The following is a 72,089-nucleotide window of genomic DNA, read 5'->3' on the forward strand; positions in this document are numbered from 1 at the left end:
TTTTTCTTTTCCTCTTGTTTTCAACTTTTCCCTCTGCCGCCTCTAGCGTTCTGCTCTTGCTCTAATTATTCTCCCTCCCTCCAGCAAAGGCGCTGTAGTTACCTGATTGGCTGTTACTGCTGCACTTGATTTAGTATTGATCTAAGCTTCTATTAGTTTATTATAATATTCACCGAGGTTACACAGTCATTCCCCCATTCCTTTTTTCAGAACTGTTCAAGCTGGGAGAGGTTGCTTGCCTCAGCTGAGGGTATGTTGTGATCAAAGGCCAAAACACCCAGTGATGTGGACGTACCCAACTGATGATGTGTCGTAATGGTAGTAACATCATCTAGAAGTCATCTGCCACTCAAATCATTTGCAGTGCTGGAACTTCAGAGAATGTAACTCACAGTCCTAGTAATCGGTCTGAATATCTGAAACAACAGGAATTTTAGCCCATTCCTCCATACAGAACAGCTTCACCTCTGAGATGTTGGTGGGTTTTCTCGCATCAGCTGCTCGCTTCAAGTCCTTCCACAGCATTTCGATTGGATTAAGGTCAGGACTTTGACTTGGCCATTCCAAAACATTAACTTTATTCTTCTTTAACCATTTTTTGCTAGAATGACTTGTGTGCTTATGGTTGTTGTCTTGCTGCATGATCCACCTCCTCTTGAGATTCAGTTTTTTTTCTTTTTTTCACACAATTAAAAACAATACATAAAGACATCTAAACAAAAGACATTTGGATTGTGCTGGGGAAGGTGGAGACCAATAAGGTCTATAAGAGTTCTTCCCCATGTTTCCTAGTATTACAACGGATTAATTATAATAACTAAAGGTGATGAAACAAAAGAGTAAAACAACAACTAATAACCATAACAACTAAATGATAACACATAAATAGATAATAACTAATATTAAGTAAATTAACGAAAGTAATAAGTAAAGAAATAACAAAAAAAGACTAATTAGTGAAAATTTAGCAAATAAGTTAACAAGCAAATTATATCAATTCGATAAATAATAACTAAACAAATAATAACGAAAAAATACAAGTTAAAGGTCCCATGGCATGAAATTTTTACTTTCTGAGGTTTTTTACCGTTAAAATGAGTTCTTCTGACCTTCTTAAGTCACCCCAGTGGCTAGAAATTTCATAATGTGTAAACCAAACTATGCCCAACATTTGAGAATGGCGCGTCAAAACGGCGCGTTGATAAACTCTTCCCTTGCCTACGTCAGCAAGGGAGATGATAACCACACCCCCCCTCTGGATTCCCACCCACTGTATGGATTGCCCGCCCAGCTCAAAAGTTGCCACTAAACATGGAAGTTGCGCTGTACATGGATGTGACAACACAGAAAGGGGTCTGTTTTTACTGCCGATGGGAGAGCCCCTGAAGACGCAGTGGCTTAATTTTATTTACTCCAATAATACACCGTCGAGTCTACCTAAGACGGTGTATGTTTGTCGGAAGCATTTTCCTGATGAATGTTTCCACAACTTGGGACAGTACAGGGCAGGTTTTGCACATCAACTGTCACTGAAGCCTGGGTCCGTACCAAGCATCCCTGCTGCATCAGCCACAAACACCGAACAAGTAAGTGTATAACTGTTAAGTCGTTTTGCCATGTTTTAAAATCGGTGCCACGTTAGCCTTGCAATGGCTACATTAGCTGTGCAGCTAACCGCTTCCTGCAGTTAGCCAGGTACTCTGCGCTACAAAACCAAAAAGCATGCAGCATGCTCTGTTAAACTGAGTTTAGTCTGGAAATTGACTGTAACGTATGAGCTTATGTTTTGCCGTGTTTTAAAATTGGTGCCACGTTAGCCTTGCAATGGCTACATTAGCTGTGCAGCTAACCGCTTCCTGCAGTTAGCCAGGTGCTCTGTGCTACAAAACCAAAAAGCATGCAGCATGCTCTGTTATAATAGCCAATCAAAACAGTTTTTACAAAGACACCCACATTCTTTTTTTTAAGTCACTCGTTCATTTTATTTGTTTGTTTGTTCAGTTAAAACCCAAACATTTGTTGAATTTATTTTATTTCCTCGCGTCGCACCTTAATGACGTCAGCGCGCCGTATTTTTCCCTTCGCGGTTTGTTCCTTCTCTCTCGCCATAGTAAGACACCCACATCCGCTTGTTCTGACCCACTGGAGGTAGCGGGCACAGTGCTGTTAGCCAATCAGAGGTAACACGTTTACATGTCATGAATATAAATGATAAGACCCGCCCCCACCCTCTACCCTTCCCCGCCTCCTCCTTCTCATTAGCAAAACGACGCACTGGGAAAAGCGCTGAAATGGGGCTTTCTCCCAGGAGGCTATATCTACGTGCCGAGGGTTCATTTCGAGAAAGGCTGTGGATATAACATCCGGAAAACTCCACGAGCCCGTTTAAAGCATCAACAAATCACCATGCCATGGGACCTAGAACTGGTAAACTCTAGAACAGCCTTTCTTCAAATATTAAGAACGCAATCAGTCTAACTGTATTTAAGAGTCGACTTCATATTTTATATTTTGAAAAGTTACCTACATACCGGCCACCATAGACAGTTATCTATTTTATTAATAATAGGACATTAGAAACTTTTTTCTTTTTTATCCATAATTTGTTTATATACTTTTATAGTTTATTAGCAATCTATATTTTTATGTTTTTGTATTTGTGCAAGGGATAATTGTCAATTGGGTCTATCCGTCCTGTAATTTTCGCCTGTCAATCAGTTCTGTATGGATTTATGACGAACTCTGTGAAACTAAACTAAAAATCTGCTCCAGCCCAAACTGATCAACTGAGTTCTTTGCTTCTTTTCTGTCCTGGCACGATAACGTCATCTGATGGTTTGAAGAGGGATAGAACAGTGTTGCTGAGATTAAAAAGTTTTGGTGGGACTTCAACTAAAATTCATTATTTTACTGGTGTTTTTTTTTCACATCCAGTGCAACTGAATTGGAATGATCTGAGGAATGCGTTTAGTTTTACTAGTTAAACATTATATTTACTGTACTTATAAATAAAATTGTAATTTGTGAGTGAAAATAAATGTCTTCATTATAGTATTTATTTTAAAAGATCAGATTTTGTCTTTTTTAAATGTTGTACAGAGAACAAGGGTGTGGTCTCAGCGTACAGGATGAACGACATTACAGGCATTTTGCAGACGCTCTGATCCAGAGTGATGTACAACAGACCCAAAGCAGCCTGGGGAGCAGTTGGGGGGGTCAGGTGTTTTACTCAAGGGCACTTCAGTGATTCCTGCTGGTCCAGGGACTCAGACCTGTGACCTTTTGGTCCAAAAGCTGCTTCTCTAATCATTAGGCCATGGCTTCCAACAGAAAATCCTCTGAGAGCATTAACATTATCTAATTTAGAATCACATTCTAAATTTTATTTTTACCCTTTCTTTATCCTGCTATAAATAAACGAAAATGGCAGGAAGCATCATTTGGTAATAATGTTGTTTTTCAGGTTGTCAGCCAAGCTGTGATTGGCTGCCAGGCCCTTTTGACATCATGGGTTTTGCATCATGAGAGTAAATACGTTGTTACTCCTGTTGAATAAATATCCCATTTACCTGCTCGATATTTTAGACTTTGCCACTAGACTGAGAACACTCCATCTCTGCTACCTGTGGACTCAGGTGAGTTATTACTTTACTTTCTCCTTAGAATCACCAGACTGTAAGATGATATAAAATGTATCAGGTTCTTATAGACAATTTAATTATTAAGATATTTAATATTCACTGAAATATTCTGGTTAAAAATGTTATAGTCACTTACAGTGTACATGATGGAATATTTTGTCTGATGTCAAGAAAATTGCTTTAAATATACAAATTAATTAATTAATTAATTAATTAATTACAACTCTTTATAATATCTTGTTATAATTATACAGTTGTCATTTAAAATCATCATTATTATTATTATTATTATTATTATTATTATTATTATTATTATTATTATTATTGTTGTTGTTGTTGTTGCTGTAACTTTATTTATTCTGAACTTTTCAAAAAGTTACAAAGTGCTTTACAAGCATTAAAACATTTCAAAACCGAGTCGAGTGAAATTAGGCAATTAAAATAATGAAAAATAAAATGGAAAAGCAAGAGCATTAATAAAAAACCATGTATGAATGCATATTGAAAATAAATAAAATAGAAATAAAATAGGGGGAAATGACAACAGTAATAATAAAACAGGGAAGCTAAGATTTATACAGCCACAGAGACACTTTGCTTGCATAGCTGATATATAATCTGATATATAATTTACTTTTAGGTTGTAAACAACACCATGGAAAGGAAGGTTATACTGGCCGTTTTGTGTCTGATTGGTAAGTGTTCACTGAACTTCATCTCAGTTTTTGTAGTCACTTCTATTATCCTGCTGAAATATATTTGATGGAAATAGCATTGTAGATTAATTTTTAGGTGATTTTTATAAAATTAAGTGATGGCAGTTTACCGTACATATTATACTAAAGTTCCTCGAGAACTGTGACATTTGTGACACAATAACATTGGCAGTAAACCACAAAATTGTCAAACTTGCTCTTGGTTCTAACGTTTATCTTCATTCGTCTATGAATTCTGTGATGAATAGTGAGCGATCTATTGATTTATCCTGATATCTCTTGTTGAGTGCTTGACCTTTTATCACAAAAAACGTATCAGTGTCTTGTTTTCACTTAGATGCATATCTGTACTGAAGTATGTAAACAGACTAAGTGTGCCTTTCAGAATGATCGTGAGACAGATTATTTCAGAAGGCTTCATTGTGTAAACGGCATGATGGTGGTAGCTCAGCAATGTCTAACTGGATATATCTGCTGATGGTCATATTTGTGACATATCCTGCTTTATTGAGTCGATTAATTTAATTTGAATATCATTACGTCCCAAGGGTTGGGTTGAAACGCTGTTTTGATGTCATCCATCAAGTCCTTATTTGAGATGGTTCTTGTCATTTGCAGATCACATCTGATGATCTATACTCAGGAAATGTTGCAGTTGTTCAAACAGAGAAGAGTAGTATAGAGGAGAAATATTCCAAATGTTCCATGGAAAATACACACTGCTTTCTTTTTATTATCATTGTTTACTTCCAGCATTTAAAACGGTGGAGGGGCAGGGAATAACATCTATAATTTATATATAATTTAAAAGTTTATCTTTAACTTTTGGCATTTGAATCTGAACTGTGTTTCATCTGAATAACAAAAAGATTACACAGAAAAGTTCTAACCCTTTAATTCAAGCAAAAAAAAAAACCTTAGTTTTTTCATTTGTCCTTTTGTGTCATTTGTACTTTGATATAGATGTGCTCAGTCCGTTAACTTTCAGTTTCTCCTCCAAAATTATTTTCGTGGAAGATTAATGATAAATAATCCACTTCATTCACATTCATTCCACCTGTGAGTGAGTCTGTACTGCGCCTCCTGGCGATGTGTTATGGAAACGTCAGCAACATGGACTAGAATATATTAACCCAATGGGGCTCAAAACTCAGTGGGTGTGTCACACTGTGTAGTTATGTTATACACTGCCACTGATTGGCTGTATGCACCTCCAGTAGAGCCTATCCCTGCCTCCAGCACTGGGCAAGTTCCAGTTCACCCACAGCCTCACTTCACATGATTCTGCCAGTGGTGCTGTTACACTCGGTCAAAAAAAAAAAATCACAAAGAATCCTCTTTAAAATGTTAGTTAATCACAGATAAGGTGATGTGAATGCTTAAAATATGGAACCTTATATTTATTTTTCTTTTACCTTTTTTTTTTTTGGGGGGGGGGGATAATCCTGCTAGTCCATTGATACGAGCCGCCCCTGACTCTGCAGTTTACCTCAAGGATTAAAATAATAGATTAAACAGATCTGTGATTCAGCTGAGCTTTATGAAGCACATTGCCTTGTTTCTGTTTAATCAGCATCAGTTTCTAATTTTGATTTCAACTTTATTATGGTCCACTGTTCTATTCTAATCATCTTCAATGGTCATGACTTCAGCCCTAAGTGCAGCTCAGGTGGGCTCTGCAGTGGACCCGACTTCACTCGCAAGCACAGCTGAGATCGACCCCACAATGGACGTGACTTCACCCGCAATCACAGATGAGATCAACCTTACAGCGGGCAAGACTTCGCCCCCGAACACAGCTGGCACAACTGCAACAAATGCACCAGTGACTGAAGTTTTCACATTGATCTTCCGCATCAAGGAAACCTTTGTTCCAGCACTGGCTAACCCAAATTCTAAACAATTTAAAGACAAAGCTGAAAAAGTCACTCGTGAGGTATGTTTTCCAGATAATGCCACCATTTACAATTTATTTAATTCTGCTAAACATGAGAGATTTTGCCACATGAACACTTCTATTGCCATATAAGACAACCCAAAGAACGCATCTCATTCTAATCATGCATTTCTGTTCTCAGTGTTTGTGCAGGACATGTGTGACTTTTGCCCTTTTGTTCAAATTTTCACATCCAATTTCAGTGAAATCCATTTCAGTTGCCATAACATTAGGCACAATTTGAATATGATTTAGAGCATTTGTAAGTCTCATCGCATATTAGTTGTTATTGCTAACTTTTATGGCTAAATAACAAACCATTTTATCTGTTGGTTTTTGATCACTGAATTCTTCTTCTTCATCCTAGATTGAACCATTGTACAAGAAAGCCTTTAAAAACTTCCATCTCATGCAAATCTTCCAGTTCAGGTAAGAAGGCGGATATGGCTCTGAATGTTTGTTTCTTTGTTGATTAATGGTTAAATTTTAACCTGTATCTCTTTGTTTGTGCAATTTCAGGAATGGTTCTATTGTGACACACAGCCTCATGTCTTTCCTTTCTGGCGCTAACGTGACTGACACCAAAGTGAAAGACGTCCTTGCCAAAGGAGTTAACAGCTTGACCTTTCCTGTTGAGCCAAACTCCATCAATGTCACCCATGTTATTAGTCAGTATCAACATGCGTAGATATTACTGTCATTTATTAATTAGTGCTTATTAATTGTAAATAATCCAAACTCAAATTTCTTGTATATTTTTAGGTTTAAATATGTATTTGTGTACATTTAAATTCATGTATATGTTTATATTTTGCAGGTAATTCCATGCCACCAGTGATTGCCAGCTCACTTTCCATGATATGGATATCTCTTCTACCACTTCTACTTTCAGCGGCATTGCACTGTTAGTTCTAAGCCTGCTCAGAAAATGCACAGTACTGTATAACTTAACAACGCTATTTAACATTTCAACCTATTCTACTGTTGTAAGTAGGTCCTTTTGTCACCACAAACAGTAACATGTATGTTTGCTTTTCCTGATTAATATTTAATTCATAAGAAAAATGGAATCGGGTGTTTATAAACAATATCTGTTTTCATGAGAAAAACAAATGTATTTTAAATTATGAAACTGAGGATTTAATGATGGTGGTGACATACCTGAACATTTCTCCACTTCTAAACAGTCCTAATGATTGCTGTCTTTCATTTATTAAATTTAAATCAATAAGAATATTCTTGACACAGATGTATAGTTAACAGGATAAACTAAGATATCAAAGTCTAGTCATTTATATGTACACTAATGTATATATTGTGTATCGGAGTGTGAAATAACTATAAATGTTTTATGCAATAAACTTTGCACATTTTATTTGTGTAATTCAATTTTATTATTTCTTACAACACAATATACACAATACACTGTATGGTGTATATATTATAAGCTGGCTGTAAGATTGAGTGCCATAATGGTTGTGAGGAGGTTGGAGCTCAGGTGGCATCTTGGTTCCATTGTGTGCTGATTAGCACTCTGGACTCTGAATCCAGTAATCAAAGTTCAAATCTCAGGTAGAACCTCCCCAAAAGTTTGCTCAACGTTCTATACTATTGTAGCAAATATAACATTGTCTCAAATGTAGCTCATGTAGGGTTCATTATAGCAAATTCCAACTGAGGTGAGTGTGAAACAGATCTGCATTTTTTTTATTCATCAAGTAAACTCTTGTGTTCTTTGGCTAAAAGAGGGAAGTTAGTAACATGTTAGTTAAATATGTTAATAAAGCTCTGGGAGGTACCTGGTTCAATCATGGTTAACCATAATTCAATCACTTATTAGTCCCTGTTTTTTGTGATGCAAACTTGTATTTTAATGGAACTTCACCTGAATCCTTCAGGCCTCCAGGTCGTCACGAGGTCTTTCCCTAATTGTCAGCTGCCCTTTCACAGCAGTAGCAGTCACTGGTTTGTTCAAGATATTGAAATTGACAAAGTACAAATTGTAAATAAAAACGGAATGCAATAATTTACAAATCTCAAAAACTGATATTGTATTCACAATAGAACATAGACAACATATCAAATGTCAAAAGTGAGACATTTTGAAATTTCATGCCAAATATTGGCTCATTTGAAATTTCATTACAGAAACACATCTCAAAAAAGTTGGGACAGGGGCAATAAGAAGATGGAAAAGTTAAAGGTACAAAAAAGGAACAGCTGGAGGACCAAATTGCAACTCATTAGGTCAATTGGCAATAGGTCATTAACACGACTGGGTATAAAAAGAGCATCTTGGAGTTGCAGCGGCTCTCAGAAGTAAAGATGGGAAGAGGATCACCAATCCCCCTAATTCTGCACCGACAAATAGTGGAGCAATATCAGAAAGGAGTTTGACAGTGTAAAATTGCAAAGAGTTTGAACATATCATCATCTACAGTGCATAATATCATCAAAAGATTCAGAGAATCTGGAAGAATCTCTGTGTGTAATGGTCAAGGTTGGACAACCATACTGGGTGCCCGTGATCTTTGGGCCCTCAGATGGCACTGCATCACATACAGGCATGCTTCTGTATTGGAAATCACAAAATGGGCTCAGGAATATTTCCAGAGAACATTATCTGTGAACACAATTCACCATGCCATCTGCCGTTGCCAGCTAAAACTCCATAGTTCAAAGAAGAAGCCGTATCTAAACATGATCCAGAAGCGCAGACGTCTTCTCTGGGCCAAGGCTCATTTAAAATGGACTGTGGCAAAGTGGAAAACTGTTCTGTGGTCAGGCGAATCAAAATTTGAAGTTCTTTATGGAAATCAGGGACGCCGTGTCATTCGGACTAAAGAGGAGAAGGACGACCCAAGTTGTTATCAGTGCTCAGTTCAGAAGCCTGCATCTCTGATTGTATGGGGTTGCATTAGTGCATGTGGCATGGACAGCTTACACGTCTGGAAAGACACCATCAATGCTGAAAGATATATCCAGGTTCTAGAGCAACATATGCTCCCATCCAGACGACGTCTCTTTCAGGGAAGACCTTGCATTTTCCAACATGACAATGCCAAACCACATACTGCATCAGTTACAGCATCATGGCTGTGTAGAAGAAGGGTCCAGGTACTGAACTAGCCAGCCTGCAGTCCAGATCTTTCACCCATAGAAAACATTTGGCGCATCATAAAACGGAAGATACGACAAAAAATACCTAAGACAGTTGAGCAACTAGAATCCTACATTAGACAAGAATGGGTTAACATTTCTATCCCTAAACTTGAGCAACTTGTCTCCTCAGTCACCAGACGTTTACAGACTGTTAAAGAGAAAAGGGGATGTCTCACAGTGGTAAACATAGCCTTGTCCCAACTTTTTTGAGATGTGTTGCTGATATGAAATTTAAAATCACCTCATTTTTCTCTTTAAATTCTACATTTTCTCAGTTTAAACATTTGATATGTCATCTATGTTCTATTCTGAATAAAATATGGAATTTTGAAACTTTCACATCATTGCATTCTTTTTTTATTTACAATTTGTACTTTGTCCCAACTTTTTTGGAATCAGGGTTGTACAAGTAAAAGGATTTTATTTAAATATTATTGATCTTTACAGTGCTAGTCTTTCGAAAATGACATCATAAAATCTCAGACTTTCCTGTGTGTGATATACTCAAATAGGTTGTAAAGTTCACTGATAAATAAAACATTTGTCTAAAAGAAATTTTTGCATCTGAATCCTGTTCCAAAAATCACTAAAAGCTTGTCTGCCATTAGATTGAATCAATTTGTAGGTCAGTGGTGCTGCATGTGTGACGTCATATGCGCCACTGCCTTCTTTTGTGTCTACACTGATTCTTTGCAATGTCATGCATTCTTCATACTAATTCTTTTGAAAAAGATGACGAAAGCTACAACAGGATGGTACACAAGTGTCAGATTAATAATTATATTATTTTATAATTTTAATAATTTTATTTAGGTGCTTATAGTAGGAAATATTGAGTGCTGTTTTATGACCTAATCCCACAACACCGTTAAATATAACTATAACTATCGCTATACCTATACGTATAACTATAACTATGATTATACCTATACCTGAATTTATTTCCTGTCTGGAGCAGTCACAGCACATCTATAGTCCCGGCTATAGGATGTTGGCTGTTGTGGGAAAATGTCGCAGTTGTAGGGATTCTTTGACACTTCTACAATCAACTTCTCCTCCATTGATGCAACACGGTCGTACAAAGATGTTCAAGGAATAATAGCACGTGCTCAGACAACGTTACATGTGTAGGTATCATGCCACCATCTTGTGTCTAAGAACTACAACTTCTGCGTTGACTACGTCACGCCTGGGCGGGATCACGTACATCAGGTTTCACATAAGAGACTTGGAAACTCCATTTTTCTTTGTCTCTGGTGTCTGAACTCAGTGGAGGACAGACCATAGAGTGACGCTCACCATCGGACTGTCCGAAACCATGACTATTTCCTGCAAGAGACACATTTTAGAACGTTCTCCTCCTTCTATCCACCCTTGATCACGGTGGACTCCAGGAAACACGCACGCTTTTAACTCAAGTGAGTTATAAACTGGTTTTTCTCAGTCATTCTTTTAGTACGTACTAGACTGCAACCAAAAGGCAGTTTTATTGGTGTTGGGAGCGGCTGGACCGTCCTAACCTGTCTGATCATAACTTTCTTCTCACGAGCTACGAAGATCTTCAAAGAAAACTTCAGAACAACCTCTCTCTCTCTCTCTCTCTCTCTCTCTCTTCGAAGCGCAATCTTCAGCCTGCCTGCCATTTCCACGGAAGAGACTCTGCTTTCTACAGAAGACGAAAGTTTGCAGTAAGGAAAGGCACTGGGCACAGATAAATAATGTTAGTCTAGACAGTAATTAATTCACTAAGTGTGAAGCTATAGTCAGGAATAAGTGTGTACACTGATTTATTATTTTTGATTCCCTATTATTTGGTATTATTGATTTAAAATTGGTTAATCCATAAGTTTGTGCATGTCTTTCTCTCTCTCTCTCTCTCTCTCTCTCTCTCTCTCTCCTTACATTCTAATTTAATTTAACTCACTCATATTTTGACCTTATTAAGATTTCAGTGAGTTTGATAATGTTATGAGTGTGGAATTTCTTTGTTACTGAGAAAACGCGTGCTCACTAAATCCTGAGGGGTCCCCTCCTCCAAGATTGCAGATAAGTCACTCTGGCTCGTCCTGGCACGGACACACACGCGCACACACACACACACACGAACATAACAAAATATCAGATAAGAACATTCCAAATTTTATAGCTCCCTCATACACACACACCTTGGCTCAGGCCTAGGGGCCTAACACACACACACACACACACACCACAAACACACATATATACACACCTCACTGCTTGTATATATTGATTATTATTTTTATCTTTGTATAATAAATTCATTTATTATCAAAGCTGTGTGTGTAGTCATCTGCTGTTTCGATATTTTGAAGTTGCCCAGTCAAAAGAATTCAAGGAAGGTGTATACAATTTGTAATATGGTAAGTGATCAATAATAATTTGATAAGATACCATAATCTAGCTGTTTGGTAATTTATCCAGGATTAATGGTATGATTCATTAAATGATTCATTAAATGATTCATTGAACGGTTCACTAAATGATTCATTGAACGATTCACTAAATGATTCATGGATTGATTAAATGACTCCTTGATTCGATTCATTGAATAATTCACTTCAACAATCCAAATGAGACTGATTTTATGTAATTATTAAAGATTGATCACTTATCCAAATCTTAAATACACAAATCCTTAATTACACCTACATTATTGGAGGCACCGCTGGGATGATTGGTTTGTCGACTTCTGAGTAGTGTTACAGCAGATCCACTACAGGTGTGTTAAAACGGTTAACAGCAGTGTGATAACCATACCACAAATTCTAACAACCTATTGATAACTTAGGATAAGAGAAGATCTCCAACCAATTAAACCTTGTTAATTAATTACATAGTTAATATTAATTAATCCTAATTGATTAATAATTAACTAATTGATTTGTTAATTACCCAATGCCTAATCTAAATAAAATGGCATCCCCTCGTGTCTCAGAGACTGAAGACAACGAGCAAGACGTGTCCCTTTTTGAGGTCATCGCAGACCTCATTCACTGCTCTGACTCTGATAGGGCAACCATTAGGGGCATGAGTAGGCATGAGTGCCAAGCTGGCATAATCAACTCAATAACACAAATGAGAGATCCAAAGAGAACAACAATCAGTGTCCAACATGCACTAGGTAAACTATTCCTGTTACACTTCCAGGATACTGATCAACAGATCAGATCCCTGCGCGGAGAGTTTGACAGGCTGACCTCCAGCAACGCTGAGCTGACAGCTGAGGTCAATGATTTATCTAGGGAGCGTAGCCTCTTGAAGGACTCCCTTGATGAGTGCGCCGAAAGGCTAGAGAAAGCCGAGAAAGGCGCCGGAAGGGCTGCCAAGGAGCAGAACCCTAAAGAAGGGCGCGAGGGGCGTGAGAGACCCCCAACCATGCGTCAAAGTTTAGAGCGGGAAGAGGCATCCGAACTGGACACCGTGGATTACCTGGCCGAGAACCAGACATCCCACCAAACTCCATCAACTCGCTACACAACTCCATCGTCATCTAGCCAGGATGGAGCTGTCCTGTGCTCATCCCGAGCCCAGGCCTGTAGCACACCTAGGTCAGTGTGCTACAGCTTCCCTGATCCACCTTCGGGTGAATCAGACTATGACTCTCGTGCGGAACGGGAGCAATTCCAGAGTAGCTCAGATAGTGAGCACTCAGGAGAGCGAAGGGGGTCGCGTAAAGATGCTCACCAAGCCCTCCGCATACGGCAAATTGACCTACTTGCCAAAGATATCGAGGGGTTCGATCCCGATAATAAGAGAACCAACGTAAATGATTATTTACGAGAAATTGACCGATGCCTGATGGACCTACCAAGAGCCACAATGTGAGAGAAGCTTAAACTGGTTTGGAAGACCTCCAGTAGCTGTGTCCGTGCCTTTTTAGAGACACTACCACCAAACGTTCACGATAGTTATTTGAAACTTCGCAATTACATGAGGGAAGAATATGCGCCGTACACGGATGAAACCTCCGCGACGTTGTGTGCAATACAAATTTGGCAGAAACGGTCTGAGACGCCTCGTGAATATTATAGACGGCTACGTACCGCCTACTTCCAGGGTAGCAACGCACCAGGTTTAGAAGAAGATAGGGGCTTCAAATCCCTTTTCTTACATAACCTCCACCCAAGCATGCGGACTCAAGTCACACTGATGTGTCGGCAAAATGGCTACTCGATGAAGGAAACTAGGCAGCTAGCCCAAATGACCTGGGAGACCATTGTCAAAACCGTAAACGGAAACGATGATGAACCCAGAGTCCTTAGCCTCCAGGGTGAGGACAAGCCCCCGCTAACCTTAGAAGGAGGTGAAGCACTGAAAGGGGGACCCACCTGGAAAAATTCCGGTCCAGCCCGATCCTTGCCGAACCATCACCAAGGTGAGTGGGAGAATCGGCAAGGTAAGGCCAGGAGAGACTGCTGGCAAGGTCATAGTGACTGTAGCAACCGCCCATCATGTAAAAAGGGTCATAAGGAAGAAAGCGGTTGGCAGCAAGACTGTCATCCCCGCTCTGGCCAGAGATGGCAGGAGCGTTCCGACCATAACACTAAACGTAGAGGTAGAAATGAACAACACAGTGACTCGGACCAACCTGATGAGTCCCACTCAGAAATGGACTCTTTAAAGGCCTGCTTGGCTGAATTTAGGAAACTGTTACAGGAACAGTCAAATTCCTCAACCGAGAAAACAAAAGAGCCCGAGAAAAATGACAAAAGCTACCCACTGGCATGACTAGGCCAGGAACCACGAGTAGATCTCGTGAAAGGGGGAGGAGATCCCTCTGAAACAGCAGGCTAGGGTCAGGATGTAGGGCCCCCTCTGGTGGCGAAGGCAAACACACAAAACTCACCTCTCACGTGCGCTAAAGTCTTCACCACCATCTCTGACACACGGCTCTCACAAGGCGACCCAATCCCAACCAAGCCCTGCAATATAAACTTAGTCAGCTTTACACAAAACAAAATCCCACAGTCGTTGGATCCCACAAAACATGCACAAACTCGTTGCAATGAGATTAGTGTGAACACTAATCAACCAAGTGCCATGCGAGATCAAATTGCTGATGAACTTCAGTTCATGTCTTTGCACACCGAGTCCGGTGTTGAAACATCCGACATCGTGACTCCCACTAGTGGCCACAACTCTTTGAAAAATCTCCCTTTATCCATCGACTCAGACACAGGCACCCATTTCACTGTTGGTGTAATGGCTGCGCTGTGGAACATGTTAGGCGTCGAGGCGAAATTCTATATCGCGCACCACCCTCAATCCTCTGGTCAGGTTGAGCGAGCCAATCAAACCATTGTGAGCATGCTGCAAGAGTATGTCACCCACCATGGTAAAGATTGGGATGTGAAACCTCCCTTGGTGCCAAGGGCCATTCGGTCCACCCCTCATCGCACCACTGGAGTCACACTCTTTGGGATGATGACTGGGCGAGAAACAGTTCTTCCCCTGCATCTCCTATACAAACCAAAGGACATGAGCATCGCAACTGCATACACCACACATCAATATGTCAGCGACCTACGATGCCACCTACAGTCAACCTTTACAGGTGCCCAAAAGAATCTCGATTCGAGTATAGGACACAAAGCCTACTACGCCCGAATCTCAGAGAAGTTCCTACCATCCCGGTCGAGACCTTTCGATCGTGGGAAAACCGTTCCCCATCGTGTATCACATTAGGACACCCCGACCTAATCAAACACTCTCATATCGATGGGTCCATAATAATCGAAGCAAACTTTTGAACAGTCCTCACTCCAAAAGGGGGTGGACGATAGCTAGGCCCATCCTGTCTACTTAGCTTGTAGGCATCACTTATCTTTAAGCGTATGCTAACACTCCCGATCATATTTATCAACCCAATAAAATAAAAGAGAATCCTTCTGTATGTTACAGAATGGACTCCCTCGGAATCCTGTGCATCCTCCTCACCCTACAGCTGAGTCAGTCAAGTGAGGTGGTGGAGCCTGGCCCCCAGGTGGCATCATCCTGCAGGAGGCTCCTGGGTTCCTTCTTACAAACTGTCGCATCCACACTCAACAGGTATACGCCCGACTAGACCCATGGGTCGTATACCGTAAACACTTCAGGTCACTGATACCTTCGAGCGACGATAATGGACCAAATGGCGAGATATCTAATGTAGTTGTACACGCTAAATGCACCACTACCCACATGCTAGAACAGTTACAGAAATTCATAGTCACCGAGGAAGAACTGAGTGGTAAAACACGTCAGAAAAGGTTCCTCAGGGGTTTAATTATCGGTGCATCTGCCATTGGATCCTTGTTTTCTATTGGTCTCTCTGCAGCCAACACAGTCAGTTTGAATACGCTGAAAAAAGAAGTTAGCATTCTGAAAAAGGAAATGCCAGAGATCCGAGAGAAACTGCTTATCCAACAACACGAGCTGCAGGGCTTAGGCAAATCCCTGCAGGGAACTATATTAACTGTTAACCTGCATACTGATCTAATCTATAACACTATGCAGACTGTAGACAAATTGGCTGGAAGAATCAAGAACGAGATCAAATATGTCAGAGAAATAAGGGATTTAATGCAAGACCTGCTTAGAGAAGTAGGTGACTCAATTAGTTCCCTGAGTAGTGGCAAAGTCCCATCGTATCTCACACCCCTTAGCTTGGTGGAGAATTTACTACAATCCACTACCACTACTAGAGACGTGCATTCCTCGCAAATACACCTGGCATATAGTCTCGGCAGTGCTATTCCCATTTTTGTGAGTCCACAAGATTTCAAGATAAGTTTCATACTAAATCTACCCATCATTGAGAGAAACAACATATATAGACTCAAATCTGTACTCAACGTAGGTTTCTGGAAGGACAATGTCCGTATACACATACAAACACCACCCATGGTAGCATACCATGACGACAACCCCTGTCTATTTTATTCCCAACCTAGAGATGTGCACCTCCACAAAAGACATCCACTGGGTCTGCCCATGCAACCCATTTATTAGAGACACTACGGATCGCCTGTGCGGTCTGAGGGCGAAAGCGCCCGAACAAAAGTGTGTAGGTCAAATGTCCGCAAAGGACGAGGATATGGAAACTAGAGTAGAAGGAGCTGGTAGTCGGTGGGTTGTTAACACTCCAAAAACTGAAATCTTGATGTCATACAACCAGCACCACACAGCCACAAGAATGAAAATCCCAAACCAAACGGTGTTCCTTAGTGTACCACAGGGAGCCACCATTCACATAGGTGACATCACCCTACACCATCTTAGTACTGACAGGTACGATTCGGAGATTGAGATGATAGACGCCTTTGAAGGTTATGATCTTGAGATCAGTAACACCCTCCAACAGCAATTGCTGGTTGAAGGGACCAAAACAGTGAAATTTAGTGTAGATCAGAATGGAATTTCGACCATAGTCTCCCAAAACCGGGTCAGAGGGTCACTTGACCTCGAGTCTGCCCTAAGTCTGATTGTGTTGGGACTTCTTCTCTGTGGCTGGGTCTTTTCTGCTGGTATCGCATGCATGCTACACAAACGAATAGCGACGCTATAAGCCAAGCTGGATAAAGGGGTCTGCGTTCCTGACAGCTTCAGCCATAGTAGCGCACGCTTTCTGGCCAAACCATCTGTTGCTGTTACCGTGCCAGAAGATTAGGTTTAACACCCTAACCACTAACACTTCTTTTCTCTACTCCACTTCCTCTCTTTTCTTGTTTTATTATTTTCTTTGAGTAGAAAATGAAGTATATATGTAGTGTTCACTGAAATGAAATATATATATGTAACCTGCACTGAAATGAAGTATATATGTAGTCTTCACTGGAAAATATGTAATGTTCACTGTTTGAACTTTGAAGTAACCTAATCTAGTTAGATAGTGATTATATGCCCAAAGTGCCTATGGTGATTATATGCTCAAGTACCTCTACCTCCAACTGTCTCACTGGAACTCACAAGTTTACACAGTCTTCACAGGACACCATGAACTGTGCAGAACAAGTCTACCTCAAGGACTATAGACACGGCGATGATACGGTAAGGTGCTCTCAGTGCTACAACTCCGTCATACCCCTGAGACCAAAAGGGGGAATGTAGGTATCATGCCGCCATCTTGTGTCTAAGAACTACAACTTCCGCGTTGACTACGTCACGCCTGGGCGGGATCACGTACATCATTCCTCAGGTTTCATATAAGAGACTTGGAAACTCCATTTTTCTTTGTCTCTGGTGTCTGAACTCAGCGGAGGACAGATCATGGAGGGACGCTCACCATCGGACCATCCGAAACCACGACTCTTTCCTGCAAGAGACACGTTTTAGAACGTTCTCCTCCTTCTATCCACCCTTGATCACAGTGGACTCCAGGAAACATGCGCGCTTTTTACTCAAGTGAGTTATAAACCGGTTTTTCTCAGTCATTCTTTTAGTACGTACTAGACTGCAACCAAAAGGCAGTTTTATTGGTGTTGGGAGCGGCTGGACCGTCCTAACCTGTCTGATCATAACTTTCTTCTCACGAGCTACGAAGATCTTCAAAGAAAACTTCAGAGCAACCGCTCTCTCTCTCTCTCTCTCTCTCTCTTCGATGCGCAATCTTCAGCCTGCCTGCCATTTCCACGGAAGAGACTCTGCTTTCTACAGAAGACGAAAGTTTGCAGTAAGGAAAGGCACTGGGCACAGATAAATAATATTAGTCTAGACAGTAATTAATTCACTAAGTGTGAAGCTATAGTCAGGAATACATGTAAGTGTGTACACTGATTTATTATTTTTGATTCCCTATTATTTGGTATTATTGATTTAAAATTGGTTAATCCATAAGTTTGTGCATGTCTTTCTCTCTCTCTCCTAACATTCTAATTTAATTTAACTCATTCATATTTTGACCTTATTAAGATTTCAGTGAGTTTGATAATGTTATGAGTGTGGAATTTCTTTGTTACTGAGAAAACGCGTGCTCACTAAATCCTGAGGGGTCCCCTCCTCCAAGATTGCAGATAAGACACTCTGGCTCGTCCTGGCACGGACACACACACGCGCACACACACACACACGAACATAACAAAACATCAGATAAGAACATTCCAAATTTTATAGCTCCCTCATACACACACACCTTGGCTCAGGCCTAGGGGCCTAACACACACACACCACACAAACACACATATATACACACCTCACTGCTTGTATATATTGATTATTATTTTTATCTTTGTATAATAAATTCATTTATTATCAAAGCTGGGTGTGTACTCATCTGCTGTTTCGATATTTTGAAGTTGCCCAGTCAAAAGAATTCAAGGAAGGTGTAGACAGTTTGTAATATGGTAAGTGATCAATAATAATTTGATAAGATACCATAATCTAGCTGTTTGGTAATTTATCCAGGATTAATGGTATGATTCATTAAATGATTCACTAAATGATTCATTGAACGGTTCACCAAATGATTCATTGAACGAATCACTAAATGATTCATGGATTCATTAAATGACTCCTTGATTCAATTCATTGAATGATTCACTTCAACGATCCAAATGAGACTGATTTTATGTAATTATTAAAGATTGATCACTTATCCAAATCTTAAATACACAAATCCTTAATTACACCTACACATGTAATCAATTACCTGATTGGTCAGATTTTTTATTGGATCAGGTTCGGAAAAAATCCCCCCCCACACCCACCCACCCACCCACCCACCCACCTCTACCTAATGTAGCACAAATTAAAAAGGATTTATATGGTCCTAATTGGTACTTTTAGAACCAGAAAAGGTTGTAATTTTTTGAGCAACTTAGTTTTGGAGGTTTATCCAAACAAATTCCTGGCTGCTGCGTGCTCGCTGCACACAATGCATATGGCACAATGCATCACCCACTTCTGCTGGCTCCAGCGCTGAAAGTGAAAGTGCCTAACCCAAGCTTGACACTGACTGCGTGGTGAGATCTTTGGGATCGCACTTCTGACTTTTGTTTCCAGTTTGTAGGAACTGCTACAAACTGTCCCAGAAAAAAAAGAAAGAAACACAGTTCAATAAAATATCAAAAATACAACTCAAATCTCAGATCTCACAGATCAATGTATATACCGGTAAGCAATAACTCAAATTTCCACAGTTCGGTGTATCATCAGTCCTTTAGCTAAGTATTTTATCAGTCCAAATGAAATTCACTGTGTATTGCTGCAAAAACCTGATAGAGCCATGATCCAGTGGTGGCTGGTAGTCTTTCAAACAGGGGAGGCTGGTCGGTTACGATATTTCCAGATTTTAAAAGAAAAAACATCAATTTTGCCCATACTCTTGCCTCTGATCTGGCTGATTGTTGGCAGCATCACAAACTGTGAAATAACAGGTTCTTTTGGCCCATTAGCCTACTGTCCAATATACATGGTGGTGGTGTTGGGGGGGGGGGGGGGTGTTTATATTTTAACATTTTATATCTTAAAATTGTGGCATGTTGTTCAAAAATTGACCTTGGCTGTGTTTTTGTTTAAAAATGTTTTCCAAATTGTAGTTGTGTTTAATTCATATCCAGAAAAACATATATTCCAATATAATATACTCAGCATAAACATTTTAAATAGATTCTATATTTTTGGTCCATCCATGACATATTACTAAAGTAGCCTATTTACTGTTGTTGATGTGGGTCACTTGCTGTTAGCCAATTCATTTTCTCGTACCAGGAGAGCTGAAAGGAATGAGTATTATTCCCTACCTATTTCACCAAGTCAATTTGAGGCATTGGTCTACCCTGCTCTTTAATTTTAATTTTTTCCTTGAAAGGAAGACTGGCAAATGGCTTCGCCAAAATTAAATCAGCAATGCTTGGCATCCGTGCACAGCTTTCTTGCTAGCTGACTAGCCCCCTCAAGTTCAAGTTCAGTCACTCAAATAAACGAAATTTCTGGAACTAAGATGGCAAACTTGACAACACTATATTTACACTTTATTTACAATGAAAATATATACAAACTAAAAAAGCTGGTAGAAACCGTATGTAATGAATGAAATCGAAATGTAAGCCAATCTCTTACAATACACCACAGCACTTGCGATTCCTCATGGGACTGAACTGATGTTGCCAGATACTGCTGACGTTATCCAGCCCAAAATATGTTCAAAACCCGCCAAAATGCACTTAAAACCGCAAAATTGGGAGGGAAATCGACCAATCTGGCAACACTGTCCACTGCCTGTCTATAGTTGAAAGGAGCTGTCAATCAAAGAAAATATCCGGCCGCTTTCACCAATCACCAGTCTCCTCACGGAAACTGCCATGTCCCTCCCATGTGAGGCTCGGAGTCCGTAGGCGGGCGTTTTCGCAGTATTTGACCAATAACCATCTTGCATTTTGAGATTGAAAAGTGCATAGCTCCCAAATGCCGTTGAAGTCCATTGAGGCTGGGAGTCCGTGAGACTCTGTGGGCGGGCATTTTCGCAGTATTTGTCCAATAATCGTCTTGCATTTTGAGATTGACAAGCATATAGCTCCCAATCCACTGAGGCTGCGCTGCATCGCGCTGTCACGAGGGGGAGAAACTCACGCACACATTAGGCGAACTGGAGAAAGTTATAACGGAATGATTTCGCACTGTAGTTGGGTTGAGCACATATATTTCTATGATTCTGGATCTGAAATAGCAGTGTTATAAGGTCAGCTATAACATAAGCCTAGCACAATTCATCCTACATGATGTTCATCATTTTTAGAGGAGGCTGAGCCTCCCTTGTTGTCTTAGAGCAATCGCCCGTGCCATGATCCAAATGTTAGAATCAGTGTCTTTGTCCACAGTGTGCAGGTGACTTTTGCAGAATAGGTGATCCTCCCAGTGTTTCTCCTATGGGTGGCTCGCCATCTTCTTTCCACAGCTCCAGGTGTTTTCACACACCAATGATCCCAAATAAAAAATCTGGCCAAATCCCCGTTCAAAACTAAAAAAAAACAGGATCCGGCAACGTGGACAGCAGGTCAATACAATTTCTTCCCAAGAATGAAAGAAAAACAAGATGTAAAACGTCAAAATACTTTACTCCTATTTACTTTTTCTTTACCTCTCGTTTTCGACTTTTCCCTCTGCCATCTCTAGTGTTCTCCCTCCCTCCAGCTATGGCGCTGTAGTTACCTGATTGGCTGTTACCGCTGCACTTGATTTATTATTGATCTAAGCTTCTATTAGTTTATTATCATATTCACCGAGGTTACACAGTCATTCCCCCATTCCTTTTTGCAGAACTGTTCAAGCTGAGAGAGGTTGCTTGCCTCAGCTGAGGGTATGTTGTGATCAAAGGCCAAAACACCCAGTGATGTGAACGTACCCAACTGATGATGTGTCATAATGGTAGTAACACCATCTAGAAGTCATCTGCCACTCAAATCATTTGCAGTGCTGGAACTTCAGAGAATGTAACTCACAGTCCTAGTAATCAGTCTGAATATCTGAAACAACAGGAATTTTAGCCCATTCCTCCGTACAGAACAGCTTCACCTCTGAGATGTTGGTGGGTTTTCTCGCATCAGCTGCTCGCTTCAGGTCGTTCCACAGCATTTCGATTGGATTAAGGTCAGGACTTTGACTTGGCCATTCCAAAACATTAACTTTATTCTTCTTTAACCATTCTTTGGTAGAATGACTTGTGTGCTAATGATCATTGTCTTGCTGCATGATCCAGCTCCTCTTGAGATTCAGTTTTTTTTCTTTTTTTCACTCAATTAAAAACAATACATAAAGACATCTAAACATAATACATTTGGATTGTGCTGGGGAAGGTGGAGACCAATAAGGTCTATAAGAGTTCTTCCCCATGTTTCCTAGTATTACAACGGATTAATTATAATAACTAAAGGTGATGAAACAAAAGTGTAAAACAACAACTAATAACCATAACAACTAAATGATAACAAATAAATAGATAATAACTAATATTAAGTAAATTAACGAAAGTAATAAGTAAAGAAATAACAAAAAATGACTAATTAGTGAAAATTTAGCAACTAAGTTAACAAGCAAATTATATCAATTCAATAAATAATAAATAAAAAAATAATAATGAAAAAAATACAACAACTTAAGAAATGCAACCAAGATATAAGGAGGAAATAAAAAACCAATGAATAGGAAATTAGGTAAATAATTGGTTGTGTATTAGAGAATTTTTTAGCATGTTCTTAAAGATGGATAATGATTTGCAGAGCTGTAAGTTCCGATTTAAACTATTCCAAACTTGTGGGCACCTGAACATCATGGAGAACATACGTTGCTGGGTTTTTACTCGGATCTGTTTCAAATTTTCCTCTGCCTTGTACTGCATTGATGGAAATCCGAGTTATAGTTAAAAAGACCCTTAAATTTATTTGGTATAGAAGAACTATAGTTAATTATTTTATGGACAAAAAGACAAATTTGTAGCTTGTTTATATCGTATACAGTTATTACTTTTAGATTACTAAACAGCAATGTGGAGGGGAATGTGTACAAGACATTTGAAACGATCTGGACGAAGCGTTTTTGAAGAAGGAGTAGTGGCTTTAGTGAAGTAGAGTATGTACTAGCCCATACTATGTTACTATATGCTAGATAGGGATATATCAAACTATAGTATAGTATAATGAATGTTTTCGAAGATAGAATATTTGCAATTTTTCTGATGATACCTATGTTTTTATAAATTTTTTGGCAAATAAGGTCGATATGTTTTTTCCAAGTAAGTTTTTCATCGATGGTGAAACCTTAAAAACGTGTGTGTGTTACTTGATCAATGGGTATGTTTTTAATAGCTATTTTTACATTTTCTTTATTGTATTTTTTATTCTTCCCCGTAAAAATAATAAAAAAATTTTTCTTGACATTTAAGGACAATTTATTTGCTTGGAACCATTTGTTTATTTTATCTAATTCACAATTTATTCTACTTACTAATATATCAAGATTTGAGTGTGATGTAGCTTGTTATAATAGTGCATATATTTTATCAGATACATAAGCTAAATCGTTGATATAGATGAGGAATAACAGGGGACGCAGAATAGAACCTTGCGGAACGCCACAGGAGATTGGGTTTGTATTTGAAGAATAGATATTATTGGAAACATACTGTTTTCTATTTGATAAGTAATCTTTTAATCAGGTGAAAACATAGCCATGAAAACCATAACAGTTAAGTTTCTCCATTAATATTTCGTGTTCCACCGTATCGAAGGCCTTCGATAAATAAAAAAAAAAAACTCCAATGGTGAATTCATTCTTTTCTATAGCCGAGGTGATTTTATCTACTAAATTCAAGAGGGTCATGTACGTTGAGTGATGTTTTCGGAATCCATATTGCTTTTTGTGGAGTATGCTATTCTCTTCCAGGTGCTGCAAAATTCTGCTAATTTCTCAAGAACCTTTGAAGAGACTGGCAAAATAGAGATTGGCAGGTAATTTGACAATAAACAGGGGTCTCCAGCAGGGCTTTACATTAACTTTTTTGCTCACCGGTCACTGTGGCTAGTGGTTTTCCCGAGTCACTAGCCATTCAGCCTTTTCACTAGCCACAATTTTGTTGCCAGGAAATCGCAGTTTTTTCTTCACCATGATACGTTAAAGTTTGGAAGATCTAGATTTATGAATGGCAGCGTATAATGTATCTCTACAGTAGCACTCAAGTATTCAGTGCTGTTAAGGTAGCTCCCTATATGAAAACATGCACCTAATTCAGACAAAAATATAAACAGAGTATTCTGTTTATTGAACTCAAATTCAAGCCCCTGACAATATGAAATATCATATATGAAAAATAACATTCAGTACAACTGAACTGATTCTAATATTAAAAGTGCAATTCAAAACATTTATCATTGAAAAACATTTGATGTTTTGATATGCAAGTATTATTATGTATTATCTATTAATAGTCTGTGTGTGTGTGTGTGTGAACATGTGTAGAGAGAGACATTAAATGTCCTCATTACATTCATCATCAGATGAGTCTGAATGGTCCATGAAAAATGGTCTTCGTGACCTGAGGCATCCAGCAGGCCATAAGTTGATAGCTGGGGCAGGATCAACTTCTTTCCAATCGCTTGAAGGTTTCTAAACAGCAGCTCCATCCTCTCCAGCTCAGCCAACTTCATGACAGCCAGGGACTGAAAGCAATGCTGTCCTGTAGTGACCAGCCGTCTTCGCCTGTTTTGATGTTATAGTACCGATGTGTGCATTTGACTTTTCGTGCTTCTTTATAGTTTCGAGTTTAAAATTACTGGTACCTGTCTTTGCCAGACTTTCTCCAGTCTTTGCAGTACATTGTATTTTCAGTTTTGCTATGAACTAGCCAATCTCACCCGAACTTCCATTTGTCATTGAACTGTCTTATCTTGCTATTAGCGTCTTGTTCATCTCCATGGCCGCAGCCAGCTCTGAGGCCCCCGCGGTCCGGACCTCGGTCATTTTGAAGAGCTGAAAATACATTTATACGCTAAATATTCAACTGGATAAAAAAAATAAAGAATAACATTAAAATGTCTCCATAAAAAGTGGATTGTTAATGATTTTAAACGTTGATTCTGTATCTGTTGGGTGCACGTGGCTCTGAGACCAAGAACACAAAAGCGAATGAGTGCACGTATGACTTGGGGGAGGAACGCAGTGCAGGAGACACGGGGTTTCCATGGTAACCATCAGCACACTTTCATGAAGCTGTTAAATTTACATTTTCAAACTTCATAGTCAGCTGGGATAGGCTCCATCTTGCCTGCGACCCTGTAGAACAGGATAAAGTGGCTAGAGATAATGAGATGAGATGAGATGAGATGAGATGAGATGAAAAAATAAATATATTATTTCCCAGCTTAACGTCGGTCCATATTGTGAAATACTGTGACCTCAGCCCTGAGGCCTAGGTAAGTATTTTCAAGACCTCGGTCACGGTATTTCATGATACGGACCCCCCCCAGCTGGTAAATAATACACACACACGATGGTACTGTTCTGTCCCGGGTTATGAGAGATGCGTTACACTGATTCTGACAACATGATGACATCATGGCTACAGCCTACAAAAAAAAAAAAAAACTTATGAATGAGTAGGTACGCCTTTTCAACCAACAGGGAACAGGTTCTTGAACCAAATCCATTCAGGATTCTTTGAACAAGAACAGAATCCGTTCTTTGTGGGTCAAAAAGGGGTAACGTCCCAGTTCGGTTATACTAAACATAGGCACTAATGGAACGCTGCTCAGCCAATCAAATTAGTGAGTCTGTATATTACTGAACTTTTGTATAATTAGTTAATTAGCTGATTATAGCTGAACCAGGGGGAAATGGTGCATTCCAGGACCACATTCAGGAACCTGTGGTGTAATGTGAACGTGGCCATGTTTTGCCTCTCGTGGCTTTCCATATAGGATGCGCCATCAAAACCCTGTGTTCAGTATCTTGAAAGAGGCTAAAGAGGAGGTCAAGAGGAGCTCATATGACTCTCTGAGCAGATCGGGTTTACTTTTCAGGTTTACTCCGTACTACATGTGCAGCAGCGCAGTTGTAGCCTGCCTTGTTTGTGATTTTAAAAATAAATCATTCGATAAGCCAAAGCAATAGAGTGGAAAGTTTCAACTTATGTTTGCCTTGGATAACTTTGCCTAAAACATGGTGGTGTATACTGATTTTTCCCCCCAGAATTATTTGTGTGTGTGTGTGTAGGTGTAACGGATGCCATTGTTAATGTATCTCAGTTCCATAGGCTGCATGGTTAGGGTAACTTTTGTCCTCATTGCTTGGGGCAGATCAAACCATTACACAAGCTTAAATTATTCTTACTCTTGCCACATATACATGATTTTTTTTTTCAAAACTTACGATATTCAGTTCAAACACCATTAAAAGTAATTTCAGGAACAGATCACTTGTGTGATGTGTAATTCACCCTCTCATTTCAATATGGCGAACATGTTTGGGCGCGCGCTTAGTGCATCACGGACCTCTGGGATTTTACAATGCTGCTCCGGCGCTGCGCATCTCTGCCCCTTTTCCCTGAGCAGCAGGGTTTGAAACTCCAGCTATATGCCGCCAAATAGTGCGCTTGTCAGTCGTCAGCAACTTTGTTGCTTTGTTCATTAACCGCAGGTTACCGCATCACTGATTTTATCTGACGTTAATGAACATTCCAAACAATTCTAACATGTTGTCAAAATGTTTATGCAGGTGCTCATGGGAGTTGTAGGCGCGTAATATCACATTGCAATGCGTTTATTAGATCAGATGCCTTCAGAGAAAACTACAATTAAAATATATTGTATACCACAGAATAAACCACCCGCCAAAGTGGCTAGTGGGACTAAAGTCATTACCCGCCAAAGCCGAATTTTAGCCGCATTTGGCGGGTGGGCGGGTGCTAATGTAAAGCCCTGGGCTCTGCTGGGACAGACAGTAGGGGAAACCGGGTATGGTTGTAACACGGGGGGAGTTGTAACGCCACTAATTCCACCAATCAGGGATAAGATACAAGTCATGTGGCAATTAGAATCTCTTCATAGTTCCTTTTCGACCACGCATGGACATTTGGAAATCGTTGGCGCAAGTTCTCACGGAGAGAAGTGAAAAAAACAAAGTCTGAGGTAAGAAAGTAACTTTTTTTATATATTATTTTTTTTCCTAGTGCTTTACACATTGTAGGTAACGTTGTATGAGTTATATCAGGTCAAACTACAGTCTCTAAGGTAAAGAATGGTGTACTTATCCCCTGCTAATGTCAAAGCACCATGCTAATACAGCTAGCTAAGCAATGGATGACAGTGGTGGGGTAGGTTGTAACATTAAACATTAAATGTAAACATTATGCTTTTTATATTTTGTTTATAACATTAATATGATCTTAATTTTCAATATGGAGAGTGGATTGTATGTCATACAACATAGTTGGTGAATCTATTTTCCATGTTCATGCAATAAATCTGCATATGAAATGGACTACTGTTTTTTTTCTGTGTTTTAACTACCTGTTACAACCTACCCCAATACGTGTTGCAACCTACCCCCAGTAGTGTGGTAGGTTGTAACAAAGGTACACTCTGTATTTGACATAATCAGACAAATTTTGTGATGTAGTTGAGGAGATTTAAATGGTTGCAAACTGCAGTAGACAAATGTGGGTACTTTGCCTAAAAGTTCTACAACTGTAGTTTAAAAAGAAATGAGAGTTTTATGTGCTGAAGAAAAATGTGTTACAACCATACCCGGTCTCCCTTACGTGATACTGCGACAAGGCAGCTCCTCTACTGTACTTTAGTGAGGCCCTGCCTTGAATATGCATGTAATTTATGGTCACCATGCACAGTAAAGCACAAAGCTCGAATACAGAGCATTCAGAGACATGCAACTAAGTTTATTCTAAATTAACCTCCTTCTGCTGTCTGCTACACAGAAAGACTTAAATCTCTGAAACATTTACCGTTGGAACATAGGCGTGAGATTAGTGACTTGATACTGTTTTATAAGATTCGGTCTGGCATTACTACTGCTAATTTTTCCAGCTTACTAATTTCTGCTCCATCTTGCTATTCCACCCGGAACTTTTGGTATTTGTGCAAGGGAAAATTGTCAGTTGGGTCTATCCGTCCTGTAATTTTCGCCTGTCAATCAGTTCTGTATGGATTTATGACGAACTCTGTGAAACTAAACTAAACTAAACTAAACTAAACTAAACTAAACTAAACTAAACTAAACTAAACTAAACTAAACTAAAAACCTGCTTCAGCCCAAACTGATCAACTGAGTTCTTTGCTTCTTTTCTGTCCTGGCACGATAACTTCATCTGATGGTTTGAAGAGGGATAGAAAAGTGTTGCTGAGATTAAAAAGTTTTGGTGGGACTTCAACTAAAATTCATTATTTTACTGGTATTCTTTTTCACATCCAGTGCAACTGAATTGGAATGATCTGAGGAATGCGTTTAGTTTTACTAGTTAAACATTATATTTACTGTACTTATAAACAAGATTGTAATTTGTGAGTGAAAATAAATGTCTTCATTATAGCATTCATTTTAAAAAGATCAGATTTTGTCTTTTTTAAATGTTGTACAGAGAATGGTGACACAAGGGTGTGGTCACAGTGTACAGTATGACCGACATTACAGGCATTTTGCAGACGCTCTGATCCAGAGTGACGTACAACAGACCCAAAGCAGCCTGGGGAGCAGTTGGGGGGGGGGGGGGTGTCAGGTGTTTTACTCAAGGGCACTTCAGTGATTCCTGCTGGTCCAGGGACTCAGACCTGTGACCTTTTGGTCCAAAAGCTGCTTCTCTAATTATTAGGCCATGGCTTCCAACAGAAAATCCTCTGAGAGCATTAATCTAATTTAAAATCACATTCTAAATTTTATTTTTACCCTTTCTTTATCCTGCTATAAATAAACGAAAATGGCAGGAAGCGTCATTTGGTAATAATGTTGTTTTTCAGGTTGTCAGCCAAGCTGTGATTGGCTTCCAGGCCTTTTTGACATCATGGGTTTTGCATCATGAGAGTAAATACGTTGTTACTCCTGTTGAATAAATATCCCATTTACCTGCTCGATATTTTACACTTTGCCACTAGACTGAGAACACTCCATCTCTGCTACCTGTGGACTCAGGTGAGTTATTACTTTACTTTGTCCTGAGAATCACCAGACTGTAAGATGATATAAAATGTATCAGGCTCTTATAGACAATTTAAATATTAAGATATTTAATATTCACTGAAACATTATGCTTAAAAATGTTATATTCACTTACAGTGTAGATGATGGAATATTTTGTCTGATGTCAAGAAAATTGCTTCAAATAAACAAATTAATTAATTAATTACAACTATTTATAATATCTTATTCTAATTACACAGCTGTCATTTAAAATTATTATTATTATTATTATTATTATTATTATTATTATTATTATTGTTGTTGTTGTTGTTGTTGTTTTTGTTGTTGTTGTTATTGTTGTTGTTCCTGTACCTTTATTTATTCTGAACTTTTCAAAAAGTTACAAAGCGCTTTACAAGCATTAAAACATTTCAAAACTGAGACGAGTGAAATTAGGCAATTAAAATAATGAAAAATAAAATGGAAAAGCAAGAGCATTAATAAAAAACCATGTATGAATACATATTGAAAATAAATAAAATAGAAATAAAATAGGGGGAAAATGACAACAGTAATAATAAAACAGAGAAGATAAGTAAGATAACTGAGAAACTTTGCTTGCATAGCTGATGTATAATCTGATATATAATTTACTTTCAGGTTGTAAACAACACCATGGACAGGAAGATTATACTGGCCGTTTTGTGTCTGATTGGTAAGTGTTCACTGAACTTCATCTCAGTTTCTGTCATCATTTCTATTATCCTGCTGAAATATATTTGCTAGAAATAGCATTGTAGATTAATTTTTAGGTTATTTTTTAAATTTAAGTATTGTCAGTTTACACATTATACTAAAGTTCCTCGAGAACTGTGACATTTGTGACACAATAACATTGGCAGTAAACCACAAAACTGTCAAACTTGCTCTTGGTTCTAATGTTTATCTTCATTTGTCTATGAATTCTGCGATGAATAGTGAGTGATCTATTGATTTATCCTGATATCTCGTGTTGAGTGCTTGGCCTTTTATCACAAAGAACTTATCAGTGTCTTGTTTTCACTTAGATGCATATCTGTACTGAAGTATAGAAACAGACAAAGTGTGCCTTTCAGAATGATCGTGAGACAGATTATTTCAGAAGGTTTCATTGTGTAAACAGCATGATGGTGGTAGCTCAGCAATGCCTAACTGGATATATCTGCTGATGGTCATATTTGTGACATATCCTGCTTTAATAAGTCGATTAATTTAATTTGAATATCATTATGTCCCAATGGTTGGGTTGAAACGCTGTCTTGATGTCATCCATCAAGTCCTTATTTGAGATGGTTCTTGTCATTTGCAGATCACATCTGATGATCTATACTCAGGAAATGTTGCAGTTGGTCAAACAGAGAAGAGTAGTATAGAGGAGAAATATTCCAAATGTTCCATGGAAAATACACACTGCTTTCTTTTTATTAACATTGTTTACTTCCAGCATTTAAAAAGGTGGAGGGGCAGGGAATAACATCTATAATTTATATATAATTTAAAAGTTTATATTTAACTTTTGGCATTTGAAATTGAAATGTGTTTCATCTGAATAACAAAAAGAGTACACAGAAAAGTTCTAACCCTTTAATTCAAGCAAAAAAAAAAAAAAACCCACAAAACTTAGTTTTTTCATTTCTCCTTTTATGTAATTTGTACTTTGATATAGATGTGCTCAGTCCGTTAACTTTCAGTTTCTCCTCCAAAATTATTTTCGTGGAAGATTAATGATAGAGTAAATAATCCACTTCATTCACATTCATTCCACCTGTGAGTGAGTCTGTACTGCGCCTCCTGGCGACGTGTTACGGAAACGTCACCAACATGGACTAGAATATATTAACCCATTGGGGCTCAAAACTCAGTGGGTGTGTGTTAGAACCTGTGTCTGTCTCAGTTCAGATGCGTTGACGTAAGAGCGCTCTGGAGCAGGGTTAAAACAAACCACACGAGTTAAATCAATCTGGTTTATTCAGGCACTGCTCAGTGATACACAGAGAGAGCAGGGTTTATATACATCAGAAGCTTGCGTGACAAGATAAGTAAGGGGCTCGGGGGCACAAGGTCAACTCGCCAGATAAGGAGTCGTTTTTATTATACATGAAAGAGCAGACCATACACCCCCTAGAACAGGAGGAACCAGGAATGTGGTTTCAGCGAAACTAGAAGGTACAGAGAAAATAAAAGAGTATGTTCTCGCGATTATGCACGTTTACCAGGGTGTGAAAGGGTCATAAAGCTCAGGACAGCTATGCACGAGAACACACACAATCTTACAATCCCCTCTTTTATACTTTGTTTACAGAGTATAACTACAGTTTAGACTCTAACGTATTGACAGACATAACAAGACTGATTAGTATGTTGTTTAGCAGTCCAATTGGCAAATCGCCAAAAAACGTTGTCCTCGTGGCTGGCTTGAGCGGGATTCCCTGCTCCAAGCGCTAAGACCAATACCAGAAGGAAAGTCATACTGGTCACTGACTTTGTTCTTTCTGTGTCCACAGGATGTAGATAGTTGAAGGTAGCCCAGGCTCACGTGTCTTCCAGATTCCTCAGTTCAGAAGTCTGCGGGACGCACCGACCATCCCCTCTTTGTAGATCAGCCGAAACCGGATCACTCCGGATGCTGGAAAGGGGATCCCTGAAAAGGCCGTCAGCTATTGTCACAGCAACTTTCTGTAACATAAAAACCTGTTAAGCATCAACAATATAGATTTCTATTACATTGGAGCCTTCTTTATTCGACTGGCATGAATCCACTGTGGAAAAAGGTCAGTTAGTACAGCCGTTCGAGTTACAGCGAGCACATCCGTGGGTTCACTGTAGGGCGGTTCCTCCAAAGGAGCGCCTAATTTAGCGAATTTCTTTACCAACACTTTATCCCCTACCTCAAAGGGGTGAGTGGGTGCCTCAGGAATGGGAGGCTTTTTGGAATTTAGTCTCGTCCAGTACTCATCAAGTACCCGCATGAGACCCACGGCGTACTCACTGAGATGTACATCAAGATCACTCGTTCCTATAGCCTGCATACCTCTGCGCCAGGGTGTAGGAAAAGGCCGGCCCATCACGAGCTCGTACGGAGACAGGTTGTCGAGGGCCACTTGAGCGGTCATTCGCATGTCAGCGAGGACTAAGGGTAAAACTTGTACCCAATTTTTAGTGCCGGTTTCTTGCATTGCCTTGCGCAGCTTACCCTTGATTGTTCTATTTGCGCGCTCCACAATGCCGGAGGATTGTGGATGGTACGGGATGTGGAATCGCCAAAGGATTTTTAGGTCCTTACATAGTTCTTGTGTCACCTTAGAGGTGAACGGCGTCCCTTTGTCAGAGTCTATCCCTACCGGGAGGCCATAACGCGGAATGATTTCTTGCGTCAATTTGTTTACCGCCGTGCGAGCGTCTTCTTTCCCGCAAGGGAAAGCCTCCACCCATCGTGAAAATTTGTCGACCATGACCAAAAGATACTTAAAGGGGCCCTGCTTTGGCATGTGAGTGAAGTCAATCTGCCATTCCTGGAACGGCGTGTCAGGTATGGGAAGGTGCTGATGTACCGCGCCTGGTTTAGATGGATTATTCTGGGCGCACGTTAAACATCTGTCTAGAATGTGATGTACATCGGTGTGTATTTTGTCGATGCAAAATATTTTGGATAAATCCTCCACTACCCCCCTTCGTCCGCGGTGAGTGGGACCATGAAACTCGCGGACGAGAAATGGAGTGCAATGTCTAGGCAAACAAAGGCGGCCCTGAGCATCGATCCGAACGCCGTCAGACGGCTGCGCGCCGCATGAGTCCCAGAAATGGTTGTCTGAGGCCGAAGCGGAGGCCTGGAGGGAGATCAAGTCAATGTCCGGAAGAACGGCACTAATCATGCGACTGGATGAGACCAGGGAGAGAGTAAGCGAAGGCGGAAAAACACCGGAGGCAGCCGCGGCTTTGGCAATGCGATCGGCGAGAGAGTTTCCCCTGATCTCAAAAGAGTCCCCAATACAATGAGCACGAGTCTTAACAATGGCTAAAGAGCGCGGGAGAAGACAGGCGGTGATTAAATCAGTAACAAGCGAAGAATGAGAAATGGGCTTACCGTCTGCAGTGGTGAACCCACGCGAAGCCCAAATCCGACCAAAGTCGTGAGCAACGCCGAAAGCGTAACGTGAATCAGTGTAGATAGTGACGTCTGTGTCCTGGGCAATAACACATGCACGGGTTAGAGCGTATAGTTCGGCAGCCTGAGCCGAGGAGAAAGGAAGAGAAAAAGCTTCAACAGTTTCATCAGGAAGGCGGCACACAGAATAACCACACACGAAAACGCCGTCAGAGGGGCGTGAGCACGAGCCGTCCACAAACAGCGAATCACCTGAAAGTAACGGGGTGGAGCGTAAGTCGGGGCGGATACTTGTCTCGAAAAGAATGCTAGAAATGCAGTCGTGTGTTTCAGAAGGAAGAAAATCATCCTGTGAATTGAGGAGGCGCTGAAGCGCGTGCGCGAGAGAATCAAAGGAGGAGGAGGGCTTAACAGTAAGGTTTTCGGTGGCCAAAAGAATAGACTCGTATCCAGAGCGACGCTGCGCAGATAAATGCTGGGTACTGAGGTTCTTTAAAACGTGCACTACATCATGTGAGGTGTGGAGAACGAGCGGGTGAGACAAAACCAGCCGTTCAGCGTCCGTGACCATGACAGCACATGCAGCCACCGCCCTGAGGCAAGCAGGGAGACCCTGTGCCACAGAATCAAGAGTTTTAGAGAGGAACGCACAAGGCCGCATACCCCCCCCGTGCTCCTGCGCCAAAACCCCAGACGCAGTTCCCTGCTGGTTGCACACATATAAATGAAACGGCAAACGGTAATTCGGAAGTCCGAGAGCAGGGGCCGAGCATAAAGCCTGTTTCAAGGCCCTGAAGGCCGTCAGCATCTCATCAGACCACACCAGGGGCTGAGTCAAAGGGTCCGAGTGCAGAATTGCAGAGCGCAGACACTTGTCATAGGTGGAACAGTCAGGAATCCACTGGCGGCAGTAATTGATAAGTCCCAGAAAAGCCATGAGGGCGTGTTTTGTGGCGGGCACCTGAGTGTCTAGGATGACCTGCACACGCTCGGGGCTGAGCCTGCGGGAGCCCTGGGAGAGATCGTGACCCAGATATCGAACAGTGGGGAGGCAGAACTGAAGCTTAGTTCGTGAGACCTTGAAACCTTCTTGCGCCAGAAGAGAGAGGAGAGCGAGTGTGGCTTTAGCGCAAAGGTCCTCGTCCTCCGCCGTTACCAGAAGATCATCCGCGTATTGGAGCACGGAGGAGCCCGAGGGGAGGCACAAATCGGCCAAGGCGTCCCTCACTACGGCTGTAAAAACCGCGGGGGAATCGACATATCCTTGGGGTAACCTGGTCCATGTGTACTGCTTTCCCCTGTGCGTAAAAGCGAACAGGGGCTGCGTGTCGTGGCCCACAGGGACGCTGAAAAAGGCAGAACAGAGATCAATTACAGAGAAAAAAGCATGTTCACACGGAATCGAGGCCATAAGAGAGGGAACGTCTGGAACTAATGGGGCGACTGGGATAATTAACTCATTAATCTTACGCAAGTCCTGGGTGAAACGCCACGTGCCGTTGGGCTTCTGCACCGGGTTCACTGGAGTGTTATAAGGGCTAACACAGGGGACGACCACACCTTGCTCTAGGAGAGAACATAAAACATCATCAATGCCAGATAGCTTAGCGGGGGAAAGGGGGTACTGTTTCACATACACAGGCGAGGAATGTTTAATGACCGCCTCGTAAGGGGTACACTTAACAAAGCCCACCTCGTCCTTATGTTTCGCCCAAAGAGAAGCTGGGAGATCAGAAAGAGAGGGTGTGAGGTGGGTAACGGCACAAGCAGCATTGAGAAGGTTATGGGGAAGAGAAAGGGAGGTGAGGGCAAGAGCAGCCGACGAAGTGTCGTCTGGTATGTCAACAACCATGTGTGAGCCACTAAAAGAAATAGAGAGCCCTAGGAGGCTCATGAGGTCCCGTCCAAGCAGGTTAAAAGGGCAATCAGGCATGCAAACAAAGGAGTGAGAAAACTTCAGTAAAGGATCAAGGGCACAAGTAACAGAAAGGGGGGGCGTGCAACTGGAATGGAAAGGAACCCCTTCTATTCCCACAGAGCTTACAGACCGTGTAGATAAAGGACCCGCATATTCCCTCCCCACTGAGGACATGGTAGCCCCGGTGTCGAGTAAAAAAGGATATTCAGTCCCTGCCAGGCATAAAACAATAGTGGGAAGATCTTCGTTAAGAGGGGAGCTGAATAAAAGATTTAACATAGCAACGGTCGGGGTTTCATCGCTCTGAGGGCAGCCCTATGGGCGGGCAGGATCTCTCTGCCCTGTGGGGCTTGAACCGGCGCGCATGACGGGTTTCTCGCGTTCCTGCTCATCTCGCTGTTTCGCATGACATTCTCTTATCCAGTGCCCCTCTTTTCCACAATAGTGGCACTTTCCATTTCTCCTCCCTCCCCCGCCGCGCGGTCCCGTTCGGCGACCCCTCTCCTGTCGTCCCTCCGCTCGTCCGCCCGGCACGACGGATAAACATGCTTTATTCGTTTTACAGTCTAAAAGACCATCGCTCTCCAGCGTGTGCACCCGCTCCCCGGCCTGACGGAGGACCAGATTATTCCGGTCACTCCAGTGATGTTTTAAAACGCTCTGTATTTCGGGGCGACAATTAGACAGAAAGGTGGACAAGAACATTGGGTTCGGGTTTGCCAAATCAAGTTCAAGACCTCCCAAATGTTGCCAAACTTCCCCAAAGCGCTTCCAGAAAGCCGACGTCAGCTCAGAACGCTCCTGTTTGCAATTAGTGACCTGTGACAGGTCTCTATTTGCTTGTTTTAAGGCGAGCAGGTATCGCGTCAATTGCTCACGAAGCTGCTGCAGTGCGTTCGGCGTGTCCTTCCAAAAGAAGGTAGTCACGGTGCGCCGACGCGGGCGACCGTCATCCCCTTCATACTCTTCCTTAATATTTTCAGCTTGATCATTGACGGGGGCGAGAACCTGAACGTTTTCTAACAGGGCTGTCTCATCATATGCGCCTCCTAATTTATTTTGCAGAATAAACCGGTAATCAGCTCCCGTAAGCTGACAATTACGAGAAACATTAATTAACTGATCAACAAAAAGCAAGGGCTTATCGGGTGACGGAAGAAGCGAGATGATGTCCTTAAGAGCCGACGGGGACGGAGGAGTTATATCAATACCACTGCGCTTTGCAACCCATACACAAGCAGCGTTTTGTGGCGGATAAGGACGCGAGCCGGTGTCTGGACCCACACCATCGGGATTATCCCAATCGTCATCATCAGTGTCATCATCGGTATCGTCACTACTTTCTTCGTCTTTGCCGTTCTTGGCTGATGCAGGCGCACCCTTTATCCCTCCGGGACGCTGCCCTCTGTCAACCGTGGGGGGGGGGGGGGGGCACGCAGACACAGCAGCCAGGGACGGATAAATTTTAGGAATCGTTTTTGCAGCTGACGGCGATTTACCAGTAATTTTTCCAGCCTTACTATAAGGTGGAGGTTTACTATCTAACGAGGCTGGAGGAGCAGAATGAGATTTGGATTTTCCTAGCGCCGCCTCCTCCGTTTCCTTGGTGACGGGTGCAGCCCGAGGCTTCGGGATGGATTTCAGGACTGAACGGGGAGTATAAGCCTGTTTAAAATTATCCCAAATCTTCTTCATATCATACCATTTGGCATATCCTTCCCGCATATACGGGCGATCCCATCCGGGGTCCCCTAATCCCTCATAAATCATGCGATGGGCCGATGCAAGATAACCAGGATCGAAAGTACCTCGGCGAGGATATGAAGGAATTTGAGGGTTGGCCTCGGTCCAACCTGCCAAATTATCGAGCCAGGGAGAAACATAATAAGCGAAACCGCACCTAGTCATCCATTCGGCCGGGGTTTCCCCTGGCGCAGGCTTAGGGAACGAGCTTCCCATCGTACAATGACAACAAACGGATCTGAAGAGGAACAGACAACAAATATAGTACAAATTTGTATAGCGCGCTCTTCCTGGACTCGAACCAGGGAAAACTGTCCTCCGTAGGACACTACGAAACTACTGCCAACCAGGTAGTCAATCAAACATGTCTTACCTGATTGAGAGTATCACGTCGGGGTCACCAAATTGTTAGAACCTGTGTCTGTCTCAGTTCAGATGCGTTGACGTAAGAGCGCTCTGGAGCAGGGTTAAAACAAACCACACGAGTTAAATCAATCTGGTTTATTCAGGCACTGCTCAGTGATACACAGAGAGAGCAGGGTTTATATACATCAGAAGCTTGCGTGACAAGATAAGTAAGGGGCTCGGGGGCACAAGGTCAACTCGCCAGATAAGGAGTCGTTTTTATTATACATGAAAGAGCAGACCATACACCCCCTAGAACAGGAGGAACCAGGAATGTGGTTTCAGCGAAACTAGAAGGTACAGAGAAAATAAAAGAGTATGTTCTCGCGATTATGCACGTTTACCAGGGTGTGAAAGGGTCATAAAGCTCAGGACAGCTATGCACGAGAACACACACAATCTTACAGTGTGTCACACTGTGTAGTCATGTTATACACTGGCACTGATTGGCTGTATGAACCTCCAGTAGAGCGTATCCCTGCCTCCAGCACTGGGCAAGTTCCAGTTCACCCACAGCCTCGCTTCACATCATTCTGGCAGTGGTGCTGTTACACTCGGTCTAAAAAAATCACAAAGAATCATCTTTAAAATGTTAGTTAATCACAGATAAGGTGATGTGAATGCTTAAAATATGGAACCTTATATTTATTTTTCTTTTACCTTTTTTTCCTTTTTTTGGGGGGGGGGGGGGGCAGTTAATCCTGCTAGTCCATTGATATGAGCCGCCCCTGACTCTGCAGTTTACCTCAAAGATTAAAATCATAGATTAAACAGATCTGTGATACAGCTGAGCTTTATGAAGCACATTGCCTTGTTTCTGTTTAATCAGCATCAGTTTCTAATTTTGATTTTAACTTTGTTATGGTCCACTATTCTGTTCTAATCATCTTCAATGGTCATGACTTCAGCCCTAAGTGCAGCTCAGGTGGGCTCTGCAGTGGACCCGACTTCACCCGCAAGCACAGCTGAGATCGACCCCACAATGGATGTGACTTCACCCGCAATCACAGATGAGATCAACCTTACAGTGGGCAAGACTTCGCCCCCGAACACAGCTGGCACAACTACAGCAAATGCACCAGTAACCGAAGTTTTCACATTGATCTTCCGCATCAAGGAAACCTTTGTTCCAGCACTGGCTAACCCAAATTCTAAACAATTTAAAGACAAAGCTGAAAAAGTCACTCGTGAGGTATGTTTTCCAGATAATGCCACCATTCCAATTTATTTAATTCTGCTAAACATGAGAGATTTTGCCACACAAACACTTCTATTGCCATATAAGACAACCTGAAGAACGCATCTGGTTCTAATCATGCATTTCTGTTCACAGTGTGTGTGCAGGACATGTGTGACTTTTGCCTTTTTGTTCCAATTTTCACGTTCAATTTCAGTGAAATCCAATTCAATTGACATAACATAACACAATTTGAATATGATTTAGAGCCTTTGTAAGTGTCTTCACATATTAGTTATTATTGCTAACTTTATCTATGGCTAAATAACAAACCATTTTATCTGTTGATTTTTGATCACCGAATTCTTCTTCTTCATCCTAGATTGAACCATTGTACAAGAAAGCCTTTAAAAACTTCCATCTCATGCAAATCTTCCAGTTCAGGTACCGTAAGAAGGCGGATATGGCTCTGAATGTTTGTTTCTTTGTTGATTAATGGTTGAATTTTTACCTGTATCTCTTTGTTTGTGCAATTTCAGGAATGGTTCTATTGTGACACACAGCCTCATGTCTTTCCTTTCTGGCGCTAACGTGACTGACACCAAAGTGAAAGACGTTCTTGCAAAAGGAGTGAGCAGCTTGACCTTTCCTGTTGAGCCAAACTCCATCAATGTCACCCATGTTATTAGTCAGTATCAACATGCTATGATATTCCTGTTATTTATTAATTAGTGCTTATTAATTGTAAATAATCCAAACCCAAATTTCTTGTATACTTTAGGTTTAAAGATGTATTTGTGTACATTTAATTTCATGTTTATGTTTATATTTTGCAGGTAATTCCATGCCACCAGTGATTGCCAGCTCACTTTCCATGATATGGCTGTCTCTTCTACCACTTCTACTTTCAGCGGCATTGCACTGTTAGCTCTAAGCCTGATCAGAAAACGCACACAATAACTTAACAACGCTATTTAACATTTCAACCTATTCTACTGTTGTAAGTAGTTCCTTTTGTAACATGTATATATGCTTTTTATTTATTAATATTTAATTCATAAGCTAAATGGAATCGGGTGTTTTTGTAAACAATATCTGCTTTCATGAGAAAAACAAATTTTAAATTATGAAACTGAGGATTTAATGATGGTGATGACATACCTGAACACTTCTCCACTTCTAAACAGTCCTATTGATTGCTGTCTTTCATTTATTCAATTTAAATCAATAGGAATATTCTTGAAACAGATGTATAGTTAACAGGATAAACTAATATGTCAATGTCTAGTCATTTATATGTACACTAATTTATATATTGTGTATGGGACTGTGAAATAACTATAAATGTTTTATGAAATAAACTTTGCACATTTTATTTGTGTAATTCAATTTAATTATTTCTTATAATACAATATACACAATACACTGTATGGTGTATATATTATAAGCTGGCTGTAAGATTGAGTGCCATAATGGTTGTGAGGAGGTTGGAGCTCAGGTGGCATCTTAGTTCCGTAGTGTGCTGATTAGCACTCTGGACTCTGAATCCAGTAATCAAAGTTCAAATCTCAGGTAGAACCTCCCCAAAACTTTGTTCAAGGTTCTATACTATTGCAGCAAATATAACATTGTCTCAAATGTAGCTCATGTAGGGTTCATTATAGCAAATTCCAACTGAGGTGAGTGAAACAGATCTGCATTTTTTTTATTCATAAAGTAAAACTCTTGTTTTCTTTGGCTAAAAGAGGGAAGTTAGTAACATGTTAGTTAAATATGTTAATAAAGCTCTGGCGGTACCTGGATAAATCATGGTTAACCATAATTCAATCACTTATTAGTCCCTGCTTTTTGTGATGCAAACTTGTATTTTAATGGAACTTCACCTGAATCCTTCAGGCCTCCAAGTCGTCACGAGGTCTTTCCGTAATTCTCAGCTGCCCTTTCTCAGCAGTAGCAGTCACTGGTTTGTTTCAGATATTGAAATTGATATGATATATAATATCATATGATATGATTTGATCTGATATGATTGTTTTTTTTATTTGTAACTAAAAGATACTTTATATGGTAGACTTTACAGTAACCATCTTGATGGTACTGTAGACTAAGTATCAGCCTTTTGGTAATTTCTTTCAGCATTGAAGACCCTCCTCATTCACTATGTACAAGTAAAAGGATCTTATTTAAATATTATTGATCTTTACAGTCCTAGTCTTTAGAAAATAACATCATAAAATCTCAGACTTTCCTGTGTGTGTTACAATCCGCTTTTTTCCCTTGGGGGGGGGGGGGGGGGGGGTGCTTGCGCTTGCGCTTGTTTCAGAGCGTGGATCTCCAAACACATGAGAAGCCTATCTTACGCACATATCACGCGGACACCACACCTCCACACATGCATCGCGTCTGAAGTCATAACTCATCAGGGGAAATCGTGTCCACATTGGCATGTTCAAAAAACAACCTTACGTCAACAATGATACCACACGCAAGAAAAAACAAAACAGTCAGGCTACTCAACACATCTGATCCACAGCAGCACCAAAGCATCACTGGAAATCATGTCAACAACCAATCTTCCATTTCAACACGTGTCAACAAACAAATGGCACCACAAACATGAATGAATCGGTCAGGCTACCGATTCCAAACCCACAGCAGACGAATAATTAAATGCATCTTACTTTAAAGCAGAATCGACCACAAAGGAAGTGTGTTGACACTGTTGGCACACTTCCTTTCTACTAGTTTGTGTCCCCAACCTGGCAGCAGCAGTCATTGTCAAATCGGTTTATTTTATCTTTGATGTAAACACAACACTTCGGATATGCAAATGCTTCCCGTTACACACGATTGCTATGTCAATAAACATCATTTTGCCAATATTTTAGAGACCATCCATCTTCTCCTTCGGTCAGCATCTGTCAGGATCCGATAAAATGATAAATCTTGCCTTTTGTGTTGATGGTTACTACATCCATGTGCACAACAATATAATGGCATGATGGAAGTCTTGCTGAAAGTAAAAACTTTCTTTGATGGCTATATTCCTTTCGATGCTTCGCCGTCGTTCCTCGTTGTTGGCTGTGGTAGACTACTGGTAGTTCATGTCCAAAATGGCAGCCGCATTTGTCGTGACGTCACGTGGGATGGGTCTATACTAAACATAGGCACTAATGGAACGCTGCTCAGCCAATCAAATTAGTGAGTCTGTATATTACTGAACTTTTGTATAATTAGTTAATTAGCTGATTATAGCTGAACCAGGGGGAAATGGTGCATTCCAGGACCACATTCAGGAACCTGTGGTGTAATGTGAACGTGGCCATGTTTTGCCTCTCGTGGCTTTCCATATAGGATGCGCCATCAAAACCCTATATTCAATATCTTGAAAGAGGCTAAAGAGGAGCTCAAGAGCAGCTCATATGACTCTCTGAGCAGATTGGGTTTACTTTTCAGGTTTACTCCGTACTACATGTGCAGCAGCGCAGTTGTAACCTGCCTTGTTTGTGATTTTAAAAATAAATCATTCGAAAAGCCAAAGCAATAGAGTGGAAAGTTTCAACTTATGTTTGCCTTGCATAACTTTGCCTAAAACATGGTGGTGTATGCTGATTTTTTTCCCCTAGAAATATTATTTTGTGTGTGTGTGTGCAGGTGTAACGGATGCCAGATTGTTCATGTATCTCAGTTCCATAGGCTGCATGGTTAGGGTAACTTTTCTCCTCATTGCTTGGGGCAGATCAAACCATTAAACAAGCTTAAATTATTCTTACTCTTGCCACATACATGATTTTTTTTTCAAAACTTACGATATTCAGTTCAAACACCATTAAAAGTAATTTCAGGAACAGATCTCTTGTGTGATGTGTAATTCACCCTCTCATTTCAATATGGCGAACATGTTTGGGCACCGGCGCGGGAACCGGGGGTGCGGGGGGTGCGGCAGCACCCCCTGGTGGTGGACCCTCAAAACTGACATGAACATAAAACAAAACTTACGTGAAAATATATTTGTTTATTTATTTGTTTTCATTTGGCTCTGCTGATTTTATATGTCATGTTTTAGATGTAGGATGATGAGGGCTACATTTTAGTTATTTAAAAAAGGATTTAATTAAAACTTATAACTTAATATGTAGCCTAGTGGACCATCAGAATTTTTTTTTGTCGTGACGTTGACGTTCAGCTTTTCAGCATGCGAAATTACAACAGGAAACGAGTACGAGTCGACCATCTGTAGAGAAGAGTAAGAGTTAGTTAGTTAGTTAGTTAGTTAGTTAGTTAGTTAGTTAGTTAGTTAGTTGATACTTAATAGTTACTATGTCTCAGAAGAGAACCGTGTGGATTTAAGTGGAATAATTGCGAGAAGTCATATGATCAAGACAGCGTTTTAAGGTAAGGCCATTTGGTTATTAATTTTGCCCGCTGTGTCGTGTTCACTTGAGCCTATTTGGTATGCCTTGAACAAGTGCAGGTGTTGCTAGCATCGTGCTTTGAAGTTGACTCAGATGTAACTACAGTCTTAAAAAATGTTCGTTTAAAACGGTGTGTCCATGCTCATCATGTTTTACTTTTACTTTTCTTAATGGAGAGTGTGAAATACCGCTGCATCACTTTTATGAGTGATTTTTGCAATAGAACACTAAGTTAGTGTCACTAACCCATAGTAGTAGGATGAGTGGGTTCATGGATTTCGGTCTGTTGATTGAGAGAACCATGGTGTTTGTGTTGTTCCAGCGAGAGTGTTGTTCTGTTTCATGTGTGTGTGTGTGCGTGCGTGCGACCAGGGGCGCAGATACATTTTTTGAACTGGGGGGGACAAAGCTACCAGCAAACCAACCCCAACTCCACCCCCAACATGTGTTGTGCGAGGAATATACTCTGATGCCCTTAAAACTGCCTTCTGAGCACTGTATCTACAGGCTACCACCGAAAGAAGGAGGCTACCAGAAAGGCATCTCTACTCCGTACGATTTTACTTTCACTACGACATTACTTTGAACAGACTATCAAAAAATTGCAAGGTGATATGATAAAGTAAGGCACAGTTTACTTACAGTCATTGTTTTTTGAAAAAACGATGCAATCGTTTTCTGCCTTTTCGGTTTGGCACCCTTCATCATGCCATGTTGGGGTCCTGAACTAGGAGCTGTCCCCGATATGCCTGTCAAACTTGTTGTGGGTAACCATAGCAACCAAGCTCGAGCTCGCAACCTGTGCAGTCTGCGCAGCTCAACCAACCGAATATCAGTCTTTGTTTTGTTTTATGTGAGTTGTTGCAACTATGTATGTACTGCTGTGCACCTCAATAAACCGAATGGTAATTAGTAGGGCTGCACGATTATGGAAAAATGATAATCACGATTATCTTGATCAAAATTGTAATCACGATTATTAATCACAATTATGCTTGATGTTAGGGAAATCACTTAAATTTTATTTCACTATATTCAAACAAACAATATGAACAGCTTTCAGTGCAGAATGAAATTTAAAAGAGAAATTCTGATTTCCAAATGACAAATAAATTAAATTTATCCAAGAAATTACCAAAGGATGAAGGAACTGAAAACTCAATTGCAACAATTACATAGCATTATACTGAGGCCTACAAGTTTTTAGCTAGAAAGAGCAGCCTATCAACATGCTCTGGCTTTAAACATGAGCGAAGGCAGGTCACAACATTGCCTCCAGTGCTAAATAGTCTGTTGTTCCGACATAGTTAGCTTTTCTCTCTCACCTCAATCTGTTACCTACTCTCACGCTATCACCCCTTGAAGAAGATACCGCTGCACTGAAGCTCTGCGCACTTGGCTTGCTTGCTTATTTAGGCGGAGTAATGAAACCTTACATGCGTCGGTTCGCCCCCTAATGGTTTGGCGGAGTACTGGTCAAAAAGTGCTTGATCAGATATGCAGCAGAGCTCGCATTTTAAATGGAAATAAATCGCGATTTTCATTTAATTTAATCGTGGCAGCCAAAATCGCGATTTTCGATTAATTGTGCAGCCCTAGTAATTAGTCTTTTGATTTTTTCCGTGAGGTTTGCCTTATGCAAAGAAAGACAGCATAGACGTTTTTTCCTCCCTATAAGTGGGGGGGGGGGGGGGGGGACCGAACGAGGTGAATTTAAATCTGGGTGGGACGAATCCCCCCCGTCCCCCCCTCTATCTGCGCCCGTGCGTGCGACTAACTACTGTATTTGAAATGCACACTCGCTTGACTGGATCTGGGTATGTAAGGCTGTAATCGGGTGGAATCCGCGTCTCCTTCAGTTTATCTAGAGCAGATGTAAAACCTGCGACTGTTAAACCACAGCTGTGCGCTTCTGCTTCTAAAATAACCTGTCCTTCGTAATCGTGTTAACTGAGAATTGTCATTGACAGACAGGCTTCAGATTCTTCCGTCATCACTCAAAAAAAAAAAAAAAAACGTCGTTTTTACGGATTAGGCCTATAAGTAGTAGGCAGTTTAACGAAATATTGCAATTGCAAGCTTAACCCTCATCCTACCATGCTATTTTACACCTTAATCTTACCATGTGGGGTCCGTTTGGACCCCAATACTTTTCTTTAAAATTAAAGCTTATAAAGACAAAATCACCAGATAAGTTTTGTTCAGAACATCTTGTATTAATAACAGCAATACACTAAAGGGCCCAAGGCATAAAGAACACACTTAACCTTCATCCTACCAGCCAATTTTACATACACAAACTGGCGGGGTCCGTATGGACCCCAGGAGGGAATACCTTGAAATCAATGCAGTAAGAACCAATTCAATGCAGCAAACAGACATAACTTTATTGAAGAACAAAATCCACTATGGCTGAATATCAATGATGTATTGTAAATGCAATAACATTGCAATAATATTGCAATAACTAGCATACATGTAGCAAATTATAGCGCCACAAAAAAAAATTGGCATTATATACATGATTTTTGCAGCTCATGCAGCTGTAAAACATTCTGGATTACAACTTAAGTCTTTTCTTACAGAATTTAAAACAAAAAAGTAATTGTAAAATAATTTAGGGCTTTTGTTTTGCAGCCTGTGCTTATTGCAGCAGTGGGGTCCACACGGACCCAAAGAAGGAATGCCTTGGTAGTTTCATTATGGAACATAAAATAAATAAAAGAAGTTAACTTTCAGTGTGCTATTCAATTATAAAATGAAAGACAGATAAACTTTACTCTGGGGTCCGGTTGGACCCCAGTAACAAATTAATTATACCTTCACGATGCAAAAAGCTGATCTTCTGGTGCTTTAGTGTTTTAATTAAGACATAAATTCCGACAGATTCATAAAACGGTGAGGCAGTATTTCACATATTTTTAAAATGGCAAAAAAACATATAGGTGCGGGGTCCAGATGGACCCCACTTGGTAGGATGAAGGTTAAAAGGATTTCGGACGCCTGATTGGTTAAAATGCAGGAAATTGCATCTAAGAAATACAAAATTTTCTGGGGGAGGACCCCCAGACCCCCCTTCAAAAAAATGTCCCAGGTCACGTCACAGCACCCCCTGCGGACAATGTCTTCTCGCGCCGATGTGTCTGGGCGCGCGCTTAGCGCATCACGGACCTCTGGGATTTTACAATGCTGCTCCGGCGCTGCGCATCTCTGCCCCTTTTCCCTGAGCAGCAGGGTTTGAAACTCCAGCTATATGTCGCCAAATAGTGCGCTTGTCAGTCATCAGCAACTTTGTTGCTTCGTTCATTAACCGCAGGTTACCGCATCACTGATTTTATCTGACGTTAATGAACGTTCTAAACAATTCTAACATGTTGTCAAAATGTTTATGCAGGTGCTCATGGGAGTTGCGTAATATCACATTGCAATGCGTTTATTAGATCAGATGCCTTCAGAGAAAACTACAAATATTGTATACCACAGAATAAACCACCCGCCAAAGTGGCTAGTGGGACTAAAGTCATTACCCGCCAAAGCCGAATTTTACCCGCATTTGGCGGGTGGGCGGGTGCTAATGTAAAGCCCTGGGCTCTGCTGGGACAGACAGTACGTGATACTGCGACAAGGCAGCTCCTCTACTGTACTTCAGTGAGGCCCTGCCTTGAATATGCATGTAATTTATGGTCACCATACACAGTAAAGCACAAAGCTCGAATACAGAGACATATAATCACTTCTCTAATCACTGGGCCATGGCTTCCCCCAGAAAATCCTCTGAGAACATTAACATTATATAATTTATCATCACATTCTAAATTTTATTTTTACCCTTTCTTTATCCTGCTATAAATAAACGAAAAAGGCAGGAAGCGTCATTTGGTAATAATGTTGTTTTTCAGGTTGTCAGCCAAGCTGTGATTGGCTGCCAGGCCCTTTTGACATCATGGGTTTTGCATCATGAGAGTAAATACGTTGTTACTCCTGTTGAATAAATATCGCATTTACCTGCTCGATATTTTAGACTTTGCCACTAGACTGAGAACACTCCATCTCTGCTACCTGTGGACTCAGGTGACTTATTACTTTACTTTGTCCCGAGAATCACCAGACTGTAAGATGATATAAAATGTATCAGGCTCTTATAGACAATTTAAATATTAAGATATTTAATATTCACTGAAACATTATGCTTAAAAATGTTATATTCACTTACAGTGTACATGATAGAATATTTTGTCTGCTGTCAAGAAAATTGCTTTAAATATACAAATTAATTAATTAATTAATTAATTAATTAAAACTATCTTATTATAATTATACAGCTGTCATTTAAAATTATTATTATTATTATTATTATTATTGTTGGTGTTGTTGTTGTTGTTGTTGCTATAACTTTATTTATTCTGAACTTTTCAAAAAGTTACAAAGTGCTTTACAAGCAGTAAAACATTTCAAAACTGAGATGAGTGAAATTAGGCAATTAAAATAATGAAAATTAAAATGGAAAAGCAAGAGCATTAATAAAAAACCATGTATGAATACATATTGAAAATAAATAAAATAGAAATAAAATAGGGGGAAAATGACAACAGTAATCATAAAACAGGGAAGATAAGTAAGATAAGATTTATACAGCCACAGAGACACTTTACTTGCATAGCTGATATATAATCTGATATATAATTTACTTTTAGGTTGTAAACAACACTATGGACAGGAAGATTATACTGGCCGTTTTGTGTCTGATTGGTAAGTGTTCACTGAACTTCATCTCAGTTTCTGTAGTCACTTCTATTATCCTGCTGAAATATATTTGCTAGAAATAGCATTGTAGATTAATTTACAGGTCGTTTTTTTTATTTAACTACTGTCAGTTTACATATTATACTAAAGTTCCTCGAGAACTGTGACATTTGTGACACAATAACATTGGCAGTAAACCACAAAATTGTCAAACTTGTTCTTGTTAACGTTAATCTTCATTCATCTATGAATTCTGTGATAAATAGTGAGCGATCTATTGATTTATCCTGACATCTCGTGCACGGTGGTGTAGTGGTTAGCGCTGTCGCCTCACAGCAAGAAGGTCCTGGGTTCGAGCCCCGGGGCCGGCGAGGGCCTTTCTGTGCGGAGTTTGCTTGTTCTCCCTGTGTCCGCGTGGGTTTCCTCCGGGTGCTCCGGTTTCCCCCACAGTCCAAAGACATGCAGGTTAGGTTAACTGGTGAGTCTAAATTGACCATAGGTGTGAGTGTGAATGGTTGTCTGTGTCTATGTGTCAGCCCTGTGATGACCTGGCGACTTGTCCAGCCTTTCGCCCATAGGCAGCTGGGATAGGCTCCAGCTTGCCTGCGACCCTGTAGAAGGATAAAGCAGCTAGAGATAATGAGATGAGATAATGAGATGAGATCTCGTGTTGAGTGCTTGGCCTTTTATCACAAAGAACTTATCAGTGTCTTGTTTTCACTTAGATGCATATCTGTACTGAAGTAAGAGTGCCTGTCAGAATGATCGTGAGACAGATTATTTCAGAAGGTTTCATTGTGTAAACAGCATGATGGTGGTAGCTTAGCAATGCCTAACTGGATATATCTGCTGATGGTCATATTTGTGACATATGCTGCTTTAATAAGTCGATTAATTTAATTTGAATATCATTACGTCCCAAGGGTTGGGTTGAAACGCTGTTTTGATGTCATCCATCAAGTCCTTATTTGAGATGGTTCTTGTCATCACATCTGATGATCTATACTCAGGAAATGTTGCAGTTGGTCAAACAGAGAAGAGTAGTATAGAGGAGAAATATTCCAAATGTTCCATGGAAAATACACACTGCTTTCTTTTTATTATCATTGTTTACTTCCAGCATTTAAAAAGGTGGAGGGGCAGGGAATAACATCTATAATTTATATATAATTTAAGAGTTTATATTTAACTTTTGGCATTTGAAGCTGAACTGTGTTTCATCTGAATAACAAAAAGAGTACACAGAAAAGTTCTAACCCTTTTATTCAAGCAAAAAAAAAAATCCCCACAAAACGTAGTTTTTTTCATTTCTCCTTTTATGTAATTTGTACTTTGATATAGATGTGCTCAGTCCGTTAACTTTCAGTTTCTCCTCCAAAATTATTTTCGTGGAAGATTAATGATAGAGTAAATAATCCACTTCATTCACATTCATTCCACCTGTGAGTGAGTCTGTACTGCGCCTCCTGGCGACGTGTTACGGAAACGTCACCAACATGGACTAGAATATATTAACCCAGTGGGGCTCAAAACTCAGTGGGTGTGTCACACTGTGTAGTCATGTTATACACTGGCACTGATTGGCTGTATGAACCTCCAGTAGAGCGTATCCCTGCCTCCAGCACTGGGCAAGTTCCAGTTCACTCACAGCCTCGCTTCACATCATTCTGCCAGTGGTGCTGTTACACTCAGTCTAAAAAAATCACAAAGAATCCTCTTTAAAATGTTTATTAATCACAGATAAGGTGATGTGAAGGCTTAAAATATGGAACCTTATATTTATTTTTCTTTTACCTTTTTTTTTTTTTTGGGGGGGGGGGGGGGGGGGGGGTAATCCTGCTAGTCCATTGATATGAGCCGCCCCTGACTCTGCAGTTTACCTCAAAGATTAAAATCATAGATTAAACAGATCTGTGATTCAACTGAGCTTTATGAAGCACATTGCCTTGTTTCTGTTTTATCAGCATCAGTTTCTAATTTTGAGTCCAACTTTGTTATGGTCCACTATTCTATTCTAATCATCTTCAATGGTCATGACTTCAGTCCTAAGTGCAGCTCAGGTGGGCTCTGCAGTGGACCCGACTTCACCCGCAAGCACAGCTCAGATCGACCCCACAATGGACGTGACTTCACCCGCAATCACAGATGAGATCAACCTTACAGTGGGCAAGACTTCGCCCCCGAACACAGCTGGCACAACTTCAACAAATGCACCAGTAACTGAAGTTTTCACATTGATCTTCCGCATCAAGGAAACCTTTGTTCCAGCACTGGCTAACCCAAATTCTAAACAATTTAAAGACAAAGCTGAAAAAGTCACTCGTGAGGTATGTTTTCCAGATAATGCCACCATTTACAATTTATTTAATTCTTCTAAACATGAGAGATTTTGCCACATGAAAACTTCTATTGCCATATAAGACAACCCGAAGAACGCATCTGGTTCTAATCATGCATTTCTGTTCACAGTGTGTGTGCAGGACATGTGTGACTTTGGCCCTTTTATTCAAATTTTCACGTCTGATTTCAGTGAAATCCAATTCAATTGACATAAAATTAGGCACAATCTGAATATGATTTAGGGCATTTGTAAGTCTCATCGCATATTAGTTGTTATTGCTAAATTTATCTATGGCTAAATAACAAACCATTTTATCTGTGGGTTTTTGATCACCGAATTCATCATCATCTTCTTCTTCTTAGATTGAACCATTGTACAAGAAAGCCTTTAAAAACTTCCATCTCATGCAAATCTTCCAGTTCAGGTAAGAAGACGGATATGGCTCTGAATGTTTATTTCTTTGTTGATTAATGGTTGAATTTTCACCTGTATCTCTTTATTTGTGCAATTTCAGGAATGGTTCTATTGTGACACACAGCCTCATGTCTTTCCTTTCTGGCGCTAACGTGACTGACACCAAAGTGAAAGACGTTCTTGCAAAAGGAGTGAGCAGCTTGACCTTTCCTGTTGAGCCAAACTCCATCAATGTCACCCATGTTATTAGTCAGTATCAACATGCTATGATATTCCTGTTATTTATTAATTAGTGCTTATTAATTGTAAATAATCCAAACCCAAATTTCTTGTATACTTTAGGTTTAAAGATGTATTATACATTTAATTTCATGTTTATTTTTATATTTTGCAGGTAATTCCATGCCACCAGTGATTGCCAGCTCACTTTCCATGATATGGCTGTCTCTTCTACCACTTCTACTTTCAGCGGCATTGCACTGTTAGCTCTAAGCCTGATCAGAAAACGCACACAATAACTTAACAACGCTATTTAACATTTCAACCTATTCTACTGTTGTAAGTAGTTCCTTTTGTAACATGTATATTTGCTTTTTATTTATTAATATTTAATTCATAAGCTAAATGGAATCGGGTGTTTTTATAAACAATATCTGCTTTCATGAGAAAAACAAATTTTAAATTATGAAACTGAGGATTTAATGATGGTGATGACATACCTGAACACTTCTCCACTTCTAAACAGTCCTATTGATTGCTGTCTTTCATTTATTCAATTTAAATCAATAGGAATATTCTTGAAACAGATGTATAGTTAACAGGATAAACTAATATGTCAATGTCTAGTCATTTATATGTACACTAATTTATATATTGTGTATGGGAGTGTGAAATAACTATAAATGTTTTATGTAATAAACTTTGCACATTTTATTTGTGTCATTCAATTTCATTATTTCTTAAAATACAATTTTCACAGGCAGCACGGTGGTGTAGTAGTTAGTGCTGTCGCCTCACAGCAAGAAGGTCCTGGGTTCGAGCCCCGGGGCCGGCAAGGGCCTTTCTGTGCGGAGTTTGCATGTTCTCACCGTGTCCGTGTGGGTTTCCTCAGGGTGCTCTGGTTTCCCCCACAGTCCAAAGACATGCAGGTTAGGTTAACTGGTGACTCTAAATTGACCGTAGGTGTGAATGGTTGTCTGTGTCTATGTGTCGGCCCTGTGATGACCTGGCAACTTGTCCAGGGTGTACCCCGCCTTTCGCCCGTAGTCAGCCGGGATAGGCTCCAGCTTGCCTGCGACCCTGTAGAAGGATAAAGCGGCTAGAGATGATGATATGATATAATTTGTTTTTTTATTTGTAACTAAAAGGTACTTTATATGGTAGACTTTACAGTAACCATCTTCATGGTACTGTAGACTAAGTATCAGCCTTTTGGTAATGTATTTTGGCATTGAAGACCCTCCTCATTCACTATGTACAAGTAAAAGGATTTTATTTAATTATTGTTGATCTTTACAGTCCTATTCTTTTGAAAATTACATCATAAAATCTCAGACTTTCCTGTGTGTGATATGCTCAAATAGGTTTTAAAGTTCACTGATAAATAAAAAATTTGTTCAAAAGAAATTTTTGCATCTGAATTCTGTTCCAAAAATCACTTAAAGCTTGTCCACCATTAGATTGCATCAATTTGTAGGTAAGCAGTGCTGCATGTGTGATGTCATATGCGCCACTGCCTTCTTTTGTGTCCACACTGACTCTATAATATTCTTTGCAATGTCATGCATTCTTGATTCTAATTCTTTTGAAAAAGATGATGAAAGCTACAACGGGATGGTACACAAGTGTCAGATTAATCTCATCTCATTATCTCTAGCCACTTTATCCTTCTACAGGGTCGCAGGCAAGCTGGAGCCTATCCTAGCTGACTATGGGCGAAAGGCGGGGTACACCCTGGACAAGTCGCCAGGTCATCACAGGGCTGACACATAGACAAGACAACCATTCATACCTATGGTCAATTTAGAGTCACCAGTTAACCTAACCTGCATGTCTTTGGACTGTGGGGGAAACCGGAGCACCCGGAGGAAACCCACGCGGATACGGGGAGAACATGCAAACTCCACACAGAAAGGCCCTCGCCGGCCCCGGGGCTCGAACCCAGGACCTTCTTGCTGTGAGGCGACAGCGCTAACCACTACACCACCGTGCAACCCTTGTCAGATTAATAATTATATAATTTTATAATATTAATCATTTTATTTAGGTGCTTATAGTAGGAAATATTGAGTGCTGTTTATGACTTAATCCCACAACACTGTTAACTATACGTAACTATAGCTGTACCTATACATATAACTATGATTATACCTATACATGAATTTATTTCCAGTCTGGAGCAGTCACAGCACATCTATAATCCTGGCTATAGTATGTTGGCTAATGTGGGAAAATGTCACAGTTCTAGGGATTCTTTGACACTTCTACAATCAACTTCTCCTTCATTGATGCAACACGGATGTACAAAGATGTTCGGGAAAAATAGCCCATGCTCAGACAACGTTACATGTAATCAATTACCTGATTGGTCAGATTTTTTATTGGATCAGGTTCAGGTTTGGAAAAAATCCTCCCCCCCCCACACACACCTCTACCTAATGTAGCACAAAATAAAAAGGGTCTTTATTGTCCTAATTGGTACTTTTAAAACCAGAAAAGGTTGTAATTTTATGAGCAACTTAGTTTTGGAGGTTAATCCAAACAAATTCCTGGCTTCTGCATGCTCGCTGCACACAGTGCATATGGCACAATGCATCACCCACTTCTGCTGGCTCCAGCGCTGAAAGTGAAAGTGCCTAACCCAAGCTTGACACTGACTGGGCGGTGAGCTCTTTGGGATCGCACTTCTGACTTTTGTTTCCTTTTTGTAGGAACCGCTACAAACTGTCCCAGAAAAACTGTCCAAGAAAAAAAAAAGAAAGAAACACAGTTCAATAAAATATCAAAAATAAACTCAAATCTCAGATCTCACAGATCAATATATATAAGCAATAACTCAAATTTCCACAGTTTGGTGTATCACCAGTCCTTTATCTAAGTATTTTATCAGTCCAAATGAAATTCACTGTGTATTGCTGCAAAAACCTGATAGTTTTGTGCTACCATGATCCAAATGTTAGAATCAGTGTCTTTGTCCACAGTGTGCAGGTGAGTTTTGCAGAATAGGTGATCCTCCCAGTGTCTCTCCTATGGGTTGCTCACCATCTTCTTTCCACAGCTCCAGGTGTTTTCACACACCAGTGATCCCAACTAAAAAACCTGGCCAAATCCTCGTTCAAAACTCAAATACAACAGGATCCAGCAACGTGGACAGCAGGTGAATACAATTTTTCCCAAGAATGAAAGAAAAACAAGATGTAAAACCTCAAAATGCACTTCTTTTACTCCTATTTACTTTCTCTTTTCCTCGCGTTTTCGACTTTTCCATCTGCCGTCTCTAGCGTTCGGCTCTTGCTCTAATTATGTTAGGGTTTTGCTGGGATTCGAACCTGGTTCGTTGGTGTGATAATCCAGCAAACCCCCACTAGGCCACCAGGGGGATGACTCAAATGCAGAGGCGTGAGGCGGAAGTAGAAAAAGAATCAAAAGGTTTATTTAAACTATATACACTATATACAGGGCAAAACAAAAGACAAAAAAAAAAACCAAAGAGTATAATCCAAAAGAAAAGCAAAGTGCAAAAATTCAAAAGCTAAGAAGATCAAAAAACACAGTACAAAGGAAACTGGAGATAAACATAACAGCACAAAGACTCCGTGACAAGAGGACTGAACTCAGGGGTATAAATAGACAAACTAATTAAGGACACAGGTGAAGATAATTAGGCAATTAACACAAACACAAGACACAGGAACAGTGGCGGCCTCTAGAGGCCAAAATAAACACGACATGAAAAGGAAATAACAGCGGCCTCTAGAGGCCAAAACAGTCCTAGTCCTAACAAATTATTCTCCCTCCCTCCAGCAATGGTGCTGTAGTTACCTGATTGGCTGTTACCGCTGCGCTTGATTTAGTATTGATCTAAGCTTCTATTAGTTTATTATCATATTCACCGAGGTTACACAGTCATTCCCCCATTCCTTTTTTCAGAACTGTTCAAGCTGAGAGAGGTTGCTTGCCTCAGCTGAGGGTATGTTGTGATCAAAGGCCAAAACACCCAGTGATGTTCACGTACCCAACTGATGATGTCTCGTAATGGTAGTAACATCATCTAGAAGTCATCTGCCACTCAAATCAGTTGCAGTGCAGGAACTTCAGAGAATGTAACTCACAGTCCTAGTAATCAGTCTGAATATCTGAAACAACAGGAATTTTAGCCCATTCCTCCATACAGAATAGCTTCACCTCTGAGATGTTGGAGGGTTTTCTCGCATCAGCTGCTCGCTTCAGGTCGTTCCACAGCATTTCGATTGGATTAAGGTCAGGACTTTGACTTGGCCATTCCAAAACATTAACTTTATTCTTCTTTAACCATTCTTTGGTAGAATGACTTGTGTGCTTATGGTCGTTGTCTTGCTGCATGATCCACCTCCTCTTGAGATTCAGGGTTTTTTTCTTAATTTCACACAATTAAAAACAATACATAAAGACATCTAAACTAAAGACATTTTGATTGTGCTGGGGAAGGTGGAGACCAATAAGGTCAATAAGAGTCCTTCACCATGTTTCCTAGTATTACAACAGATTGATTATATTAACTAAAGGTGATGAAACAAAAGAGTAAAACAACAACTAATAACCATTACAACTAAATGATAACCAATAAATAGATAATAATTAATATTAAGTAAATTAATGAAAGTAATAAGTAAAGAAATAACAAAAAATGACTAATTAGTGAAAATTTACCAACTAAGTTAACAAGCAAATTATATCAATTTGATAAATAATAAATAAACAAATAATAACGAAAAAATACAACACCTTAAGAAATGCAACCAAGATATAAGGAGGAAATAAAAAAACAATGAAAAGAAAATTAGTTAAATGACTGGTTGTGTAGTAGAGAATTTTTTTGCATGTTCTTAAAGATGGATAATGATGTGCAGAGCTGTACGTTCCAATTTAAACTATTCCAAATTTGCGGGCACCTGAACATCATGGAGAACATTCGTTGCTTGGTTTTTACTCGGATCTGTTTCAGATTTTTCTGCTGCCTTGTACTGTATTGATGAAAATCCGAGTTATAGTTAAAAAGACCCTCAAATTGATGTGGTATAGAAGAACTACAGTTAATTATTTTATGGACAAAAAGACAAATTTGTAGCTTGTTTATATCGTATACAGTTATTACTTTTAGATTACTAAAAAGCAATGCGGAGGGGAATGTGTACGAGACATTTGAAATGATCCAGACGAAGCGTTTTTGAAGAAGGAGTAGTGGCTTTAGTGAAGTAGAGTATGTACTAGCCCATACTATGTTACAATATGCTAGATAGGGATATATCAAACTATAGTATAGTATAATGAATGTTTTCGAAGATAGTAGATTTGCAATTTTCCTGATGATACCTATGTGATTTCCTATGATACCTATAAATTTTTTGGCAAATAAGGTCAATATGTTTTTTTCCACGTAAGTATTTCATCAATGGTGACACCTTAAAAATGTGTGTGCGTTACTTGATCAATGGGCATGTTGTTAATAGTTGTTAAAAAAATGTTGTTTTTACATTTTCTTTATTGTATTTTTTATTCTTCCCCGTAAAAATAATAAAATTTGTTTTCTTAACATTTAAGGACAATTTATTTGCTTGGAACCATTTGTTTATTTTATCTAATTCACAATTCATTCTACTTACTAATATATCAAGATTTTACTGTGATGTAAATAAGTTAGTGTCATCTGCAAATAATAGTGCATATATTTAATCAGATACATAACCTAAATCATTGATATAGATGAGAAATAACAGGGGACCCAGAATAGAACCTTGTGGAATGCCACAGGAGATTGGTTTTGTATTTGAAGAATAGATATTATTGGAAACATACTGTTTTCTATTTGATAAGTAATCTTTTAACCAGGTGAAAACATAGCCATGAAAATGATAACAGTTAAGTTTCTCCATTAATATTTCGTGGTCCACCGTATCAAAGGCCTTCGATAGATCCAAAAAAACTCCAATGGTGAATTCATTCTTTTCTATAGCCGAGGTGATTTTATCTAATAAATTCAAGAGGGTCATGTACATTGAGTGATGTTTTCAGAATCCATATTGCTGTTCGTGAAGTATGGTATTCTCTTCCAGGTGCTGCAAAATTCTACTAATTTCTCAAGAACCTTTGAAAAGACCAGCAAAAGAGATATTGGCCGGTAATTTGACAATAAACAGGGATCTCCAGCAGGGCTTTACATTAACTTTTTTGCTCACCGGCCACTGTGGCTAGTGGTTTTCCCGAGTCACTAGCTATTCTGGCTTTTCACTAGCCACAATTTTGTTGCCAGGAAATCGCAGTTTTTTCTTCACCATGATACGTTAAAGTTTGGAAGATATAGATTTAATTATGAATGGCAGAGTATAATGTATCTCTACAGTAGCACTCAAGTATTCATTGCTGTTAAGGTAGCTCCCTATATGAAAACATGCAACCAGTTCAGATAAAAATATAAACAGAGTATTCTGTTTATTGAACTCAAATTCAAGCCCCTTACAAAATGAAATATCGTATATGAAAAATAACATTCAGTACAACTGAACTGATTCTAATATTAAAAGTCCAATTCAAAACATTGATCATTGAAAAACATTTGATGTTTTGATATGCAAGTATTATGTGTATTATCAAGTATTGTTGTGGATATTATCAGGGGTTAAATTGGGATTGGTTATGTGGGGGGGCTCTGCCTCGTACCCGCCCCTGCCCCCACCGCCCTGCCCCAATATACTTTTTGGAAAATAACCCTCTAATTTGATAACCATATCATATTGCACAGAGATATACACCTTATCTGTGTGTTGTAGGCCTATGTGTGTCTTGTAGTGCCCCCCTACACATTATGGCAGTTTGAATGTAGATTGGTTGGCCAATGTAACAGATTGTACAGGTTGTTGTACATTGGTTTGAAGGAAATGATTAGTGGGGGATCTGGGGGTCCTCCCCCAGAAGTTTTTTATTATCATACATGTTATTTGCTGAATTCTGGTGCATTTTAATAAGTTGTTAGCTGACTTTACAGAGGTAGGTTGAGCAATATCATATTAAATCTTGTCACATGCCTACAGGTGAAAAATGTGAAGGAGAAATGTTCAGTGAGAAAATTTGAAGGCTTGCACAATCTTAAACCAAAACAGTTGATTTATTTTGGAGGATAAATGTTAAATATGCCAAAATACTGTCAGTCAAATTGTCAATCAAATATATTCATGCAGTGAATGCAACCAAATACAAACAACACTATAACATTGGAAGCATTTATTATTATTGTTATTATTATGTATTCAATTATTTATTTGGCATGTGGTGCTTTTTGTATTGTCTAGAACGTACATAAGATGAGCATATTATAGCAGCAACATAGAAGCACAATCATTTGAATGCAGCAAAAGTTTTGCTGCATTCAAATGATTGTGCTTCTATTTTGCTGCTATAATATGCTCATCTTATGTATGTTCTAGACAATACAAAAAGCACCACATGCCAAATAAATAATTGAATACATAATAATAACAATAATAATTACACTAATAATACACTAATAATATTAACAATAAATAATAATAAATTAACATTAAATTAAATATTAACAATAAATAATAAAACACTAATAATATTAACAATACAGTGAACATAATCATTATCATATTTTTTATTATTAAAAACAAAATATCAAATAATACTGAAGAGGGGAAAAAATAATACTGATCTAAATATGTTGTGTTTTTATTTTTAGACAGTATGTGTTTTGCTAAACACATACTGTCTAAAAATAAAAACACAACATATTTAGATCAGTATTATTTTTTCCCCTGGAAATTGAACTCGCCAAATGCACAGACAGTTCGTTCAAGCACCTCTGATGGATTAGGATCGTATGCAGGTAAAAGGGGAGACAGTGTATGGAGAAAATTATAAACAAGTCACAACGCTGAAACACAAACCCAAAAACCCGCAAACCACGACTTCTGATTTTTTTTTAAAGCGAGCTCACAAAAAAAGAAACCCCAAAGTCGCTTATAAAAAGCGGAATTGGCAACCCACGCAGTGTTCCAGAAACCAGAATCTCTGATCACAAGTTCTGTTCTAAATAGCTTTGACAGGTCGTCTTGTTATCAGGAAAACTATGATCTATCTCATAAAAGTCATGGGTTTATTGATTAATAAAACGATATTTAATTATTCAGAACTGAAAATCATGAAAAGGGTTTGTTGCTTTTGATGTGTGCGTGATCATATGCCATCCGCTCCGAGCTTATGTGCCGGGGCTCAGCCCCGGACAGCCCCGGCCCAATTTAACCCCTGGATATTATGTATTATCTATTAATAGTGTGTGTGTGTGTGTGTGTGTGTGTGTGTGTGTGTGTGTGTGTGTGAACATGTGTAGAGAGAGACATTAAATGTCCTCATTACATTCATCATCAGATGAGTCTGAATGGTCCATGAAAAATGGTCTTCGTGACCTTAGGCTTTCAGCAGGCCATAAGTTGATAGCTGGGGTGAGATCAACTTCTTTCCAATCACGTGAAGGTTTCTAAACAGCAGCTCCATCATCTCCAGCTCAGCCGACTTCATGACAGCCAGGGACTGAAAGCAATGCTGTCCTGTAGTGACCAGCCGTCTTCGCCTGCTTTGATTTTATAGTACTGATGTGTGCATTTGACTTTTCATGCTCCTTTATAGTTTCGATTTTAAAATCACTGGTGCCTGTCTTTGCCAGACTTTCTCCAGTCTTTGCAGTACATGGTATTTTCGGTTTTGCTATGAACTAGCCAATCTCACCTGAACTTCCATTTGTCATTGAACTGTCTTATCTTCCTATTAGCGTCTTGTTCATCTCCATGGCCGCAGCCAGCTCTGAGGCCCCCGCGGTCCGGACCGCGGTCATTTTGAAGAGCTGAAAATACATTTGTCCGCTAAATATTCAACTGGATAAAAAAAATAAAGAATAACATTAAAACGTCTCCATAAAAAGTACATTGTTAATGATGTTAAATGTTGATTCTGTCTCAGTTTGGTGCGTGCGGCTCTGAGACCAAGAAGACAAAAGCGAATGAGCACATGCGTGACTCGGGGGAGGAACACAGTGCAGGAGACACGGGGTTTCCATGGTAACCATCAGCGCACTTTCATGAAGCTGATAAATTTACATTTTCAAACCTCATAGTCATCTGGGATAGGCTCCAGCTTGCCTGCGACCCTGCAGAACAGGATAAAGTGGCTAGAGATAATGAGACGAGATGAAATGAAAAAATAAATATATTAAGGTCGGTCCGTATCGTGAAATACCGTGACCTCGGCCCAAAGGCCTCGGTCAGTATTTTCAAGACCTCGGTCACGGTATTTCACCATACGGAACCCCCCAGCTGGTAAATAATACACACACACACACACACACACACGATGGTACTGTTCTCGGGGATTTTAAAATGCTGCTCCGGCGCTGCGCATCTCTGCCCCTTTTCCCTGAGCAGCAGGGTTTGAAACTCCAGCTATATGCCGCCAAATAGTGCGCTTGTCAGTCGTCAGCAACTTTGTTGCTTCGTTCATTAACCGCAGGTTACCGCATCACTGATTTTATCTGACGTTAATGAACGTTCTAAACAATTCTAACATGTTGTCAGAATGTTTATGCAGGTGCTCATGGGAGTTGTAGGCGCGCAATATCACATTGCAATGCGTTTATTATATCAGACGCCTTCAAGTGAAAATTACAATTAAAATATATTGTATACCACAGAATAAACCACCCGCCAAAGTGGCTAGTGGGACTAAAGTCATTACCCGCCAAAGCCGAATTTTAGCCGCATTTGGCGGGTGGGCGGGTGCTAATGTAAAGCCCTGGGCTCTGCTGGGACAGACAGTACATGATACTGCGACAAGGCAGCTCCTCTACTGTACTTTAGTGAGGCCCTGCCTTGAATGTGCATGTAATTTATGGTCACCAGCACAAAGCTCGAATACAGAGCATTCAGAGACATGCAACTAAGTTTATTCTAAATTAACCTCCTTCTGCTGTCTGCTACACAGAAATACTTAAATCTCTGAAACATTTACTGTTGGAACATAGGCGTGAGATTAGTGACTTGATACTGTTTTATAAGATTCGGTCTGGCATTACTACTGCTAATTTCCAGCTTACTAATTTCTGCTACATCTTGCTATTCCACCCGGAACTTTGATGTTGCTAACTACCGTCCTCTTTCCAGTCATGAACAGAACTATTTACGGGAATCCTATTTCCCAAGAACTGGTAAACTCTAGAACAGCCTTTCTTCAAATATTAAGAACACAATCAGTCTAACTGTATTTAAGAGTCGACCTCATATTTTATATTTTGAAAAGTTACCTACGTACCGGCCACCATAGTCAGTTATCTATTTTATTAATAATAGGACATTAGAAACGTTTTTCTTTTTTATACATAATTTGTTTATATATTTTTATAGTTTATTAACAATCTATATTTTTATGTTTTGCATTTGTGTAATTGGTTCTATCCGTCCTGTAATTTTCGCCTGTCAATCAGTTCTGTATGGATTTATGTCGAGCTAACTAAACTAAACTAAACTAAACTAAACTAAACTAAACTAAACTAAACTAAACTAAACTAAACTAAACTGTCGAGCTAACTAAACTAAACTAAACTAAACTAAACTAAACTAAACTAAACTAAACTAAACTAAACTAAACTAAAAACCTGCTCCAGCCCAAACTGATCAACTGAGTTCTTTGCTTCTTTTCTGTCCTGGCACGATAACTTCATCTGATGGTTTGAAGAGGGATAGAAAAGTGTTGCTGAGATTAAAAAGTTTTGGTGGGACTTCAACTAAAATTCATTATTTTACTGGTATTTTTTCCCCCCCACATCCAGTGCAACTGAATTGGAATGATCTGAGGAATGCGTTTAGTTTTACTAGTTAAACATTATATTTACTGTACTTATAAACAAGATTGTAATTTGTGAGTGAAAATAAATGTCTTCATTATATATAATGAAGACATTTATTTTCACTCACAAATTACAATCTTGTTTATAAGTACAGTACTATAGTACTATAGTATTCATTATAAAAAGATCAGATTTTGTCTTTTTTAAATGTTGTACAGAGAATGGTGACACAAGGGTGTGGTCTCAGTGTGCAGTATGAACAACATTACAGGCATTTTGCAGACGCTCTGATCCAGAGTGACGTACAACAGACCCAAAGCAGCCTGGGGAGCTGTTGTGGGGGGGGGGGGGGGGGGGGGGGGGGGGGGGGGGGGGTCAGGTGTTTTACTCAAGGGCACTTCAGTGATTCCTGCTGGTCCAGGGACTCAGACCTGTGACCTTTTGGTCCCAAAGCTGCTTCTCTAATCATTAGGCCATGGCTTCCAACAGAAAATCCTCTGAGAGCATTAACATTATGTAATTTAAAATCACATTCTAAATTTTATTTTTACCCTTTCTTTATCCTGCTATAAATAAATGAACAAACAAATGAAAAATGCAGGAAATGTCATTTGGTAAAAATGTTGTTTTTCAGGTTGTCACCCAAGCTGTGTTTGGCTCCCACGCCCTTTTGACATAATGCACTCACAGAATTGATTCATGGCAGAGTTAGTTTTTATGCATATACATCTCATCTCATCTCATTATCTCTAGCCGCTTTATCCTGTTCTACAGGGTAGCAGGCAAGCTGGAGCCTATCCCAGATGACTACAGGCGAAAGGCGGGGTACACCCTGGACAAGTCGCCAGGTCATCACAGGGCTGACACATCAGACAACCATTCACACTCACATTCACACCTACGGTCAATTTAGAGTCACCTGTTAACCTAACCTACATGTCTTTGGACTGTAGGGGAAACCTGAGCACCCGGAGGAAACCCAGGCGGACACGGGGAGAACATGCAAACTCCTCACAGAAAGGCCCTCGCTGGCCATGGGGCTCGAACCCAGACCTTCTTGCTGTGAGGCGACAGCGCTAACCACTACACCACCGTGCCGCCTTGTTTCAAATGTATGCATCAAAATTAATTATAATCTACATAATTTAATCAATTCTAAAATGTATGAAATTTAATTATTTATTATATATTAATATGGTTTAAATAATCAAAGGTATAAAACAAACATGATTCTGTTCTTTAAAATTTATGTGATTGGTTTTCATAGACGTTATTAGGGGCAGCACGGTGGTGCAGTGGTTAGTGCTGTCGCCTCACAGCAAGAAGGTCTGGGTTCGAGCCCCGTGGCCGGCAAGGGCCTTTCTGTGCGGAGTTTGCATGTTCTCCCCGTGTCTGCGTGGGTGTGCTCCGGTTTCCCCCACAGTCCAAAGACATGTAGGTTAGGTTAACTGGTGACTCTAAATTGACCGTAGGTGTGAATGTGAGTGTGAATGGTTGTCTGTGTCTATGTGTCAGCCCTGTGATGACCTGGCGACTTGTCCAGGGTGTACCCCGCCTTTCGCCCGTAGTCAGCTGGGATAGGCTCCAGCTCGCCTGCGACCCTGTAGAACAGGATAAAGCGGCTACAGATGATGAGATGAGATGAGATGAGTTAAGAAGTTATTAGAAGAAATGGGGAAACCGGAAACGTTGTCAGTCCAATAGGGGGCAATAGCGCAACTTTTTGGAAGCCGGCTGCCAAAGATACATAGAAGAAGAAGAAGACCTAAAGAAGAAGCTAAACTCCGGAAAATTCTGGTTGAAGTCAGTTTCGTGTTGGACGTTAATTTAACATTCAAAATTCAAAGATAAGCCTTGTCAAACCAACCTTGAAAACAAAGACAAATGTCCCTCATTCCACAAGACTTATTTTTCCCTGGATATATCACGTTTTTATTTTGAATGTTAAATTAATGTCCAATATGAAACTGACATTGCCCAGGCCGACAACGAGGCGTGAGGAGAAAGGAAAGTGGAAAGGAAAGAAGTTGGCATAATGAGAAGCATCCTGTCCTTTCTTACGCCGACAGCTATGGGCACTGAAAAGTTGAGAGAGAGAGAGAGAGAGATGTCAAAAGATTTGTTCTAAAGAAAAGTGTTTCGGGTCCTGCCAAAGCATTAATGTTAATAAATGTCTTGAATCCAGAAGCTGATCTGATTATTCTTAAGCAGCTTTAAGATTGTACTGAATGGAAAAGAATTGCATAAATGTGATGCATTTTGATTAATTTGGTTTATTACCTAAGCATAAATAACATGTAATTTAAATACATATATGCTATTTATCTTGTATACACATAAGCCCGGGGCGGTACGGTGGTGTAGTGGTTAGCGCTGTCGCCTCACAGCAAGAAGGTCCTGGGTTCGATCCCCGGGGCCGGCGAGGGCCTTTCTGTGTGGAGTTTGCATGTTCTCCCCGTGGGTTTCCTCCGGGTGCTCCGGTTTCCCCCCACAGTCCAAAGACATGCAGGTTAGGTTAACTGGTGACTCTAAATTGAGCGTAGGTGTGAATGTGAGTGTGAATGGTTGTCTGTGTCTATGTGTCAGCCCTGTGATGACCTGGCGACTTGTCCAGGGTGTACCCCGCCTTTCGCCCGTAGTCAGCTGGGATAGACTCCAGCTCGCCTGCGACCCTGTAGAAGGATAAAGCGGCTAGAGATAATGAGATGAGATGAGACACATAAGCCCGGATAAGTTGAGTTTACTTAAAAAATTTGAGGAAACCGGTTGCCTTAAAAAAATTAAGTAATGTATTATCAAAACTTGAGTGAATTAAACTTAAATGCTTGATGGGAATGAAATTGCTATTTTAAGTACAACACACTAAATACCAAGTTGATTTATCTTAAAATCTTTTGCTAAACCAATTGCTTTGTCTCATCTCATCTCATCATCTCTAGCCGCTTTATCCTTCTACAGGGTCGCAGGCAAGCTGGAGCCTATCCCAGCTGACTACAGGCGAAAGGCGGGGTACACCCTGGACAAGTCGCCAGGTCATCACAGGGCTGACACATAGACACAGACAACCATTCACACTCACATTCACACCTACGCTCAATTTAGAGTCACCAGTCAACCTAACCTGCATGTCTTTGGACTGTGGGGGAAACCGGAGCGTGGCCTACCCACGTCTGTTGTCCAAATCTACTCTGATTGGCTTACTGTGTCGTTGTCTCGCGTCTCCCCGCCCCACACTAAAGCAGAGTAAAGAAAGGCTGAACGAGCAGCGTGCCAGATGAGAACAGCTTTAATAAAGTAACGCATAGTATTTTATTGTAAGTAACGGGAACGGCGTTATAACGATGTAAAAAGTAATTAGTTAGATTACTCGTTACTAAAAAAAGTAACGCCGTTAGTAACGCCGTTTATTTCTAACGCCGTTATTCCCATCACTGGGTAAGACAGCCAACTTTTTCCAGCCCCTTAAAGTAACCCCAACCAAGGCACGCGCGGCACGCAATTCATGTTACAAACGAGGGGAGAGCAAGTCACACTGAACACCATATCAAACGCACAGGGCATTGAATCATTTCATAACCACAACGACTTAATAACATTGTGTTTCATATATCTGATTGAGGCTAAGAATATTCACATTAGCCCGCAATCATACCCCGCCGTTTCTCGAGCGGTGTGTTCTTCTCTACTTTTCACACTGGACAGTACGCACGCACGCACAACAAAAGTCCGGCGCATTGCATTTCGCACCTGAATAGTTGCAGACTAAGGAAATGTTAAAATGTTAAAACTGTAAAAATGTTAAAATGCTAAAATGAAACGGTTGTTGACCGGTTGAATGGTTTTTGAACACCTGTCATTTAAGGGTTGGAGTGAGTAGAGACTGGGATAAGAGAGGTGGGTGTGTGTGTGGGTTGGCCCGGGGGGTGGGGGTGGGGTTGTTAGGGGGGGCCCATTCAGAGCATTTTGTCCCGGGCCCAGCCAAAGCTGTCAGCGGCCCTGGAAACAGATGAAGTGTTCCTTTCAGAATGTTAGTGATACAGATTACTTCAGAAGGCTTCATTGTATAAACAGCATGATGGTGGTAGTATTTGGATTTGAATATCATTACGTGCCAAGGTAATGAAACTCTGTTTTAATGCCATCCATCGAGACCTTATTTGAGATGGTTCTTGTCATTTGCAGATCACATCTAATGATCTATACTCAGGAAATGTTGCAGTTGAACAAACAGAGAAGAGTAGTATAGGGGGAAAATATTCCAAATGTTCCATGGAAAATACACACTTCTTTCTTTTAATTATCATTGTTTACTTCCAGCATTTAAAAAGGGGAAGGGGCAGGGAATAACATCTATAATTTTATTATAATTTAAAAGTTTATATTTAACTTTTGGCATTTGAATCTGAACTGTGTTTCATCTGAATAACAAACACAGTACACAGAAAAGTTCTAACCCTTTTATTCAAGCAAAAAACAAAACAAAACACTGAACTTAAAGATTTTTCATTTGTCCTTTTATGTAATTTGTACTTTGATATAGATGTGCTCAGTCCATCAACTTTCCGTTTCTCCTCCAAAATTATTTTCGTGGAAGATTAATGATAGACTAAATAATCCACTTCATTCACATTCATTCCACCTGTGAGTGAGTCTGTACTGCGCCTCCTGGCGACGTGTTACGGAAACGTCACCAACATGGACTAGAATATATTAACCGAATGGGGCTCAAAACTCAGTGGGTGTGTCACACTGTGTAGTCATGTTATACACTGGCACTGATTGGCTGTATGCACCTCCAGTAGAGCGTATCCCTGCCTCCAGCACTGGGCAAGTTCCAGTTCACCCACAGCCTCGCTTCACATCATTCTGGCAGTGGTGCTGTTACACTCGGTCTAAAAAAATCACAAAGAATCTTCTTTAAAATGTTTGTTAATCGCAGATAAGGTGATGTGAATGCTTAAAATATGGAACCTTATATTTATTTTTCTTTTACCTTTGGAGTGTGTGTGTGTGTGTGTGTGTGTGTAATCCTGCTAGTCCATTGATATGAGCCGCCCCTGACTCTGCAGTTTACCTCAGAGATGATAGTCATAGATTCAACAGATCTGTGATTCAGCTGAGCTTTATGAAGCACATTGCCTTGTTTCTGTTTTATCAGTATCAGTTTCTAATTTTGATTTCAACTTTGTTATGGTCCACTATTCTAATCATCTCCAATGGTCATGACTTCAGCCCTAAGTGCAGCTCAGGTGGGCTCTGCAGTGGACCCGACTTCACCCGCAAGCACAGCTGAGATCGACCCCACAATGGATGTGACTTCACCCGCAATCACAGATGAGATCAACCTTACAGTGGGCAAGACTTCGCCCCCGAACACAGCTGGCACAACTACAACAAATGCACCAGTAACTGAAGTTTTCACATTGATCTTCCGCATCAAGGAAACCTTTGTTCCAGCACTGGCTAACCCAAATTCTAAACAATTTAAAGACAAAGCTGAAAAAGTCACTCGTGAGGTATGTTTTCCAGATAATGCCACCATTTACAATTTATTTAATTCTTCTAAACATGAGAGATTTTGCCACATGAACACTTCTATTGCCATATAAGACAACCCGAAGAACGCATCTGGTTCTAATCATGCATTTCTGTTCACAGTGTGTGTGCAGGACATGTGTGACTTTTGCCCTTTTGTTCAAATTTTCACGTTCAATTTCAGAGAAATCCAATTCAATTGACATAACATTAGCCACAATTTGAATATGATTTAGAGCATTTGTAAGTCTCATTGCATATTAGTTGTTATTGCTAACTTTATATATGGCTAAATAACAAACCATTTTATCTGTTGGTTTTTGATCACCTAATTCAACTTCTTCTTCTGAGATTGTACAAGAAAGCCTTTAAAAACTTCCATCTCATGCAAATCTTCCAGTTCAGGTAAGAAGGTGGAGATGGCTCTGAATGTTTATTTCTTTGTTGATTAATGGTTGAATTTTAACCTGTATCTCTTTGTTTGTGCAATTTCAGGAATGGTTCTATTGTGACACACAGCCTCATGTCTTTCCTTTCTGGTGCTAACGTGACTGACACCAAAGTGAAAGACGTCCTTGCCAAAGGAGTTAGCAGCTTGACCTTTCCTATTGAGCCAAACTCCATCAATGTCAGCCATGTTATTAGTGTTAGGACTAGGACTGTTTTGGCCTCTAGAGGCCGCTGTTATTTCCTTTTCATGTCGTGTTTATTTTGGCCTCTAGAGGCCGCCACTGTTCCTGTGTTTTGTGTTTGTGTTAATTGCCTAATTATCTTCACCTGTGTCCTTAATTAGTTTGTCTATTTATACCCCTGAGTTCAGTCCTCTTGTCACGGAGTCTTTGTGCTGTTATGTTTATCTCCAGTTTCCTTTGTACTGTGTTTTTTGATCTTCTTAGCTTTTGAATTTTTGCACTTTGCTTTTCTTTTGGATTATACTCTTTGGTTTTTTTTTCTCTTTTGTTTTGCCCTGTATATAGTGTATATAGTTTAAATAAACCTTTTGATTCTTTTTCTACTTCCGCCTCACGCCTCTGCATTTGAGTCATCCCCCTGGTGGCCTAGTGGGGGTTTGCTGGATTATCACACCAACGAACCAGGTTCGAATCCCAGCAAAACCCTAACAGAAAGACTCCGTCATGACCGACTCAGCAGAGGCTGCTTCAACTGTCTACCCGGCCAACCTTCAGGGAATTATGGCAGCTTTGACACGCTTCGGAGCGACCATGGACGCTCATGGACGTACGCTCACCAGCCAACGTGAGGCCCTCGCTCGCCACGAGGAACTGCATCAGCAAATTGGGAAAACCCTGGCACAGCTGACATCTCTGCCTGCATCTCCTGCTCCTGATCCAGTTCCTGCTCCTGATCCAGCTCCCACTCCTGCTCCAGTGCCTCCTGCAATGCTGCCTTCTTCACCTCGCGAACCCAGCCTTCCTGCACCACAGAGGTATGACGGCAAGCACAGTGAGTGCCGAGAGTTCCTTACCCAGTGTCAACTCACCTTTGAGCTTCAGCCTACCACCTACACTACGGATCGCCGCAAGATTGCCTTTGTGATCACCTTATTAGCTGGTAAGGCGCGAGCCTGGGCTACTGCTATCTGGCAAAGACAGGGACCTGAGTGCTTTGATTTCCAGCTGTTTTCTGAAGAGATGCTTCGGGTCTTCGATCAGGCAGACATCAGTACCGACGCAGCCCGAAAGCTCATGTCCATCCGGCAAGGAGGAAGCGTCGCAGATTACGCCATCTCGTTCCGAACACTCGCAGCAGTAAGTGGATGGAACGAGACTGCCCTGGTGTCAGCCTTCCACCATGGTCTGTCTGACCCCATCAAGGACGGTCTGGCCTCTATTGGATGCCCAAGTGACCTCGAAACCCTCATCTCACATGCTATTCGTCTGGACAACAGGATGAGAGAACGCCACCAAGCCTTGAGCCCCCCCAGCCTCCCTACCTCTACCTGGAGACCGTCTACCTCCTTCAGTGACTGTCCAGAACCCATGCAAGTGGGTCGTACTCGCCTCTCCGCATCTGAGAGGGAGCGCAGAAGGAGGGACAAGTGCTGCATCTACTGTGGCAAGCCTGGTCACTTCCGAGCATCATGTCCCGAACTCTTGGGAAAAGGACCGCCCCGTCCAGCCGAGGGAGGGTTGTGACGGGGCCTACCCTCTCTCCCGGACTCCCTGGCCAAGGAATCTACATCCCGGTCTCCATCTCCTGGGGTGAGTCTGTCCACTCTTGTCAAGCTTTGATAGACTCAGGGGCGGCTGGGAACTTTATGGATATTCACTTCGCCCAAAGCATCAATATTCCGACTGCACCTCTTGAAGTCCCACTGTCTGTGTCTGCCCTCGATGGCCAAGCGTTAGGTGATGGAAGAGTCACCCAAGTTACTTCTCCAGTTTTCCTCCAGTCTCAAGGTCACAAGGAAGAAATATCCCTGCACCTGATTCCTTCACCTGAGTTCCCAGTTATTCTAGGCCTTCCTTGGCTTACTCGCCACAACCCTTGCATAGACTGGGTAACAAGCCAGGTTGTGGAATGGGGCCCTGCATGCCATGCCTCTTGTCTGCTCTCTAGCTCTCCTGTGTCTCCTGCCGAGCCCCCTGATCTCACCGAGTTATCTCAAGTTCCCACAGAGTACTGGGATCTCAAGGAGGTATTCAGCAAGAGCAGGGCCGCCGTTCTTCCTCCGCACCGGGCCTACGACTGTGCCATCGACTTGCTCCCTGGGACTACCCCTCCTCGTGGCAGACTGTTTTCACTCTCTCAGCCAGAACGCAAGGCCATGGAGGAATACCTCAAAGATGCCCTGGTCTCTGGGTTTATTCGACCCTCCACTTCACCTGCTGGAGCCGGCTTCTTCTTTGTCGGCAAGAAGGATGGGGGGCTCCGACCATGTATTGATTACAGGGGCCTGAATAAGATCACTGTGCGCAACCGATATCCCCTTCCGCTGATGTCCACAGCTTTCGACCTGCTCCAAGGCGCCACCGTCTTCACCAAGTTGGACCTACGGAACGCATACCACCTCATCCGTATCCGACAGGGAGACGAGTGGAAGACTGCCTTTAACACCCCGTCTGGGCACTACGAATACCAGGTGATGCCCTTCGGACTCACCAACGCACCAGCTGTTTTTCAGGCCCTAATCAACGACGTCTTAAGGGACATGATTAACCTATACGTTTTTGTCTACCTCGACGACATCCTTATCTTTTCCAAGACCGTGCAGGAGCACCGCCACCATGTCCGCCAGGTTCTCCAGAGGCTGCTACAGAACAATCTGTTCGCCAAGGCCCAGAAATGCGAATTTCATGTTCCCGAGGTCTCCTTTCTGGGATTTATTGTACGGACAGGCCAACTCCAAATGGACCCTGCCAAGACCCTGGCTGTCCGGGATTGGCCTACTCCCAAGTCCGTTAAGGAGGTTCAGCGGTTCTTAGGATTCGCTAACTTCTACCGCAAGTTCATCAGGAACTTCAGTTCTGTGGCAGCACCCATGTCTGACCTCACCAAAGGGACAGGTGGATCTTATGGCTGGTCTCCTCAGGCAGAAAAGGCGTTCAAAGACCTCAAGGACCGCTTCTGCACGGCACCCATTCTGGTTCTCCCGGACACCTCCCAACCATTCATCGTGGAGGTGGACGCCTCGGACAGTGGTGTCGGCGCGGTGCTCTCTCAACGTTCGGAAGGAAAGCTGCACCCCTGCGCTTACTTCTCCCACCGCCTGAGTCCTGCTGAGTCCCGGTACGATGTGGGGGATCGAGAACTGCTAGCGGTCAAACTGGCCCTTGAGGAGTGGAGGCACTGGCTGGAGGGAGCACAACATCCATTCCTGGTTTGGACTGACCACAAGAACCTGGAGTACCTCCAGCAAGCCAAGAGACTGAACCCTCGACAGGCTAGGTGGGCCCTGTTTTTCAGTCGGTTTGACTTCACCCTCTCATACCGCCCCGGCTCCAAGAACACCAAACCTGACGCACTGTCCAGACTGTTCTCTGCCACTAACAGGGAGAATGAAGTCGGGCCTATTATCCCTGTGTCCCGGATTGTGGCCCCTGTCCGCTGGGGTATTGAGGAGGCTGTCCGACGAGCCCAACGCCAGGACCCCGGTCCTGGGACGGGGCCACCAGGCCTCTTGTACGTCCCACATCAAGCCCGGGCCAAGGTTCTCCAGTGGGGTCACTCTTCCCCTCTCACCGCCCACCCGGGAGCTCGGAGGACCCTGGACTTCCTGAAAAGACGCTTCTGGTGGCCTAACATGGAGAAGGAAGTAAGGTCATTTGTCCTGTCCTGTGAGGTTTGCACCAGAACCAAGAACCCACGACAGCGTCCCCAGGGTCTCCTGCATCCTCTGACCATTCCCTGGCGTCCCTGGTCCCACGTGGCAGTCGACTTTATCACGGGTCTCCCTGAGTCACAAGGTAACACGGTCATTTTGGTCTTAGTTGACAGATTCTCCAAGGCCTGCCGCTTCATACCACTGTGCAAACTCCCCTCTGCTCTTGAAACTGTGAAACTTTTGTTTAATCATGTCTTCCGAGTCTTTGGTCTTCCACAGGACATCGTCTCAGACCGAGGGCCCCAGTTCTCCTCCCGAGTGTGGCACGGGTTCTGCAAGGTCATCGGAGCCACTGCCAGCCTCTCCTCTGGGTTTCACCCACAGTCCAATGGTCAGACGGAGAGGCTCAACCAGGACCTGGAAACCACCCTGCGAGGCCTGGCTATGGATAACCCGACATCGTGGAGCACCTGGCTGCCATGGGCGGAGTACGCCCACAACACCCTGCAGTCATCGGCCACCAAGCTGTCGCCATTCCAGTGCCAATTCGGGTTCCAGCCACCTCTGTTCCCGGACCAGGAGGAGGACGCGGGGGTGCCCTCGGTCAACCAATATGTGAGACGGTGTCGCAAGACCTGGAGCAAGGTCAGGAAGACCCTCATACAGACCTCCAGAACCAACCAGACTCAGGCCAACCGCCATAGAAGACCTGCACACGCTTTCCGCCCTGGGCAGCGTGTTTGGCTGTCCACTAAGGACCTTCCACTGCGGGTGGAGAACCGCA

The 72,089-nt window shown here is 41.0% G+C and overlaps 3 protein-coding genes across 3 annotated transcripts; all 3 read left to right on the forward strand.

Annotated features, from left to right (window-relative positions):
• Positions 1–3,532: 3,532 nt before the first annotated feature.
• Positions 3,533–7,370, forward strand: LOC132882896 (uncharacterized). Its single transcript, XM_060915999.1, has 6 exons — positions 3,533–3,635; positions 4,282–4,336; positions 6,010–6,293; positions 6,661–6,722; positions 6,813–6,961; positions 7,111–7,370. The coding sequence occupies exons 2-6, from the start codon at positions 4,297–4,299 to the stop codon at positions 7,200–7,202; spliced, it is 627 nt and encodes a 208-aa protein (XP_060771982.1). The 5' UTR covers positions 3,533–3,635; positions 4,282–4,296; the 3' UTR covers positions 7,203–7,370.
• A 21,664-nt stretch (positions 7,371–29,034) lies between these two features.
• LOC132883545 (uncharacterized) lies at positions 29,035–39,732 on the forward strand. Its single transcript, XM_060917274.1, has 6 exons — positions 29,035–29,087; positions 29,736–29,790; positions 38,194–38,477; positions 38,845–38,906; positions 39,002–39,150; positions 39,299–39,732. Exons 2-6 carry the CDS (start codon positions 29,751–29,753, stop codon positions 39,388–39,390), a joined length of 627 nt encoding a protein of 208 aa, XP_060773257.1. The 5' UTR covers positions 29,035–29,087; positions 29,736–29,750; the 3' UTR covers positions 39,391–39,732.
• Positions 39,733–46,912: 7,180 nt separating this feature from the next.
• On the forward strand, positions 46,913–50,948 carry LOC132882897 (uncharacterized). The gene is made up of 6 exons (XM_060916000.1): positions 46,913–46,948; positions 47,572–47,626; positions 49,664–49,947; positions 50,324–50,385; positions 50,476–50,624; positions 50,770–50,948. Exons 2-6 carry the CDS (start codon positions 47,587–47,589, stop codon positions 50,859–50,861), a joined length of 627 nt encoding a protein of 208 aa, XP_060771983.1. The 5' UTR covers positions 46,913–46,948; positions 47,572–47,586; the 3' UTR covers positions 50,862–50,948.
• Positions 50,949–72,089: the final 21,141 nt, after the last annotated feature.

Source organism: Neoarius graeffei, chromosome 3, assembly GCF_027579695.1.
Source record: "Neoarius graeffei isolate fNeoGra1 chromosome 3, fNeoGra1.pri, whole genome shotgun sequence".
Lineage (NCBI taxonomy): Eukaryota > Metazoa > Chordata > Actinopteri > Siluriformes > Ariidae > Neoarius > Neoarius graeffei.

Excerpts from the sequence above, each read along its gene's own strand:
- LOC132882896 (XM_060915999.1), top strand. The coding sequence starts at position 4,297 with ATGGAAAGGAAGGTTATACTGGCCGTTTTGTGTCTGATTG. Across the intron at positions 6,723-6,812 it reads ATGCAAATCTTCCAGTTCAG|GAATGGTTCTATTGTGACAC; the intron begins GTAAGAAGGCGG and ends GTGCAATTTCAG. Across the intron at positions 6,962-7,110 it reads CAATGTCACCCATGTTATTA|GTAATTCCATGCCACCAGTG; the intron begins GTCAGTATCAAC and ends TATATTTTGCAG.
- LOC132883545 (XM_060917274.1), top strand. The coding sequence starts at position 29,751 with ATGGACAGGAAGATTATACTGGCCGTTTTGTGTCTGATTG. Across the intron at positions 38,907-39,001 it reads ATGCAAATCTTCCAGTTCAG|GAATGGTTCTATTGTGACAC; the intron begins GTACCGTAAGAA and ends GTGCAATTTCAG. Across the intron at positions 39,151-39,298 it reads CAATGTCACCCATGTTATTA|GTAATTCCATGCCACCAGTG; the intron begins GTCAGTATCAAC and ends TATATTTTGCAG.
- LOC132882897 (XM_060916000.1), top strand. The coding sequence starts at position 47,587 with ATGGACAGGAAGATTATACTGGCCGTTTTGTGTCTGATTG. Across the intron at positions 49,948-50,323 it reads CTGAAAAAGTCACTCGTGAG|ATTGAACCATTGTACAAGAA; the intron begins GTATGTTTTCCA and ends TCTTCTTCTTAG. Across the intron at positions 50,386-50,475 it reads ATGCAAATCTTCCAGTTCAG|GAATGGTTCTATTGTGACAC; the intron begins GTAAGAAGACGG and ends GTGCAATTTCAG.